The 72,089-nt window shown below is 39.6% G+C and overlaps 1 long non-coding RNA gene across 1 annotated transcript; it reads right to left on the reverse strand.

Moving 5' to 3' along the window:
* Positions 1–25,400: 25,400 nt before the first annotated feature.
* On the reverse strand, positions 25,401–47,049 carry LOC137158354 (uncharacterized). The gene is made up of 5 exons (XR_010921383.1): positions 47,011–47,049; positions 33,564–33,644; positions 33,130–33,210; positions 30,214–30,366; positions 25,401–25,544 (listed from the first exon to the last, which is right to left on the reverse strand). It is a non-coding gene; the product is annotated as an uncharacterized lncRNA (long non-coding RNA).
* Between the last annotated feature and the right edge of the window lie 25,040 nt (positions 47,050–72,089).

A 72,089-nucleotide genomic window follows, 5' to 3' on the forward strand; every position in this document is an offset into this window, starting at 1 on the left:
GGAGGCGGGAGGCAAGTGCATATTTTGGAATCCCTGGATGGTGCTATTTAAAAACCAAACAGCTTTCCAGGAGGGGGCAAGTTATATTTTTAGAGTTTAAAAAAAAGAAAATCTGGCCCCTATCAGTATTTGGCTATGGTTTATAATTTATATAAAGGATGGAGACTATACAAATTGTACATATTTTGTCCTTTCTGAGAATACTTTGGGGCCTCTTGAAAATTGTTTTAGTGGGTCAAATGTCTCTTCCCCATAGTGCCAGGCCTGTATATTAAACTACTCCCAAATCAAATACAGCTCGGCACTTCAACTCCCTTTAAACACCAACAAACTTCTGGAAGAGTAAAGAACTTAAGAACAATGGTGTTTTTCTGGTCAGACTTCAGATTTGAGAGGAATACAGTATTAGTTCTTTCCAAAGAAGCCACAAATAAGGAAGGATCAGCGCATGGTGGCTGTTGACATGTGCTGCTATTGCCATACTTAGCTCTCAACTCACAAATGATTTGTTTTGAAACATTTAAGGTTTGTTGGAGAGGCGCCCAAGTTCCATACTGCTTGCCTTTAACAGATATGTCTTCAAGACTAGGATCTACACTTAAAACTTACAGCAGCACAGCCACAGCAGTACAGCTGTGCCGCTGTAAGACCGCTTGTGTAGTTGTGTTATGTCAATGGGAGAGAGCTCTGCACTTATGCCAGAAAAATTTGTCACTCAGGGGTGTGTTTTTTCACACCCCTGAGTGACAAAAGTTTTGCCAGCATAAGTGCTAGTGTAGACAAGGCCTCAGTCCAGAATGTATGTGCAATACCAATAACTGTTTCTCCCTTGGTATCTGTACATCTGGTTTCTTTTGCCTGATGTTTAAACTTACATTTTCCCTCCTTTAAATATAAAGGATGCATCCAGGCAAACATTTAGTGTATTTTTTCAGTGGACATTAATTAAATAATTCCAGGGACGAGAGATTTACTATAAATAACATTGCCACAATAATCTGATTTAGTTGTCACCAAAGCAACCTGCTTAATGAGAATGTTCTTATTTATTATCGCTTTGTTTATTAATTTAAAATTTTATTTTTACATCCATTATGTTAATAAAATGAATTAATATAGGGTTGTAGGACACTTCCTTCAATGCCATCATCATTGCGCCCCATTGGAAAATTAGCTCTAACTGGAGGATTTGTGTACCATTTAAATGTATGAAATAGAGGGGTGAATAGAGGATAAATATGGCCTGCAGCCAGTAAAATGCTGAGTCCCCCATACTTCGAAACATCTGGAAAGATTCTCTGCCCCACTCTTGGCCACTCCTCTTAGACAATTAGTCTCAAGCCTTTCAGGAAGCTCTCATCTTCCCAGCTCCTGAATCCTTGATCTTCCTTCAAAGGAGGCTCACTCCAGCAGGTAACTGGCCAGCAGCAATCACTGGATACCTCCTGCTCTGCCTTATTGCCATATTAATAGGAGGCCTATTAGGATCCTAGAGCTTGTGCCTCAATGCAGACCTAATAAAATGGTGTGGATTTTTAATCATTCCATTCAGAGAGCGATAACATAAGTTGTGTGTGCTGCATATTGAATATAATTCACTGAAGTGTTTGCCACAGCTTCCAACTCTAAACAGTTAAGCCTATCAAAGACTTCTGGATCCTAGGTTAACTGCCATAATCCTCAGGAGGTACAGTCATCATCATCATATGCTTGAATATGTCCATTTGTCAGGAAAGGAAGAACAAGTCTTTATATTTAAAAAAATATAAAAAGAAATCTCACAAACAAAATACATTGAAACCCACACAAGTGAAAAAATTCATACTGATGCAAGAGAGCAGGAGCCAAATGGAGTTATTGACATGAAAGGAATAGCTCAGAATGAGATCGCACTTTGCTGTGATCTCATCCTACACATGAGGTTTGATTGGGACTGTGTGTGAACTGAGCCTGGGGCTCGGCTTGTATGTGTCAATGTGCAAGACTGAAAGGACAAGAACAGAGGGCATGAACTGAGCACGAAAATACTGAAAACAGACTTTTTTTTTTCCTCTTTAAAGAATCACAGTGGCCTTAGTATCCTGGTCTGCAGCAGCCCCATGAACAGATCATTCCTGACAGGAGCATAAACAATGTTTGCGTGTCTCTCTCTATATGGGATGGAATGAGCTTAAGGCCCATGCTCACAAAACATTGTTAACCTCTAGACCTCATCTTAGAGCAGCCCTCACAGCTCCTCCTGCAGAGCCGTCTCCCCTAGATCCTGCTGCTAAGTATGGGTTTTCTGGAAGAGACCTAGCTGCAGCACTTGGCAAAGGTATCCATTCCTCTTTTGACTTTTTTAAAGTTTTGTGAATTGCCAGCTAAAAATGCTGTGCTTTTCACAGAGCCGATATCCACCTGGCAATAGCAGGACTCATTTTTCTGACTATTTCAAAATTGCCCCTGTCCTGTATGGTGTGCCCTGGACTGGAGGAGTTATGAAATTAGTTGGAAAAACAAGCCCTGACACTGCCAGGTGACTTTCCAAGCACATACAGCTTTAATAATGAAGCAAAACTCTGAGTCATTGCAGGTGGTAGCTAATTAGTGCATTTCTCTTAATGCTTTTCCTGTTGTGGTTTGTCTTTGAGAAGAGGCCAGGATGGGCACTTCTTTGCTACACGCCCACTGAAGATTAAAATGGACCAGGGGAAAAGGACAGCTGCTCTGAAATTCAAAACTTGCTAGAAACTTGCTGGAAAAAATATGTATAGTTCTGCAGCAGCAACTGAAGTGCTTTGGATATTGAGAAATATCCTAATAATATCTAGTGCTTATGTAATGCTTTTCATCAGTAGATCTCAAAACATATTTACAAAGGAGGTCAGCATCGTTATCAAATTTATAATAATGACCAAGAGGTTTAAATCATACAGAAGTAGATCCTCAGCTAAAGTTAATGGGCATAAATTGACTACAATGGAGCTACACTGTATACTTGTGAGGATCTGGTCCCCAGTACGGATCAGAAAAAAACAAAACCCACCATGTTTCAACATTTGATTATGATGTTTATTTAACTGCAAGTTATTTTTCCTTAAAAAAATAAACAAAACACACACACACTTGTCCACTGACTACAGAATGTAGAGTACCTTAAACAATAACACTTCTAAGCTGATTATTCGATTTAATGGCTTTTCAATTAGTTCATGTTCTATGCTCTGGTAAGTAGCGTTGACTTTATGCCATAGACCTTCTGAAAGAGAGTAATCTGAATGGTTTCCTCGTGGTGGATTTGCTCAGATAGCCCATTACACTATTCAGCATTACTTACATCAGCAATTGTTGATTAGGACTGTAGCAGAATTTATCAAAAGGATAGCAGAGGCCAGGGGTCCCTAATCGCAGACAAGCCATCAAGTTAGAAACTGGAGGAGAAACTATTGCAAAATTTACATCACTTTCAACAATCCCCAGGCTTTGGCCCTTCAAGGATTTATTTCTCTCCCACCCCCACTCCCTTCCTTTGCCCTCCCTACAACAAATCTGTGCAAGGCTGTTCTTAAGTCTCTTGATTAAGCCATGGCACAAACCATTTCCAAGAAAAAGAAAGCTTCTGTGAACTCAGCTATTTGAACCGATGCTAGAAAGAAGCATTGCTTCTTTTTTCCCCATTCAACCCTTTTTATTGTCTCTGGAGCTCAGAAAAAGGACAAACCCTTAAGACTTTGCTTCAAATACTCCAGGTTACCTACTGCAGCTGAAAATGTCTCATTCTGCTTTTAGCAAGTTTGACGCTTCCTCTACTGTACTGATTCCTACAGAACGGGGAGCAGGGAAGCAGAATGGCATTCTCATCTGTCTCACTGTGTCTGAAAGAGCACAGAAAGAAACTGTCAAACCAGCAGCTCTCCATCACTGTACTGTTCCAGGAGTCACAGCTGTCTTTCCCCCATTAGAGATAATTCTAGGCTTTGTCTGCAATGTGCTGGGTTTCTTTTGCCTTTCTTTTTAGGTGTAATGTATAACCTTGTCGAGGAGCTAAATATACGGCAAGTTGCCATAAGAAATGGAAAAAGTGCCAGGGACTTTCACAACGACTTCATAATAAGTTACAGGTTTATTTTTGATAACACTTGATGTCTTATGGGAACAGTTCATTTCCCCCCTGTTGCAGTAGCTCAGTGCTATGAATTCATTCAGTCTTTTACAGGGTGAAATCTTGACCCCATTGAAGTCAATAGGAGTTTTGCCATTGACTCCATTGGAGCCAGGGTTTCACCCATAGAGGATGAAAGATGAGAACGTGATTTGGCTTAACTCCAGATAAGTCAACAAAATTACAAGTAACAAGCAGACTATGGGAATGCCGAATTTTGAAGCTTGCAGAACAGGCACCACCCCAGTTGCAGACAAGATTCAGCATCGCCTGGTTCTAGTAGGATTGAACTTATAAAGTGGTGAAGAGGGACTTCTTTCTCAGCAGCTGGAAATAGCACCTGTTCGGCAAGTACAGCCAGAACGCGCTTTTGTGGGACAAATACCTCCTCCAAAAGACTACTCTTACTGACTGCAGTGTCATCAGTTTCTTAGGACACTGCTTGACACCCTGTCTCTTTGCAGCACCTGTAAACCTCATTCCAGCCAGTCATTTATGAGCCAAAAGAGGGATTACAAATGAGGGAATTAAGCAACCATTTTACACAGCTACACAATAGAAAGGGCATTGACTATAGGTACGTTTGTTCAAGTGTCTCCATTCCAACCTCCTGATTTCAGTGCCCCATGCATATGCAAAATTTTCACCTCTCAGGCTAAAATTTCTGGGCTTTACTCTGCTGAACCTTGATTTCTTTGGAAAGTTTGAGTTCAGCTATTTTGGAGGAGAGTAGAAAAAATACATTTTCTCCATTATAAAAAACAAACACTACATCACTTTTATGAATAACTCTGAATCAGGAACAGTTTGGAGTAGAGAGTAGAAATTTGACATCCTAATAGCCCTCAGTGTTTAGAGGTGCTTTCAAGTGTCCCAAACTGCTAGTTGTTCCTGATTTGACAAAGCTGTATTGCTCAAAATCTGCAGGACACTTTACAGAAAGTTTTCTTGCTAAGAAAGTTCATATTTTGCACATAAGTACAATTAATTTCTCTGAAGATTTAAGGCTAGATATGAGCAAATAATGGATTTTTCGGATTGGGTGGTGAATTGAAAAAATTCTACCATCCCCCCCTTACAAAAGTGTAAATTCAGTTCAAACAACTTGCTTTTTAAATATTTTGGTTGACTCAAAAAACTGGAAAAAAAACCTCGTTTTGAATCAACTGCAATATTTTGATTGACAAGATGAATTCCCCGCCCCTCATTCTGATTTGGCTGTTTCAAGCGTTTTTCACTTTAAGTGGGGTTATTTTTATTAAAAAATGCCCAAATTTAAAATCAAAACACTGTTTTGAATAAAGTTGAAATGAATCATTTCAGAATGGTTGAAGCAAAACATTTGGACTCTTTCAAAGAAAAAATTTCCAACCTAAATTATTTGTCAAAATGTGTTGACTAGTTTTGGGGCCTGAAAAAAATGCATTCTTTGGTAAAAACCAATTAGCTGAAAAATATTCATCCAGCTCAACTTCGGACTTTGTGAAGGTGGAAAGCCCTTGCTTCCTTCACTGTATAGCTTGCAAGGTAAAAGCTGAACAGCTCCTAATGAGTGCATGAGACAGGCTCTTTTATGAGGATCTCAAAGTGCCTGAGAAAAAAGGGTGTTTTAGCAATATCTATCCAAACAGATACAAAGAATGGAATTTTTTTCCCTATTTTTTCCTCTTTTAAATACCTTACAAAATTTCATCCCAAAAATTTGTTAAACAAATATTAAGGAGGAATAATTATATGCACAAACCCACCCCCCCCCCCCCCCCCAAACGCAAACCAAAAACATATTTTTAAGTTGCTGGCACATCTGCAGACTTGCCTCCTTGTGCATATGCTTTCCAAAGTAATCTAGTTACATGCAAACAGTACAGCATAACACCCTACAATATTTTTTGTAACTTTAGATACACATTTATAGCACCTTGTGATAGTCTACTACTCTTCGTGATCAAAAAAATCAATTAAACTTATTTACATGAAAAGAACAGAGCAAGTTATTCTTTTACTTGATTTTAGTATCCACTTACATATACTGATCACTTAAATTAGCTTTGGCATTATGTGCCTCTTCCTCTTCTGAATTGCATCCAAAGAAGCCTGTGCTATTGGCTGACTATATTATTCAACTACATACCTTAGAATTTAAAGAACTTTACATGTAAAGTACATGGGATTTTCAAAGAGGCCTAAAAGGAGTTCCCAACTAATGGGATGTAGGTGGCTAAGTCCCAGACACAAAGCCTAAAGGGGGAGATTTTCATGGAAATAATTGGCAGTCAGGTGCCTAATTCCCATTGACTTTCAGTGAAAGCAGAAAAGCTATCGGCGTCTGATATGAATACAAGAGTGGAGAAAATGTTGCAAGATGCTACACATGTTTATCTAGGGCGAGGCTATGTAAAAATTATGCTATTACATTGTATTATTTAAGAAATAGCAATTAAAGACTATTGTAGTATATATGCACAATGGGGCAAAGCTAAGTTCGTGCACACAGCCTTAAATCTGACGTTTCCTCACTTCTGAGTACATAATTTTGCAATCTTAACACTTTTTTTTTTTAAAATCTACACCAGTGTACTTGATTTTAACATGATCAGTATCTAAGAGACATATTTCATTTTCTATTTACTAGAAGAAAAACCTATTTAAAAGCATTGCTGTTATCTTCAAATTTGAAATGAATTGTCAGGATTTTTAAAGGTTCTTCCCACATACAAAATCTGAAACGGCAAGTTACAGAGGATATATCTGTTAATTGCAAGTGCTATTTCTGACAGATGTTCGATATGTAATAATGATCTGCTGCTTTGACTAATCCAGCCAAGTCAACAGCTTTAGACAGAATTCAAAGGCCATTTCAGGGAACACAGCCAACATCTATTCCACCGGATTTAAAGAAAGAAAGAAAAAAAAAAAAAAAGGCAAAAAGCCCCAAATCCATAACTCTTAATGTATGGAAAGCAAAATGTGAAGTGTCACACGCTTTACATAAACAAACTGACCAGAGCTGCAGCAAAATAAAATAAATAAATAAAAAGAAAGAGACAATGTGGCCAGCATCATTGCCCATGGGTTCAATATTTACCAGTTTGTGTACCATCTGAGCTATTTCCTGTAATCAGCCAGGCACATGGCACTTTTATTCTCAGGGGACATTATCACCATGACAACTTTATCAGACTAAATTGTGAAACACAACACTTGGGGCAATCTGAATTTGAGCACAGATTTGGAATATTATTTGTGTTATTCTTTTATCAACCCTCTTAGCATGCCCACCAGAGGAGGAAATAAAAAAAACCCATGACTATTAAAATAACAATAAAAAATGTAAAAACTTTACAAAGAGAAAAGGAATAAAGCCATTAGGCTGAAAAATGGGCAATCAAAGAAGCTATTGCGCTCGGCAGATGGAAAAGCAGCAGGTGCCATGGTGTGATGGGACCTTGCTTCCCATCATGCACACTCTACAATGATGCAGGCTGACAGGGAAGGGAATTAATGTGTCGGAGCAGGTACTTTCTGTCCATTAGCTGATTCTCAATATATCCACACAGACTGCTACCCTTGGCTCTTTCATAAAATGACTAACAATCCATTGTTCAAAAAGTTGTATGAAAAAGAACATCTGTGTGCGACCTGCCTGTCACTGTCCCAGATTAACAGAGTGTAAGTGACCAAGTAAACATTTCTCCACCCCAAACTGGGATTAGAGATTTCAGCCTATGAATAAATTATTAGAATGCAGATGTTGAGAATACATTAAGGTAAAGCACACTGGCTGGGCTCCACTGAGGGAAATATTGATGAATAGAATTTTCAAGTCCAAATTAACTCTGGCAGACAATCGAGAGCAATGTGCAGAGCACGATAAACACCCACACCTATGTTTTCTCTGGGAAAACCCCTAATTATGTAAAGGACACCTTATGAATTATAAACTCTGTGCCCTGGTGGCCCACTATGCATCAGTCAGATTATTTTGTCTATTTTACGTTCCTCACTGCCATTACAAATGGCAAAAAATAAGACCATGAAATTTACAAAAAACTAAGAATTAACTTGATAAAAATATTCTAAGTGGTTTTAATATGTTCAAAGTCACCCAGTCTCCTTTGCTAGCCATCTGTGCTTTTTGCTGTTAAATCCAAGGATTCCAGAATAAGTGCAAGTATTACTTTTGGCAGTGGTACAACACCACACTTTGAAGTCCTTGCTTCTGACAGTGTGTTTCCAAAGAGTCAAATGTTGCCGCGAGTCCCAGAATTCCATTGATTGGAACAAATTGGGACTGTGTTCCTGAGAACAAAAGCAGTCTTTTAAAAGTCCTCTTTAGTATTTCTGAGCAGCTGCAAAAGTTACTATGTAACTATGTAGCGTTCAATATGGATTTGTCAAAAAAGTGTTAAGAAGACTTTGAGAGAGGCCGCCGCCAAAGTGGAAAATTTCCACCAATCAAATTATTTTCCATTGGAATTTCTAACAGCCCTTCAATGTATTTCTCTTTGTAAATATTTTACTCTTCTATATGTGAAAGGCAAACAAAGCACTGATGAACTCAACATTCTGCTGCTGCTTCCAATTTCTTATTTTGAGGAGATCTTACAGGTTAAATATTTCTTTGCAGTGATAATAATCATAAAATACAATAATTAAAAAGAGAAGGTACTAGTAAACAATAGGAAAGGATGGACGTTCAGTCAGGTCAGACAATTTGTCTTTAACTTGCCATTGTGTTAAAAGCATCAGCAGCAAAAAGACAGTAGTTAAAGATGGAGCATCAGGTATAGCTTTGGATTCCCTGAGTTTTATAGGCGTGTGTTATAACCTTCACATATTTAATGTTCTAGTTTGTTTGTTTTAATTTCAATGAATTTAATACATAAGTATTACCCCAGGGATAAGAGCCATTTCCTTTGGAAGTATTTCAGCTTCTTAATAAATATGAACATAGGGTCTTTTTAAAAAATTCATATTATTTACTCAAAACACCAGAAAGTCCCCTCTGAATCATCCCAGTTTATTATATTTATAATTATACTATATAATGAGAGGTATATTTTAAAGACCAATTCTACTCTTTAGTCAGGAAAGCAGTGCTTTAGGAGACACTATGCATAGTAAATCCTCACAAAAAACATTCACTACACATATTCAGTTGTCTTTTTAAAAAAAAAAACAATTTTAAACACTAAGTTTTAATTTTTTGCATTTTTTATTTTATTTACTTAAAATTTGCTGAAAAAGGGTACCCAACTCTTTTAATGACAGTTGCTGCCGTAAGGACCTAACTAATCTAAAAGACAAGACATAACAGGTAGAAGAGGCCAGGGTAACAAATAATATAATAGGAACATGCAAAATTCTTAGTTAGAAACATGGGCACAAAATTAATTTCAATGGAGCTAGTATGAAGAGAGACGGTCACATGGTTAACTATCACAATGTTATGAGGTGGAAACTGGCTCTCTTTTTCATTGTTTGTTCAAAGTGAAATGTGTTCACATTTCCATGTCCTGGGAATGCCCCCAAGCAAACCCTGTGCATCAGAGTTAGCCCATCAATATGCCTTTGGTTAGTATGATAATGCAGCTTCAACTGCACACCAAAACATTGTGTTTATTCAAATTTATGGTCTTGAATTAAAGAGTTCAATACTCTCCTAGAGGCTTCAGTGCCATAACTTAAGGCCTAAAGTCAATCTGCTTCTATACATTCTACTTCTAAAATCTGCCATTTAAATGCAGATTACTGGATAAATTTCCACTTGTGACCTATATGAAATATTTCCAGTAACATTTGGTATGATTAATTTACACTCCATAGCTCTGCCTTTTCACAGGGATTATCTGTTTTGTAGCCTGCTTTTCTCTTCAGCAAGATAGAATTATATGGTCTGGGAAGGCAAGATGCATACATATGAAGTACTCAGTGCCTGGCATCCAGCAAGGCTAATGGGAGCATTTAATCCTGGACCTTTATCAGAGCTCATTTTGTAGTTACATACAGTACCATATCAAGAAAAAGTTGTAAAGACCTATTCCTTAACTCAAGGGTTCAGAGGTTCCTACTATTGCTTTTTTTGACCATTAAAAAGCCAGCTAAAATGCACCCTGCTTATAAATGTTGAATGCTAACAAATAGCATGCCATGTTATTCACAGCAGTTTAAGATGCAGCAACATTAACACGGACATATTGATATGTAGCAGGTCTCTTTGCGATGTGTTCGTTTATAATCTAATCACATGTCCACTTTAAAAAAAAATCAGCTTTTCCTCATGAAATGGATAAAATACAATTACTAAATGATATGCGTAATCATTCAGTGCCGTTACTACTGAAAGGTGATATTGCAGTGACATTGAGAAAATTAGATCTATTCTTCATACAATTATATAGCTACACTTTCATTCTAATGCCATTCTAATTGGAAAGGAGCACTGAAATGTGAAACTGGGTGCATTTCAGTATCTAATTATCACTCAGTAACTCATTTCTTAAAATAGTTTTCTGGAAAAGATGGTTGCCAAGAATGCTATTTTAATTCTGAAGTCTTCACTAGTGTTCTCATAGCAAACATCTTGAATTCACTTTTTTGCCTATATTTCAGATGTACCATTGAGAAATGATAGGCAATTAAGAGAAACATATGAATGCTTATAACATAGCCTCAATCTTAGTTAGAATACCAACATACTCCAGACTGACAGCCAAATTATGGCGAGTAAGGTATGTTTGCCTGGTAGGGTTAAAATAAAAACAAATTAAGAAATAAAGAAAGACACTTTAATATAAAAACCTGAATTTTATATATAAAATATTTGCTGAATTCAACAATAAAAGAAGTTGTATTGGTTTATTTATTATAGGTAAAAATCAGCAAAAAAATAGGCTATCCAACCTTTACATTTTCTTAACAATGCTGTTTTCACCTGGCATTTCTCCCTCAGGATTTAATTTGTTGGCAATCAAACAACTCCATTTTGATAACAGAGAGTATCTTGTGGGGCAGAGGGAGGGGTGTAGGGAAAAAAATTATTAAGAATCCAACAAATTATATAAAATATGAAAGGATTTGAGGGGAAAAAAAAAAAGCTATTACAAAAGCAACAACCCATCAACAAAGCAAAAATAGGGCTGGATTCTCAGCTTACGTAAATTGGCATAGCTCCATTGAAGTAAATGGAACTACATCAATTTGCACCATCTGAGACTCTTCGATGTTATGTCTCCAGCAGATAACAGCTAGAGAATGGCAAGTCTTGGGAAGCTGAATGGTCTGCATAAACTTTAGAACTATAAAATTTTCTCTTTGCAGGATTAGTACAAATTCACTAAAATGTTCCTGTAATTTAAATTCATTCCCCATCACTACCACCACCCTCTACCCACAAAGGATGATTCCATTATTTTTTTTTTATGATTTTCTCTGTCTAAAGAGAAATCTCTGCTATGTATTAGGAAAAGAAACAGTCTTGAAGTACTAAGTTAGTAACAAAAGGTGGCCTATATACAGCATATACATCCTCCTATCTGGCAGATATCAATCTTCTAATTAAGTGGTCTTCAAAGGCTGAGTGCAAAAGCTAGTCAAAGGACACAAAAGCATGCAAGAGCGATGGCCATAATCTTAGCCAACATACCAAAATCTGAATCAGGATCCTTAAAAGCTAAAAGCAGGAGTCTGTATGACTTGAGCTAATGAGCGAGGCTCTGGAGCTAGGGGCTGTAAAAGATTCACACATGTTCTGTGGCTTGCACACAGAGGAGGTGGTGCAATATGTGTGGATCAGTAAGTTATATAAGTATGATCAGAATGAATGGGAGATTCCATTGAGGGTGTTTTCCACTCTACCTATCAGCGTTACCATTAAAACAACCTAAGATCAATGCTAAATTGATCCGCTATAGCAGATCAATATAAAATACCCTCAGTTACTGTGCTTTGAGTCTAATGGCTTGCACAAAATATACACATACCAATATTTGGACTTGCCTCTATATATTGAATGGAAAGTTTTTCCACTTCAAGAGCAATCTTCCTCACTTGCAAATACTTTTATAATGTTGAGAGTTTATTCCACAGATAAACCCTCATTCCAAAATACAGCTTCATGCTGAAATTCAATCTGGAATTAATTTGGCTCACTAAAATTCATTAAAGAGCTCTGAAGCTGAGAAAAGCCTTGCCTCACTGTTTCCAGCCATGCTTTGAGAATACTGGAAGTGTTTTTTAATTTGCAAGATATTAGTCTGGTATGACAAATATCCTGTTACCAAGCTTATAGCCACTTGTAGAAATGACCATCTTTTACAAGTCTCAACACATAGGACCTTCTAGGCAAACTTGTGATATACATACATATGTATGGAGAGGTTTGGTGGTAGGGCTATCGAACAGCAAAAATAGAAAGAACCAAAGCTTTGTTCCATTCTTTTAAATAACAAAACTCCCATTGCCTTCAGTGGGTTTGGTTCTAAAAACAGAAACTGTATGGATGTAACTAACTATAGCGTGCTCACTTGAAGTATTCTTTCTGATTTTAGAGATATGAAAGGGTTCAGAGATATTCCCTACACTAAAAGGAATTCTGCTGGAACCAGCTATATCTCCAGAACTGGAATGAACTTTTAGGTGTGTCCACTGTAGATAAATAATCTGGGACAAACTCAGATAGGACACATTTACATCTAGCTCTAATCTTTTTGGAGAACTATAGTTTCCAGCAGCTTGTTGTTTAACTATTTGCTAGACTGAGGAGAGGGAGCGGGGAGAAGAGAACATAGGAGTAAGGTGTCTAAATATTAGTTATTCTGAAACATGAACAGCATAGCACTGTTTGCCATCAGGAAGTTCACAGAAAAAAAAAAAAAAAAGTCAAATCACGTGGCTGTTCTGTGCATGACAAAGCAAGAAAGAATTTCATCCATATCTTATCGTAAGAGTAGATATTCTTCAATATGCTTCGTGCACCTCTTGAATCCTTTGCCACGATCTGAATGAAAGGCTGCTAAAACGTTTCTCACTTAAATGGATTTTCAGTCTTTTCCTGCTCTTTCCATAGGAATATTTATCCTTTGTTTAATAACAATAATAAAAATTACTGCAAAATCTACTGTTTTCTTTACCTCAAGAGCACGTAGTCTTCATTTGTTTTTGCATCCCAAAATAACTTGTAATTGGGGCTGGGCAAAATCTTTTAGCCCCAAAATTTTCCAGTGAAAAAATGCAGATTTGGTGAACTAACATTTTGTGAATCCATGTTGATTTCATTGAATTATTTTGATAAATTCCAAAAAAATTGAAAATGTTCCATTTGACATTTTTTAAACATTTTGATTTTTCAGTTCAAAAGTACTTTGTTTAGAAATTTCCTCTAATTTTATTTAAAAAATTGAAACACATTAAAATGCTCAAAATTGAAAAGCTTTTTTTTTTTTTTTACCCAAAACAATTTCAAAAATTTATTTATTTATTGGGATTGCCAGCAAAAGAAAACATCCATTATGCGCTCAGCTCTTACATCAGGATACATTTCTACCCATTATTCATTTGTTTAACTTTGTTTAACCTTGTCAACAGATCTAATATTATAGCCAACAAAACTCCATTTGTGGGAAAACATGGGGCTATAAACCAGGAAATCTTGAGTTCTAATCTTGGCTTTGCCATTAATTCACTATCTAGATTTGGACAAGTCACTTAATATATCTGTGCCTCCATCTCCTCACCTATGAAATGGACATAATGGTATATATTACCTACCTTTTATAGGACATAAGGATTATTACATAGGGCTATGCTCTTCAAGAGAAGTTCAATGAGAAGAAACTGTCTAGCATTTGCTAAAATGCATACAACCGATAGAATACTGCACACCAGGTGATGGCTATGGGAATGTGTACTGCACCTATTATATAGACAAGTGTTGCAGTGCCACTAGTGAGCTTGCTTACCCCAGCCCTCTTGTGGCATGATAGAATCATAGAAGCATAGAAGATTAGGGTGCCTGTTCCTGGCTTATGTAGGCATAATTCATCAAGGGTTCCATTACTGGTGCTGCCCACCTCCTACACTACTTAAACTTGGGACTCATGAGCCATAATAAAACCCTTCATGTTTGTAGAAAGCTTTGAAGTTAGATGCTAAGGGTTCAGCTCCATTCCATCCATGTGGCGAGTGGAAATGATCAGCCTCAAAGATCTGGTCATAGCTCCCTCTTCTGGCTAGCCACAAGAGAAACATCTTTCAGAGATGGGTGATGAAAAGAAAGGGCAAAAGACTTATCACTTCAGTTCTACACTGCTGAGAAAGATTTGTAGAATCAGTCAGTTGATTCAATACAGACGGCTGAGCTACTCTAATTAAGATTGTTCCATCACATTTTTGAAGTCTTATATCTCAATTCTTAAAGAAAAAATAAATAAAAAAAAGACTTCAAATCCCATTGCAACTCCATATGCTGTTCCTGATTCTACTGTAAAATGGACGTCATGTACTTTATGCCATTAACATGTTTAGCGTTTTATTTTTGTTTGGTATTTAACTGGGATAGAAGTATAAATGAAAATGGTCACTTCCTCCAGATACTTCTCAAGAAAGACTAAATTATAAATCCTTGTTTGACAAAATACAACACAACTTAAAGAGAACTATCTTTTTTAATAGAATTAATGTTTTAATAGCAAATCCTGCCTTTTTTAAAATTTCTGTTCAAAATCAGCCTGTGTAATTTGCTTAGCTCTTAAAAGTTATAACTATGCATATTCACTTTCTCTGGGCTCATAAACAGCTAGAAGATGATTAGAATGGGTAAAATTTCCTCTTGTGCTGAGTGCCAACATAAATCCTCAGGGTCTTGTGCTGGCAATCAAGGGTGAATTTCACCCAACAGATACCTTGATATAAAAAAATGCTAGACTTTCATCGCTATTACTGGGCCAGCAAGCTTGTTTGAGAATCTACATGATAAAGTTAGACAGCTAAAGACGCTGAAGGAATTACGTGATATTAAACTAAAGCAAGAGGGATATATAGATTTTAAAATGCCATAATACTCTGTATGTGGTGAGGCACTTTCAAGTTTTTCTAAATTATTTGAATCACCCTGGGCATGACAGACTGATCTCCCAGTATCACCTTGAGACAACACTTTAATACCATTTTTTGCATGATCAGATCCCTGCTCTCACAAGAAGACCCAAGATGCAGAGTTCTGCCCCCATAAAGCTAATTACAGAATCATATCCCAATTTTTAAAAAATCAATCCAGTAGATACAGCACAAAGCTCTCCTGCTCAAAAATACATAAGTAAAAATCTTTTTAATGTAACTCTGAAACAATCTGGCGGCCATAGATATATTTTTAAACACTTGTCAAAATGTTCTGAGAGGTCTTCTCTGATTTTCAAAATGGCATTCCTTTTCTTAAGTTGCCAACAATTTTCATTAAATAGGTGCAAAGAAAGACACCAGTTTGAGTAGATTTCTTTTCTAAAGGCAAACTGAATTAATGTGGCCACTGATTATGGTATTTAGTCTTAAAGTATTTTTCTTGATTTAAATTAACATTAATTATTTTCTGCTACTGCTAATAGTGACGAGAAACTTCACCCTCAAGTTTCAGAGTGAACGATGGAAAAGGAGTATCTGCCATCTTACCCCATGTATTGTCCAAGTTTTATAGATTCAGATTTTATACATCCTTTTTTCCCTGCAACTGATTCATACTAAGACTAAAAATATACTCTTCTTGACTTAATTGGCTAAGGAGGATTTACTCAATAATACCTAAAATAAAATGCTATACTAGTATAAGACATGGAAGAAATTTGAATTCTTTTTCTTTAAAAATCGGAGCATGACTGTAAATAAAATAACTGACTGACTTACAATGGTTGCCCTCAAAATGTTGCCTTGGATAAACTGATACATCAGATAATTACTTGCAGTATTCCTTATACTTTCAATAGGGTTCTATTAGACCCTAGAGATTAGATCTAGGGGACTTAGGCTCAGGCTTGCAACACCTACCTTTGGGTGCCCTGCCATCTAGTGAACTCCGTTTCCCCAAGTCAGGTGCCCAGACCTGGGGTAATGGACAAGACTTGGGGAGAGTTAGGATCTAAGAATGGGATCCACAAAAGCCAGCCTAAATCCCCTCAAAAGAAGTTAGGCGCCTAACTCTGGGCAGAGGAAGATGCCTATTTTCACTTATTCACAGCCATGAATCCTCTCATGGAGTTGGGTGCCTACTCTAGGTCAGCTGCCTCTTGCAAAAAAAAAAAAAAAAAAAATTATATATGAGGGAGGAGAAGGGGAAGCCACCAGTGCCCCCTTTTTACTCAGTAGACCAGATATTAGAGCACTCAACTGGGATGCAAGAGACTTGGGTTCAAATCTCCACTCTGCCTGACAGGAGCAGGGGCTTGATTCCAGGTGTCCCCCCTGCCAGGTGAAAGCCCTAACTAGTGGGTTATGCAGTATATTGGGCGGGTATATCTCAGTCTCCCTTTTTGAGGCTATTCCTCTTTGCATTAAAAAAAACCAAAAAATAAATATGCATTGGAGCAGGGAGTTAAACCTGACTGTCCCACATCCCAGGGAAGTGCCCTAATCATTAGGCTACAGAGACATTCTCTGGCCCAATGAATATTTAGTTATTTTATGCATATTTTAGGCACCTAGGAGGACTTTACTGGCAGAAACTTCTGTGCCTAGGGATTTAGGTGCCCACAGAATTAGGTGGCAACTGAATGGGGATCCCTTTGTGGATCTAGTCCTGGATATTTTCTTTTTAAAGCAAAAACAACGAGAGTCCTGTAGCACCTTAAAGACTAACAAATTTCTGTGGGCGTAAGCTTTCGTGGGCTGCAACCCACTTTGTCTGATGCATCTGACAGTGGATTATGTTACATAAGAGACCACTTGCTCAGAGGCAGATTAGCTACATTGGTACATTTTTGTTTCTTGTTGCCCTCACTGATTACTAGAAAATATCCTTCTTTTAGAAATAGAAAACATCTCATCTCCCCCTCTTCCTCCCTCCCCAGTATTACACAGAAATAATTTATCTGGCCTGAACAATGACAAAGATCTAAAAGAGACGATGTCATGCTTAGGTTTAGCAAATACTAGCTTACTTATGAGTCATTTACTTCATTAGAATGTTGTGTCAATTATCAAAGCCCTTTCTATTAGTGTGGATAATACTAAACAAAGGACACCCACAATAGGAAACCAACTTGTTTTATAGGTGCAAGCTCCAACTTTGGTTGGTGGTTTTGGATTTGTGAGGTGTCAACGTAAGCCACAAAATGTGGTGTGTGAAATCAAAATCGAAACCAGTGTGTTATACAGAGTCCTATTTCTGCCACTGCATGTTTGGGGTCCAGAGAATGAATATATGTTAACTGCAAAAATGCAGAAGGAAGTAATACTCATGAAAATCTTCTAGACTTGCTGCTCTTAGATAGTAGCCTGTGACAGAAATTGCACTCCAGGTTCATGCGCAAATATTTATTAACTACAGGAAAACATTATAAAACCCACTGTACAAGAGATACAAACAGAGCAATTCAATGCAGTGCCCATACCTTGTCAGAAGTTTTGAATATTTATAATCACTGGGGCACATGGGCTATACAAACAATGCTAGGTTTAGCTAAGGTCAAAAAAACTTAATGGGAATTATTTTAAAATGTTTTTGGCATTTTTCAAGAATGCATGCCATCTCCACCAGGCTGTAGGGAATAAGTTGTGAGGTTATTTTCTGAGCCCTGTCTTTGCAGAAACTTACTATGCTTTATCAGCCCTGACTTCTCAGCTACTGAATGGAAGGGAAGGGGAATCAGTTACTCAGCATTAATCACTGTAAGAAGTAGCCCTGCAAGCTCATACATTGCAGATAAGCCATTTTCTCAAACGTGATTAGGATAAGGGGGGGGCGGCGGGGAGGATAGTCCCAAGAGTTATCAAGAATGTTTGTCTGAATATTAATAATTCCCAAGTTTTGCTATTACTGCACCAACACATTCCTTGGCATTAGAGTGCATTCCACATAAGTTGCCCTGCATCTCCTGAATCTAACTTGTGAAAAAATTGCAAGGCAAGCAGGCTGTGCACAGAAAACCTCAGAATTAAAATTCTGAGGCCCTGGGAAAATGCCAACAAGTCCACATCAGGCAGCTAAAATGCTTTTTGCTAATACTGAGATTTTTTACCCTATTTCCATTTTATGCTTTCCTTCCTTAGCAAGCTTAGACATGCTCATCTACATATGGACTCTGTGATTCTCAGCAGCTCAGTGCATATTTAATCTCTTCTTTTGTTTACACACCTCTTAATACAGCTCTGTTCTAAACAGACAGAAAATGAAACCCAGGTTTACTGAAGGTTATACGTTATATTCATTCATAATCAGATTTGAATGAATATTTTACAATGAATAACTTAGTCAATAAACTTAGCCTCTTTTACTGTTCATAGAATATCCATGGGCACATTGCAATTTCTACAAGTTTGTCATTTGAATTCATGTAGCACTTTAAAAAAAACAAACAAACAAAAAAAAACAAAAAAACACTCTCCACATTGATCACAAATATTCAACCATTGAGCTATGTTGCTTAGTTGTGAGTGGTCATGGCAATCCTATGGTATTTCTTCTGCTCCCTGATTAGATGACTGTATAAGCAAACATTTTGAATACTGATTTGATTTTTAAGCAAATTTGCTTCCATCATGCTCATACCCTTTTTGTGTTCATTTTCCACTAACAATTGAGTTTTCTGGCATAAACGTTGGCTGAGATGTCTGAATTTCCAAGTCCCATGCATGAGTATTGAATTCTGGAAACCCAATTTTAAATTCAGTTTTCCCCCATGATTACACAAGTTCTGTTCATAACATTGTTCTAGAGTCATTCATTTCTCACTGAAAGCTATATGGAGTGTGAACATGAACCTGATGTTTCTACTGATCAAGAGCTCAACCTTGCTGTATATCAACTGCAGCCTAAAAAGGCTCCTGGTCTAGGTAACATACCTAACAAGTCCATCTTTACCTTTGGGCCAGTCACCAAAAGCTGACGGCTTTGATTTTTCAATCACTCAGAATTGCAGCATCCCAAAAGTCTGGTGCAGAGCAAAGATCACAGCTGTTCCCAAGCCAGGGAAAGCATTGACAGAGTCAAAGAGCCATCAACCACTTCTCTGCTATGTGTTATCTACAAGGTGATGAAGAGACTAATGCTGATTAATGAGGGAGTCTATCCTCGGCTACCTCGCATTCAGGCTGGATTCAGAAGGGGATGATGCACCCAAAAGCAAGTACTCGATCCAAATCAAGATACAGAAAATGCATTTGAGTCAGGAAAGAAAGTTGGTACAGTTCTTATCGAGCTGATGGCAGCCTCCAACACTGCACCTTGAGCTGACTGCCAAGCAGCTGCAAGTTATTCCTTGTTGGTGCCATTCCTTGATGGTGCCGTTCATTCAAGAAATGATTAGCAACTGAAGCTTCATGCTACAAGTTAGAGGGATAATCAGTCACCTTAAACATCTCCGCAATAGCCTTCACAAGGGTCAGTTTTGGCTCCCCTTTTGTTCAATACCTACATATATGACCTTCCTGAAACACAGGCAAAGAAGTTTGTGTATGCTGATGACTTCTGTAGTGCTGACAATGGATCGATTTCTACAGGATTGAAGGGATTCTTAACCAAGACATGAATACTTTGATCACTTAATTTCTATCACTGGAAGTAATTCTCAATGAAACCAAGACAGTGGCAACTACTTTCCATCTAAAGAATTATCTTGCCAATCGATCCAACTTGATCCACATACCAGGACAGCTCCTGCCCTTCCATCCCAGTTGTCACATACTTGAGAGTAAAATTTAAAGATACTTTTGGAGTGCACAAAGGCCAAATGTACAAACAAACCACTTATTGCTCCTGCAGACAATCAGTCACATTCACTTTGGTCCTCTGCTAATCAGTTCCTGGTTCCTCATTTACTCCAGTGCTTATGGTTGCTGCTTTTTTCAGAGTTAATTCTTTTCAGACACCTGGTTTTCATTTGATGGTAAAATCACTGTAGAAAGGGAAGGGAATCCCCCTCACAGCCCTTTGACTTCTGCAATTGTTTCTGGGCCCTCTCTGCAGTATTACCCAGTTATTTGAAGTCCCTTGCCATTATCTCTGGTTCAGATATAGAGGGCCAGGTCCTCAGCTGTTGTGAGTAGGTGAAGTTCCACTCACTTCAATTAAGCTACATTGATTGACATTAGGTAAGGTTCTAGTCTAACTGTTTGAAACCTCTCTCTCACAATCAAATTAAGAAAAATCTCCATGTAAATTATATTTTAAAAGTCTTTTAGTAAAATTGAATTTTGCTTAATCTTAGCAAAATAATGCACACATGCACTTGAAGAAAGATTGACAACATAGGCATGTGGAAATAACCTGGTCTCTTTGCAAGAGGGCTCTTCTTAAAAATAAATGACATCAGCTGTGCTGCTTTCCTTCCCATTTCAATAGAAAATGTTTTGGAATGCTGGGCTAGGAAATGTGGGGAGATCTAGTTCTTATAAAGGTGGTATCTGGACAATCTGGAGCTAAAAGGGAACTGATTTGCATTGCTAAACATCTATGAGGTTGAATATCTCTGCCAATTAAACAGAGCAAACCGAAGAATTAATTAAGTACACTTTGAGCAATGGCGTCTTGGCAAAGAATGGGCATTACATAAGGATCCCCCAGCTACTGTTCTCAGAAAACATCTAGGCACACTAGTTTGTTCTGGTATATTTCTTCTATGGACAAATCTTTTCATAAAACCATTGGGTATGGGTCTCCTGCAATGATTTGGACTTATTGAGATCAATTCTGATTTTACACTCATGTAGAACCATTGGTTTCCATAGAATTACTCCAGATTTTCACTGCATAAGTGAAAGAAGAATCAATCCTACTGCTATCTGTGGAGACTTAGTCTGCCTTTGTTTCCAGGAAGCTTTGTTTAGCCAATGTGTTTTGACAATGTAAGAAGACTGTGATATTGCTCTAGATAACTGTGGTCAGCTACTGATGTTTTCTGGCAGTCATGTGCTTCTGCCAGAGTGATTTCTGTGCCACCTTTGACTTTTTCCTAACTTTGTCTTAGACAAGCATTTTTCATTTCGATTTTCAAATATGATCAATTTCACTTAATGTTCTCTATGCTATGGAACACATTTATTTCTTCTCTTAGTGGTGTTCTCTGGGGGGGTTGCATACAGAATTCTGTTCTGTTTTCAACAGTTCCAATTATATTATTTAGTTTTGGTTTCTTGAGCAGACATTTCACCCTACTTCTTTGTTCTTGCTTCTTCCTACTTTTGTTGTGTCCAAGTATTTTTGGACTGACTGCAGAGGGGCAGATTGAGGTCTGTTTCATCCTCTGCTGGGTTTCCTGACTCAAGTGACAGCAATTCTCAGTCTCGTACCAAGTGTATAAAGGCTGTTTCAATTATTTATAATATGTCATTCTTGATTAAATACTTTGGCTGTGACTCAGACTGCCAAGTTCATAGAGAAATGACAACCAAGTATTAGCTCCAGCTCTTTTGTAAGATTCTGTATTTTAAAGACTGCTTATTTTAGGCAAAGAAAGAATAGCTGTAGGCCTTGCAATCATTCTCACCATTGTAATCCTGCAGGGACATCAAAGAGTCTGAACATACTAGTTAACTTCTTAATTCTATTATATATGGGATGGCTACTCACTAGCCAAAATCTAATGTTCTTCTAGAACTGCCTGCTGGATTTCTGAAGGAGCGGATGTGTATGTTGTAACTGAAACTTGACTATGCCAAATGATTTAGTGAATCTGCCTTAGTTCCAGAGATCCATTCTTTATTTAAAATAAAGTTAGGAGGGTGGAGAGGGGCCCGTTCTCCTCTTGCTTAAACTGGTGAGTCAAGTGAAGATGAACGAAACTAGTGCAAGTGAGAGGAGTATCCTTCCTAATATATTTTTATTTATGCGAACCTCTACCTAAACCTCTTTAGAGCATTCTCACCTTCAAAAAGATGCAGTTCAGTTATATCCCTTTATGGGTAGCTGGAAATTGTACATCATCCATTTGAGTTAATAAAGTTTGTATGTAAATGAACATTTTGCTGCCGGAATTTAAATATTCATATTAAATAATGCCACCATTCTATGGCTTTCATTGAAATCATTTTAAATTCATCAGTGTCCTCTAGAGCAGCTCAGAGCACTAGCCACTGCCTGACAATATTAATGCTCTTCAACTTTTAAGTAACAATAAATGCACTTCTGTTAAAAGAATGCAGTGGTCAGGCTTTTTAGAGCTCCCCCTTGTCTCAGTGTTGAGTGCTATAATTTGAGGGTACTTGGTACCAACACCCCTGGTAGTGAGCCATTTCCTCTTTACCTCACGGTCTATAGCTGATCAGTGTGATAGCACTCTCTTGACCCTTCCAAATGGAATAAGCTGTACTAGAGATGAACCTAAGAGGCTCTTCTGCCTGGCGTTGGTTTTCATTTGAACTACACTCAGTAGGGTTATCCCTTAGTCCAGATGGACATGGAAAAAGAGGTTTCATTTAGAGTACGTGTAGACGGTACTCTACTTTCAGCTGTGTATGGTGTACATATCCACACAGCCCCCTAGCATGGTATAAACAGCAGTGTAGTTGGTGAGGCACCACTTCGGTGAGTAGAGTGTAGACATGCCTGAAGAGTATGGGTATGCATACGAATACACACCCAACACAGCTCTTTATTCGCCCAAGCCATACCTCCTCATCCACACTGCAGGAAAGACTCAGGCCCCTGGCAGGCAGCAGGGAAAGCCTTCACCAGCTCCCCACTTCCAGAGCCTTTCCTCACTCAGTGAAAGGTTGGGGTGGGGAAGGGGAGGGGAGGGAACTGCTGAAGCTTCTCCCCATTCTCTCCCCCCAACCAGAGTTTTTCCACTGACATCTGTAGCTACACACTTCACTGTGGACACAGTAGGGTTTTCACTTCAGTGTGTAGCTGCACATACCCTATATGCTGCCACCAGCAATGTGAAGTGTAGACATTGTCTAAGAGGAGCTTAAAAATGCACAGTGATAGTATTTAATGAGAAACTGACTCCCAAGGAGTCTCTCTCAATCCCAGGCAGTTAGTTTATGTAGTAGTAGTAATGAAAACAATATTTTTAATCACAATCTAGCACTTCATGGGCCCCATCTTCAGCAGGAAGCCTCCATGTGCAACTTCGCATCTGTACACACCTTTTGCACTGTTTGATACATTAATACTTGCATGTTTGATCAGCTCTGCACAAGCAAATTTTGTCAGATTTTACCACGCTAAGTAGGCATACAGGTGTGCGCACAGACAGAGGCTGGACAGAGAAAAATCAGGTCTTAGAAGATGATAGGTGCTGTACAAACATTCAGAGCCCAATCCTGCAGCACTTACTCACACATGGAGTACCACTGATTTGTGAAGAAATGTGCCATTATTTTATTTACACACACTCACACTCACTCTTTTGGATTCTTGTATTTAGAAAATGTAATGGGGAATCCAATTAGATTTCACATTTTTTAATTGAAGCTGCCCAAAGCAGCTGAAATGTACCAATGAGCACAGTGCCAAGAGTTCTATTTTGCTTCACTTTCAAGATGCCAGTGTATGCAAGAACTCTTCCTGATTTGTATCACTGCACGTGTAGTTGATCTATTTTCACCCATTTGGCAGGCTATTTGGAATTTGGTGCCTTGATTTATTTTCTCTGAAACCCATTTTGACCATGTTACCCTTTAGATTAAGAAGCTCCATGGGACTTTTTTGAGAATGGGGATATAATTTAAAGTTTTATTTATGTTCAAGGCATTTGAAGCCCCTCTCAGCTGTGTCATTTATAGGAACTTATTGTTCCATCTGAAAGCTTATGTCAGCTTCGGATTACTGTCTACCCTGACACCTCTTTGCTCACTGTTAAAATTCAAGCATTTTGCAGTTGGGTCCCTCTTCATATTAATTCTGTTTCTCACAAGGACCCCTCCCCTACATTCCTTGTCCACCCAAAATGCCAACTGGAGTCAACATTAGGCACGTGCTTAAATACTGTGCTGAATCACGGCTTGACTCTGTGTGTGCGCTTCAGTCCCCCAGAAATGGGAATAAAACTTCCTTTTATCTACCTTTTGCCTGTCTCATCTCTATAGGGGAAGATTTTCAAAGGTGCTCAAGAGTTTTAGAGGCACAAGCCCTTTTAATGGTGTTTGTATTTCTAAATCCCTGAGGCAAGTTTGAAAATTTCTCCCCTAGTTTGCAAGCTCTTCAGGGCAGAGTGTACCTCTAACTATATGTTTGTACAACACATGGCACAACGGCGCTTTATGGGACTACACACACACGGAGCTCTCTGGGGCCTAGTCTCAATTACTATTCAGACCGAAGGGGAGGTGGGGAATTGGATCAAAGATTAAGAAGATTAGGGGGCACATCCTCAATCGGCGTACATTATCATAGCTCTGCTTAAGTCGATGGAACTGTGACAATTTACATCAGCTGAGGTTTTGCCCCTAGACTTTTAGGAACTGCTCCATAAATAATGGCCTGTCATACATTTTAAACAGTTTGAAGATGGCTTGCCATTGATCCCAAGAGTTAGATTAAAAAGAGGATGAGAGGGGAACTATGACATACCAGGTATACTCAAGATACAGAATATTACCAGAAAATACAACAAAATTCCAGTGCCCTGTTTTCTGCCCTTTCTGAAAGTCTAATCCAGATCATTGTAAATCAGTAGAAAATATTTCACTTTTTGAATTTTATTCAGTGGTGGCCTGCATATTCTGAACATCTGACGTTGGGAAGTAAAAGCCTTAAAAACAAACACTTGAGTTATAAAAAATAACTATTCAATGCAACTACATAATCCAGAATACCTCCATTTTGTGCATCTTGTTACAAAGTATGATATCTTTGCTCTTGTGATTTATGGTATCACCCAATGCTGGAAATTGAGCATATCCTTTATCACGTAATGACAACTCATTTTTTCCTTTTTATGGTGAATACATGTATAAATATACTACCTTTATAAAACACACTATAGCATGAGCTGTTTATATAGATACATACACACATCTATAACCAAATAAAAGATTCCTTGGTTGTGCATCCCAATCTGCATTGCAGAAATTCTTACCACCACCTCTAACTTGTTACTTTGTAAAATTAGATTTATGGTGCTCTAAATCCCATTTATATTTTTATCTGAATCAGGCTGTTCATCCCTTGCTGCTCTTCTTTCCCAAATCAAATTCAGTCAGTTCTGTCTAGCTCTGTCTGAATGTTTCCTTTGATTGAGTGATGTTATTTCTAGGAAAAAAACACTCAAATCAATTTAATGCAAATTCCCTTTCATGTCCTGGTTGACCCATCAGGACTTAGACAATAACAGATTGAAGTAGTTACTTCCTGAGGCAGATGACTCATTGAGCGCTTAGTAATCAATTTTCATCATTGTGACTGCATAATCGGTCTTTAGGGTCCTGTTACATATCGTGACTAGAATGCTATAAAATACCAATATTCTCAATATAGAAAATGGATTGCACAGTTGCAAAGGATTTGGGTAATAAGAAAGGGTTTACTGGACCTAATTCTGCTCTCATGCACACTGGTAAAAATCCAGAATAATTCCATGGAAGTCAATGGATGTACATGCCAGATTTAAATTGGTGTAACTAAAAGTCAGAATTTGGTCCATTTGGACATACACCAGTGTAATATTGCTAGTGACAACAGAAGCAGACTCACTGCATTGAACCTTTTCTCATCTTTGCAAAGATCCATCTCTCTACTGCTGAACTGAGAGATGCTTAATCAACACACAAAATAATGGTTTTGGTCTAATGTATAAAATGTACAGATTTATTTTTATGGAAAACAGAGTGGAGAGGGTGGATTGAGATCAGCTAATAAAATAAATTAGGATGATATGCTACCCCTCTAAGGGTCTATAACACTTCATAGATTACAAAATAGTACATATACATTTCAGCATGTGATCTTTCATTATAATGACCAGTGTAGTTTGGAGCCATTAAGAAAGGGCCCCAGTGTTTATGTTTCCATTCACATAAAGGTACATGTAGTAATAGGAATTAAATGTCATCACAATCGACTATGTAAATGCCATAAGATGTCCCTCAAAATTTATAGTGGGTGGATATGTGCACCACAGAATGACATGAGCCTCACTTATGAAAACACACAGGGCTTCAATCCAAATTTAGTTACACTGGTGTAAATTAGGAATGTTTGCACTGAAGCCAATGGAGTGACACCAGTGTAGCAGGATCAAAATGATGCCAGCAGCACAATTAAAAACACACAGAATAGGATTCTCCTCTCACCCCTGTTTTACTCATGTAAAACTAAGTTCAGTAAAGTTATTCATGATTTACACTAGTGTAAGTGAGATCAGAATCAGACCCACAGTACAGTTAATATTATTTCTACCAAGCTTTGAGGTAAATATCTTTTTTCGATCATTCACATAAAGTCTGTAATTTTGTTGCCCATTTTTAATCACACCTTTATTTCTCTTTCCTGTACATTTTGCAAAGACGATACTCAAGAGGGTAAAGGACAGCCTGAATGACCATAATGTGCAGTATCCAGGAAATATCTAATCCACAATGCAGCAAAAATGACAGTAGGTAAAATGAGCATGTTTACAGATGCGCACAATCTAAGCAATGATCATACGATGTTAAGTCTTTCTAGGATACTTAGCATTTTTCTGCATGGTGATTCACTAGATACCAAAATAATATACCATAGTCAATTTATCAGAGCAATTAAAGCATCCCATATAATCCAGTTAACAAATCTTCTCTCCTGCAGGGAAGTATGTTCTTGGCACAAATGGCAGAATGGCTTTGGGAGGGCAAGATTCAAGCGCTTGCTGTCTAAAGACCTGTTTCTGGGAGATGCAGGGTGTCTTGGATCAGGTCTGAGCACCCTCAACTCCGATTGAGCTAGATGGGAGCTGAGAGAGCTCTACACCTTGCAGAAACAAGCCCTTTGTGCCCCCACTTAAAAAGTGTTTTCCTTTTGGGGGTACACTCATGCACACACATACAAATTGTTTGATATTGTAGCTATCTGTCAGGGAAAAGAATCTGCCACCTTTCTTCTGTCTTTACTCCCCACTTTACTCTGTATAGTCCAATGACCTGGCATAACTCCATTGAATTCAAAGAAGGTACTCCAACAGAGCTTTTTACCCTCATGGTCCATGGGTGAAAGAATTGAGCTCGGAGTGATTAGCAAGGGAAAGTTCTGAGTTTGGGCAACTTAATGAGTTTTACTGCAAGAAAACCATGTTCTTCTGAATGGATGAATCCAATTTGCTTTGGCTGCTTCCTGGTGGTTTTCATTGCATGGGCCTGTGAAAACTGCATTCTTTATCTTGTCACAGAAGAAACAACATCTTATTTTAGCGTTTAATGAAAGGATTGTTTTTTAAAAAGTTAAAGAATAATCTGCACACAATTATATTGGGAAAATATTACATTTTACAAGTCTAAAATACTATGAAAAATAGGAATGAAATATCTCTTTTCCTATTAACAATACAAGCTAAGTATTCAGACACTCTGTTTCAGTTAAAAAAGACAGATGCACCAAATGAAAACAAGTTCTAGAAATCACTTGTCAAAATATATATCAAAATATCAAATGTCAAAATATGTCAAAAAAGTATTGTTGTAGCTGTGTTGGTCCCAGAACATTAGAGAGGCAAGGTGGGTGAGGTAATATCTTTTATTTATTTAAAAATTGGTTCAATAAAAGATATTATCTCCCCCGCTTTGTCAAAATACATCATTTTCAAAATCACTAAAAGACCTTATCCTACTGCAGTGTATAGGAATAGAGAAGTAATCCTTTGAATAGTTGGAGCCCCTTAGTAGCACTCACCAGGTTTTATATTTTGAAATGCACAAGAACCCACCCAGAGGAGCAGTTCATATATGCAGCTAGACCTTGAGAGTTCTGTGTTTTCTGTAAACATGATTATTTTGACCCCACTATGCCAGTGTTCTGTCCCTCACATTCTGTTTGTTGTGTATATAGCAAAAGACACAACACCTACATTACTTGCAAGGCACACATTGAAGACCACGGCGTTAAACTTTGCAAAGAACACTGGACTCATCCATACAGAGCAAGCATAGTTGGGCTATATGCTGGCTACTCTTGACATGTTTGCAAAAGGGGAGATGGTGCACATGAGTCCTTCTCTGCTGGTGGTCCAGGCAGAATGCAGCCTAATGATATGTCTACACAGCAAAACAAAAAACAATCAAAAAAACCAGCCACCCTAAAATAAACTCATGGAAGCGAGTCTCAGAGCCCAGGTCTTCAGGCTCGCATTACGGCACTAATAGCTGTGTAGACATTTGGGATCAGATTTTGAAGCCCAAAGAGGGGGATGGGTTTCAAAGCCCTAGCCCAAATGTCTACACAGCTATTTTTAGCACTGTAGCACAAGGCCAAGTCTGTAGATTTGGACTCTGAAACTTGCTACTGCAGAGGGATTGGAGTGGTGGGTTGCCAGGTAGACATACCTTCAATCCTATACCTTGCAATTCACCACAGCCTTCCCTACCCTAGACTTATTTTTATGAAATTTCCCATTGTTGCTATCTCTAATTTAGCCCCATCAATGGCAGGACTGGTGGGAATGATAGCATAGACAAAGTTTTGGCAGCTGCTGGCCTTATGAGCTCACACTCAGATTAAGATTAGGTGTGAGTGTGCTTCCAGCAGCTGTCTGGAACCTGTCTACAATAGCTCTCCTGAACCAGCTGCAGCAACAGTGGGAAACTTTTGGCAGAAGATCCTGTTATAGATACAGACAAACAGATATGCCCTCTTCAGCAGCTCCCTTTTCGTAAAGTATGGGGGAGCATCAGTGGTGTTAGACACTGCAAAGACAATAGGCCATGATTTCTTTCACCTCCATGTTATTTAGAGATCTAGGTCTGGTACAACAAGCAACAGCTACTGTATCTTTTAAAAACATATGAGTAGGGACTTCTGGATGTACTCTTCAGCCCACAGAGACATTATTTCTGCCCTTTGCAGGCAGAACACCTCTAGCCATTGCTGCTTGATCAAGACCTCTGTCTATATTCCATCCTGTAACACAGCAAGAGCTATGAAAGTCATGATCCAGTCCATGGTAATTTAAGCTTCCAAGTGAATGTGTAATTGGAGCATGGCTACAGGAGTAAGATTTCGTGTTTCAGATCACATCACAGAATGTCTGATAATTGTCAGTGAAGTGTTTAGAACGAAAGAGATCCTTTCTTAAAGAAAAAGTGCATGTAGTGAATTTAGAATGTCTGGCCATAGATATGCTTAATAACAATAACTGTCTGAGCTAAAAGTACAGTCTATTTTGATCACAATCATCATCTCTATAGGTACCCGCTCTTTTGCTGGCCTGATTTTCCATATTGTACCAGTAAAACATACTTATAAAAGCTGCCTCTTCTAAAGACAGTTGTTACAATAAAAAACTGAAAAATAAAAGTGATTTTTATTGCTTAGTATTGTTTTCCAAACAACAGTACTTTGTTCAGAAGCCTTATTGTTACAAGTTCCCCTACCACCTTCCTTGTTATCTGAAGCAACTGCCAAATAATGGGCTCAGTTCTGCTCTTGATTGAACTAATACAGACTTCAGTGGGCACAGGAGTAGGCTGCTGAATTAAAGGATGGTTGTGCTCTGAAAAGTGATCATGTAAAAATGGCAGCCCCTAAATCAGCAAACCCCCTTATTCAACCCGTGCTTATTCAAAGACACATGAAGTGACTTAAGCAACAACAAATTTTAAAAAGAAATAATATTAAGTGCTTACTGCCTTTTACTCTTGTTAGACCTTCCAAATGAGAGCTACATTCTATGCCTTCTTGGGTATTCTTGAGTCCATACAGTCTAGCAATACAGAAAGAAATTTAAAAATCTTACCTTGGAATGAGTTTCCCTACAAATGGAGCTTGTCCTTCACATTTAAAATTAATCTCCTGTGGCCAGGGAAGACTCTGCTGAATCTCCACTGGGATATGATACAGCTGGAAGGCCTATGTATCCACCTTGATAGGGGTGGGAGATATACAACCCCTGCAACAGATTAGAAGGGAAATTAATTTGCAACCACTTGCACTCAGAGCAGGACACTTTCCAATGCTCTACCACTCAATTACTGCCCTGATAGGGGCTGGATCTGTCACATGAGTCGTGGGAGTTTGATCAAGGAACAGAAAGAAAATGTGGATGTGCTAAGGAGGTAAATAGATGCCGAAGGACTGAAGCAGGGTAAGGTCTAGGTGGAGAAAGTTCTCAGGAAAACTCTGGGCAGAAATACTACTAGAACTCCCAAGAGCACTCCCCTTTGGGGGGGAATACTGGAATCTCTCTTAGTCTGTTTATACCTTTTTTCAAAATCCATATTCATACTCTTGCTAACTCTGTGCTAAAGTTTGTATCTTTTTTTTTGGGGGGGGGGGGGGGCTGTTAAAGATAATAAATTGTTTGTTTTAAAGTGCTATAGATAGAAGCCATACAAAATGCCACCACTTGCATCATCAGGAGATTTGCTTGCTAAATTCCAATAAGTTACATCTGTGTCAATCTTACAACAGCAGTGGGGTTACACAGGTGTCACTGAAGAACTAATTAAACTTTGTTGGGGGGGAGGTAATATGTCTCGGCAGGAAAGATCCTGATTTTATTTTCAGAGCCTGGGGTTGGGATAGCATTTTTCAAAATCCCCCATCACTTTACTTGTAAAGTTTACAGGGTGATATGGAATAATGAGAAAATAAACCAGAAACTCCATGCTGCTTTCTTTTATAGTCACTTTCAGAGCAGAACTGCACTTTACACTGTGCTGTGTTTGGTAAGTAACTGATTCTTGGCGAGACTTTCTAAAATAATTAAATTTAGGAGCGCAAGTTCCATTGACTTTCAAGGGGAATTATGCTCCCAAATCTCTTGGGTGCTTCTGAAATCTCCCTTTTAATCATTAGGGAACATGAGACACAGAAAATCTATCAAACTTGCCCAATGTGAGCTTGCCCAATCAGCAGCTTGTCATAAAGGTCAGGAAAGAATCCAAATCTCTTGACTCCCAATCAGTTGATGGCATTGTCTGTCTCATTCACAAAACAAATCCTGTGACAGCTAGACAACTTTTTCTATCAAGTTCTCTCTGCTGGGAATCTGGATGTTACTCATGTCACAAGGAAAATTCAGGCTGTGAAAACCTCCCACTTGAAGAGGAATTTAACAATTGATTTTCAGCTTTCCCCTCTAGTTGGACACAAATATTTAAATTTTGCTAAGCTCATAATTTCACTGGCAAAAGCATCTGGTAGTGAAATGCAAAAAAATAGGTCAGACTGCATTGAGGAACGGATTATATATTTATTTTGACCTTTTAAGAAAAAGCAAAACATGAATTTTGATTTCTCACCACAGATAGAAAACATTTTCTACACCTCACACCAAGGTGTCAGGGCTGTATTCACTGTAATCAAAGTGACCTTGAGACAGCAAGAGGCAGACATTCAAATTGCCAAAGATGTCAAAGCAACTTTTGATGATAGACCATGTCATGATCACTACTTTCATGATTTTCAACAATAAATACTAGATAACACAGGGAAGTTGAAGGAAGACTCAAACTAGAAATAAGGCACAATTATTTAACAGTGAGGGTGATTAACTATTGGAACAAACTACCCAGGGAAGTGGTGGATTCTCCATCTCTTGAAATTTTCAAATCAAAACCTGATACCTTTCTAGAAGATATTCTCCAGTAAAACACAAGCTACAGGGCTCATTTTAATCCAGGAATAACTGGATTAAATTTATGTTTTTTGGTATACAGGAGATCAGACCAAATGATCTAATGGTCCCATCTGCCTTTAAAGTCTATGAATCTATTTGTAGAGGAGCTGTGCTGAGAAATTCCATTTACTCATGATTTAGATATTTTGAAATGAATGAATGAAAACCAAAAATTTTGAAATTCTCCACAAAAGGGAAAACCTGAAGTTATGAGCATGGGGACCATCCATCTGGAGGGCTTCCGTGGAACTTGGCAGGAATGTTTCAAAAGCTGCCTGGAGGAATTTCATTTAGATTGAACCATCTACACAGAATGTTCCAATTTTAGAGCAAAAAATGTCTCAAATTCTGAAGAAAAATGTTGAGGGAATATTTTTGACTAGCTCTAATTTTAGTGAATACTTTTTAAGAAATTAGCAAGCAAAAATGGCTTTAAGACTATTTTTAAAACACCAAGTACAGTTCATTGTGATTTTGGGATCATGTTATTTGTTGTACAAACGTATTTGGACACCTGTGAGATACTTGTGAAAATTTTCACAAATCTTGAAGTTTCACAAATGTTTCTTTATCTAAATATTTATACTGGAAAGTCATGATTCAATCTTTGCTATCTGAAAGTTCCAGACATCCAAACAAGGAATAGAAATAATGCTATGTGATACAAGATGAATAACAAATAGTCAGAGTTAACTACTAAGAACATATAAATTAGAGATTATTTGTTCAGTCTACCCAGCAAATAAATAAATAAATGCACAAAAAAAAAAAAACAAAGATCATTTTAATGAAATATTTACTACCCCAAAAAACTAAATTCATAATGAATTTTATTCATTAAAAAATCAAAGCTAGATGGATTCATTAAGTACCATAAGTTTATTGTAATTGTTGTTAATAATTTCAGGTCTGCATTATTGTGTCTCATCTCTGCACTGACACACGTTATTAGTTAAAGAGCAGAATTAAACACAGGGAGGTCTCAAGAATCTGACCATAGTTGCAGTGAAGCGGGATATAATTAATGCTTACATAGTTCAGATATGCAGGGTCAATGTATGGCTGGCCTTCAAAAATTGGGGGGGAAGAGTGAGGGGCAAGGTTCGTAGATACCTGAGTAAACAAACATAAAAAGCATATAATTTATAAAACATTCTGTGATACTTCATGAAACACACATTATCTAATGTAAACAATGTTGTTTGTAATAAATCTTTGTTTTCCGACACCCCCTTAATTGGGTCCCTAAATTCAATGAGTAGACGCCATGCGCTAAATGGGCATGGAGATTGAAAAAGAGTAGTCAGTATTAAAAAGTGAACACTTATCAACAGCTACTACCTACTGCTCTCAGAAATCATGTCACTGTATGCCACACACCATTCTATACATAAACTAGTGTATAAATGGTGTATCCCAGAGACTGCTACATGGTAGCACTTAGTAAATGGTGGTGCTTATTGTACCTTCTTATCTTCTACAGATGGTCCTTATGCTTCAGATTATGAACACATGAGCAGAGAGGTATGGAAAAGCTTGCACTATACCTATATTGTGGATAAATATGAAAAATCAGTCTCCAGTGCAATCAGTCTGGTGTTTTCAAGAGCATTATATTCACTTAAAGTACATAAATAAAACAACAGCCAAGGTGTCAGGATAAATATTATGATATATATGCAATGTTTTTCTCAGTTCTACATTGGGACTGAAATGACAGAGTCATAATAGAACAGTTTATTGAACTGAATTTTCACTCCTGAGACGGAAGTGTGTGATCTTGGTCACACCTCCTGTCAAAGGAAATCATTAAAGTACAATATGCACTGAACTCACCCAGAGAGTGCTTTGCTTTAGTACACAGCATCATGCCACACAGGTAGAAATGGGCTACTTTCTGACTAAAATATATTCCTCTTCTAAAATGATTACCACTTCTTTCTTTCAAATGAAAGTGAAAGTGATGATGAGTCAGCACAAGGAAAAGGAACACAATTTAAAATCTGAAACATAACAGAAGGAAAAAGTGCTAAAGTACATATAATTATTTAAATTAAAGTTCTATCAAAGAATGTATGCCTGGCAGTCTACATATTTAAGATACCAGAAAGTGCATGATTGGTTTGCTGGAACACTCAATGACACTGTTTGCTGTTTTACATAAGAATCTGAGACTTATTTTCATTGATAAAGATTTAACAGACAGAGAAAATGGGCCACAGAAAAGATGGGATTTATTTTCAGCCTTGCTTAATTAAAATTTAGTTAGGTAAAATACTTAATGCCAGAGGATTTGTCCCTTAAGGGATGTTTTGGTTATAATGTGGCTACATGTTGGAAAAAATAAATTACATGATCTTTAATATTTAAAATAGTGATAGTTTGCACTGAAAAAAATCAAATTATTCTCTTATCCCCTGTTGGAAAGTATCAGTGCTAAAGCGTAGTTAAATATGCAACTTAAATGTCAGGTCTCACCCAAGAAGCTGAATTTAATGATCCAGAGTTAACAAAGGTACAAAGGGCTCAATGCATGCTCCTCTTATTCTTTGCTTTTTATTCCACCCACAGTATCATTTTACATAAACTTGTACATGTGTTTCTAGTTTCTACTTTTATTAATGTCCTTCATTCCCTTAGTAATTAAATAATCTTCTTTAAAACTCCTAATGCTTATTGGTTTCTTTTTGTCTTTCTCGAATAACATGAAAGACTGTAAAGTTAGAGATTAATGGACAGTCTACTATACTCAGTCCCTATGAGAAATAGTCATAAACATCAGAAACCAAACATCAAAACATGACAAGCTTATAAGTATTGTTAAAAACATTTGTCTTCCAACCACCTCATTAGTAATACTATGATAACAGCAAGCTAAATAAAAATGTTTAGGGGCGCTATTAAAAATGCAAAAATACCATGTGCTTTGCTGACAGTGTAATCTCAGCTGAGTGATACACACTCTGTAAGGGAAAAGAGAAAACAAATGAACTTAGTTTGTGTAAATAATGATCTTCTTGTACTGTTAGGTTTTTTTCTCCCTAGTTTAATACTCTGTTTTAGGACAGTATATTAGAGTAATAAAATTTCTCTGCAGTAACTGGCCTGCTTGGACATTGAAACATATGGTCAGTAGAAAACAGAATCCCAAGCAAGATAATGGGATTTCTCATAATTTGATTTGCCACAGATGTATTAAGCATGCCAACTTCCTCCTTGTGGAGATGCTACTGTTTATATTTTGGTTGCTAATTAACGTAGTCACTCAGAGGTACATAATGCCACTAGCTGAGCTACCATTCCATATAAATCTAATTTTGGCCTTGAAGAGCATTGCTAGTTCTATAAACATGAGGAATTGTCTGTCAAACCGCACAGTGGCCTAACGCATCTGGTGAAAATGCAAAGTTCTGCATCCCCTTTGGTGTTTGATAGAGCAGAGGGAGGAAGAACAGTAGTCACTGCAGATAACAAATCAATGTTGCTCTGACTATTGCAATTTAATAATAAAAAAGCATGATATTGAAGGGATGTGAAAGCTATAAAGAAAAGATTTGAAATTGATTTTGAAAGTTTCTAAACCAGGCCATAGAATGGATGGCCTATGGTGAGGTAAATGTTTAGTCTCACTCTTAAAACTCCTTGTAGAAAGTGACATTTCAATTTTCCCCAGCTTTGAGAAGCTTGATTTTACAGCTCTGCAGCTCAGTCTTTGAGAAGCACCTTCTAGCAGTGATAATAAAGCATACTGAGTGGGGATATGGACAACATTGATAAAGAGGCACTAATCCTTATCCTCTGTGAGAAATAGTCTGAAAGCAGATTCCATCCTGAGGAGAGAAAAAAAAATACTAAACATGATTAGGAATAACCTATTTTTCAAAGAGCAACTGGGAGCCTAAGTGCATTTTTCTACTAATATACAATATATATAGATGGCCATGTGATTTAAAAGGCATTTTAAGAAAAATAATTAAGTAGAAGTAAAAAATACATATAGTTTTATAGTGCAATGAAATGAGGAAGGAAGAAAAAATAATTTGAATGAGCTTTAGGAGGATCTAGCCTGTAAGATCTGACTGATTAATGTTAAGATTTGTATTTGGGGATGGAAATTTCCCTTTTAATTGGTTCCCATATCACTGTTTACAACTTCAGTGGTGCGAGCTTTCAAGGCCTTAGCTGAATTCTGCTCATAAAGTTCTACCAGAGCTCACACCAGCATAATTCACGGAGAGCCTCTCCGTACTGTAAAAAACAGAATGTTAATGATCTTAGAATCTCTTAGGCCCCTAGAACAAGTGAGAATTACAACTCCCCCTGAATATACATTGGTAAGTACCCAAGATTAAACCTTGAAAAATGAACTTCAGGTCATTTTTCATGAGCCATTTAAATATATCAGTTCTCGAAGCCAAAAGTTGGGTTTCAGAATAACACTGTTAGGCATAGAAAGGAAAAGCAAAGTTTAAGAGTCAGTTCCCCAGACTGGAACATCCATGATTCAGACACCAGGAAGAGGTTGGCATGACACAGTGGCAAGTCAGCTGTTAAACTGGAGAACAACAGGGAGCAATGTGTGGGGAAATCAATACTTGTCACAATCAAAATACACAAAGATATACCAGATGACCCAGGTTTTATGGTTACAAACAAACATCATTCAGAAGTCTGGTTACCAAAAGCTTAATTGTATGGCAGTATCACTTTCTTCAATAGCAGGAATTGGAGATGTGAAAGAATGTAACACAGACATCATAAATATATGATAAGGTATAATGTGATGATTCAAAAATGTAACAACAGCTTGCCATAACTGGCTGATCAACAATGATTCTTTAGTATTTATAATTATCATGGGCATTAACTGGTAATAGAGCATGAAAAACAGCAAAATAGAGAACCAGGCAAAAAGGACAATCAGCATCATCAGTGTACAGTAAATTTACTTTGGATAGTGTGACAGAGTTGATAAAGATGTGAAACTCATAGCCCTATTAAATTAAGAGGGAACTCACAGAAGGGGATAACAGTAGAGCTGATCTGTAATTTCTCAATTAAAATTTTATTTTTGTAAGAAAATGCTGATTAATTGAAACCAACATTTTTCGTGAAGAAGTTGGTTTCAATGAGAATTTTGTCAGAAGGAATGCTCAAATCCAGGATGGAATTTCTGATGAGTGCATGCACACCCCTCCCCACCTCTCTGCTTAGCCAATAGACCAGTGGTTAGGGCACTCACCTGGCATGTGGGAGACCCTAACTAACAGGCTATACAGTATCTCTCTTACCCTCTCTGGTCCCATGAAAACTGAACTATTTATACAAAGTGGAACAGTCCCATCAGGAGAAACGGAGTGTCTCAATAACCTGGTGTTTAGGCACTTGCCTAGGATGTAGCAAACCCAGGTTCAAATCTCTGGGCTGAATCAAGCAGAATAGGGACTTAAACCTGGCTCTTCTAAATGTCAGTTGAGTGCCCTAATGCTGGACTATTAGCTATCCTGTCTCTCTCTCAAAAATGTAGAAAGATCTTGCTTTTGTCCCAACGTTGAACAAAAGCAAATACTGAAACCTCACATTTTTTCCACAAAATGGGATTTTGGTTTTCTGGACCATTCTACCATCCACTATGGACATAAACCAGCTGAGTAATGGAGTATCAAGTTGAGTTAATTGGTGAGAAAAACGGGGACTGATCAAGAAAATAAAAGCAAAATTTCTGGTTTAGAGTCCTTAGAGTGGATCTGACTTTGAGTCCTTCATTTGTCCCTTGAGTCCCATCTCAACAGTGAATGAGAGCACTGAGTGCAAAATACTTGCTGCCTGGCAGGAGAGAGCACCATGAGTGATTGCTTCTGGCTAACCTATGGAGTAGTATTAATGGGTATTGGAGTGAGCTGCAACCCACCCTCTTCAGTTGGATTTATGGGATAGATGCAGCCTCAAATCCTTCATTTTTGCTTTGTTTTTTCATATAGCAGAAGCAATTTGGTGGGACCTGGTGATAGCAGATAAGACTCCTCTCACCATGATTTCTTTTTAAAAAACAATTTATTCAGGCACCAGATCAAATAAAAAGTTGGAGCTTTTGTACTTGTTTTGCTTTGTATGGTAGAGGTTTGCTCCTGGAGGTTTCATTTCAGACCAGGTAACAACAAAGCCTTAATAATTGAATGTGTCTAGAATTTTATCACCACCATTTACTCATCCTTAATTTCAGCAGTGCATGTCAGCTCCACTTCCACCATGATTGACATGCAGATGACAGTTTTATGAACCAAATAAGACGTGTTTATTTATGGCTTGGTGCATCCAGCTGCAACTATCTACCTGCTTGTCTGTCCTTTGCCAGCACTTCAGGATGCAATAAATCTTTTCCTGCTGAACTTCTGCAATGTTGCATGGGGACTAAGTGGTGTGGGTTTGTCACTGCTTGGTTTTTATCATCTGCAAAAGCTCAGCAAGATGAACTGGGTTGAACACATTAAGTTATCATCACACTTAGGCCTAAAAGTACAAGAAGAGATCAAACAATCTATGTGATATTCAGGATAATACAAAAAGATGTGACCAGACGGCAGCACATCAGAAGTTAAAGCCCTCCAAAAATAAGCTTGCCTGTAAGTTCAGTTTTAAGGCACAAATATTGTCATACTGTGGACCACTTCTCAGCAGAGACATAATCTTGTGTATCACCTTCCCAGTCACAATATGATTTGCAACTGCATAATATTCTCCAACCCCAAAGTAAGCACCTCACTTCATTCTCTCCGCTACTCCATATTCCCTCCCACAAAGTCAATCCTCCCCCACTCACAAAAAATCAATCCTACCCACAATCCATTCTCCTCCCCAATGCACTAAATCAATCCCCTGAACAATCTATTTGCTCAGGCATGCTCCCCAGTTCCCTTCCCAGTCCTATTCTCCCACATGCTGGTATCTTCCACTCCCTTCAGTTCTCTACCCAGAATTCAGCTCGGTTGCTCCCCCTGCTCCTGCCCTGTGTCCCACAGGCCTTAGCACCTACTGTGAAGACAGGGCAATTTCCTGCACCAAGCTTATTGAATTAAGTTTAAATTTCTTAGGAGTTCATTGTATTAAAAATGCAAATATTTATGTATTATTGTGGGATTGAATGCAACTTCTCTAGGGTGGAGATGTGGTCAGTGTAAAACCTGGGAAGTGTTATGAGCTTCAAAGGACTTTTTTTTTTAAAAAACAGCATGTCAGGCAAGAAAGCACTTTTGGGACAAACAAAGTTAAGTGGCTTTCTCAGGAACTCTCTAGGGGGAAGCGTATGCAAATATACCCCTTCCAGTTACGCAAGAACTCAGTCTTTTGAAGCTTTGTCCTGAGGAGGGGACCTTTGTCTGCAGATTACTTGTTAAAGGAGAACAAGCTCAGAGACCCACACTGTAGAAAGCACTGACTCTGAGGTTTGCTTATTCTGACCCAAGGCAGTTATGAATTTATAACCACAGAAAAAACCTGTAGTGGGGTTTGAAGGACTGACTCCTATCAGAGCCTTTGTTGGAGATGGGGTGATCTCTAGTAAGCTTATTAGCATGCAGGTAAGTTATTTTATTGTTTTAATAGATTCTATCTTCAGTGCTTTCACTTTAAGAATAAATGTGTTTGTTTAGGAATAACTGTGTGGTAACTTATAACAGTTGGCAATTCTGCCACTGATAACCTCTGAGGTGAAAAGCAAAGCAGGCCTTTTTAGGCAGTCTGACATGCTGGGGAATGTACTGTGTGGGCAGGGAACTGTGCAGCCTGGTAACATCCAGATCAGAAGGGAGTGAGATACGTGTGTCCACCAAAGAAAGGTAATGGCTGGAAGCCAAAAGCCTGGGAAGGGGGCACCCTTGATGGACCATAGAGGAGGAATGCAGATGCAGTTGGCCCTGAACTGTGACCCCTACCTCCTGATTGCTCTTCCCCAGCCCCTCATTTCCTGAATGTCTCACACGAGTCCTCAGTTCCTGTCTCCTGACACTTGGTTCCTGTCTTCCTCTTTAGGCCTCAGGTTCCAGCCCTTGCCTTCCAAGTCACACCTAAGAAACCCCTTCCCCTGTCCCCAGCTGCCTCAAGCTAACCGTTACTCCTCCTTCCACACACATTACTTATTCAGAGGTTCCTGTTACTCCTTCCCCCTTATGCAGGTCCACGTTTTGGACTTTTCTCTTTCCTATCCTCCTCTGCTATACCTCAGTGGCAGCAGCGGGTCTCTCAGTAGCAGTCTCTTTCTGGTGGTGGCAGGTCTCATAGTGAGAGGTCTCAAAGAGGTAGTAGCAGCAGCTGGAGTTCTGTAGAAGTTGTGGGCAACAGGGTTCCCTTGATGGCTGATCCTCCAGCAGCAGAGAGCCCCATGGTTACAGATCTCACAGAGTTCCTGGTGACAATGGCAGCTTGCATAATGGCGGAAAGTTCCTCAGTCCCAACAGCTCTGGTGGTAGCAGTAGATACCTGGGCTCCTCCTGTGGCAGTTCCTCACATGGTTTCCTGGCTCTCAATATATTTCCAGGACATGCTCTGCAGTCTGCAGTTTGGGAACCTCTAGCATTGAGAGTAAATTCTACATTAGCATGATGGTGCAGACCAGGAAAGAGAGCAGACCTTCAGTCCTCAGCTCCTGGAGAGAAAGCAGACTAAGAGCAGGAGCTGCTTCAATGACCACTGCCCAATACCCCCAACATAAAGGAAGGCAGGGCCTGATCCTGACTCACCTTGAGAGAGGACTATTCCTCTCTATTACTTGTGAACTTAGTATAGAGCCACAGCCTAATGAGCACTCCCTGAAGGAAGAAAGCCTTAACCCAGCTTTGGGACAATTCATTTATGTTAATTACCCTTTTTTCTGTTAATTGATGACCCCAGAAGAGGCAGACTAGCTAGGAGCCAGACAGAGGGCTCAGCTTCTTAGGTATGGAACTGGAGTGGGAAAACCATCCAGAGATCCCAAAGCCACAGCCTGGGTGAGTTCTGGGTTCCCACCCAGAGCCTAGGGGGCACCCCAGTGACAGGATGTTGCTCAGAAAAAGCTGATGAAGTTGATTGAGTGAGCTGTTATCCTTGAGAGATTTTAGCAAGGTCATAGCACAGCTTCATGCAGTCAGAAATCCAATGTGAAATTTGCTGAGCTGTTGCTGGTTGACACTTGATTCTCTCAGTAGGGCTAAAAAGAATCTGGGAGAAGATTTGAAAGACTTTGTGCAGTCTAGGTAAAATGCCAAAGCTCTGGAAACATCTAAGATATGGAATTCTTCTTCAGCTGTGGATGAGTGAGGCTTTAGAAAAAACACCAGAAGATGTGGTGGAAAGCTGACGTCACCTTTGGCATAAACTTAGGGTGTGGCCTAAGGGAAACCTTATCTTTATGAAAGTCTACAAAAGGAGAATCAACTAAGAGATCTTCAAGTTTTGAGACTCTCCTTGCAGAAATGCAGTCTTCACACATAGTAGAGATAGTGAGTTTGTCACGATAGTTTCAAAAGGGGAACCCATTAGTCTGGTAAAAACTAGGCTAAGATCCCATAAAAGTACTGAATCAGTCCCAAGAGGATTGACCTTGACTAGAACTTTCTGAAATCTGGATATCAAAGAGTGGGAGAAATGGAAAATCCACCCACAAGCAGATGTACTGCAGATATAGACTGCCAGGTGGACTCTCAGTGAACTGATTGAAAGGCCAGATGATTAAGAGTTAAGGTTGCTTGGTGGCACGTCATACCCTTGCAGCATGTGGAGTTGAGCAAAACTGAAACTTCTGAAAACCAGGAAATGCACAGTTAAAGTTGTCTTCGCAACCTTAACTCTGCCCTCTTTCAGCAATATCCTAGGAGAGCAATGCAATGTTGCTAACTCATGATACTTGATGTGTCCACTAAAGCTCCAGTTCCTGGAATCAGCAATTACATCAGAATCTCAGCTTTCATTAAAAAAAATGTTTAGTCCTCGTGGTTGCAGAGAAAAACTTGAAAACATGAAGCCTAATGGCTCAAAATCCAGAGGCAAATGTAAAAAATAATACATGTAGGATTCTTTTAAGTGTCATTACGTTTAAAGCAGTCTGGTGATTTTCTGGGCCGACACATGATTTTGAATGCTTTGGATTGGCAATAGTGGCAGTGACTTGAAGTGCTGGTAGATTATTGTTGTTGTTATTTATATGTATCAAAATACCAGCTAAGAACCCTGAGGCAGGCCACATTTGTCAGAGGTCACATCAGGGTTCTTCTTCTTGGTGCTTCTCTTGAGAACTCAGGCCATCCTCAGTTGAAACATCAAAACAGACAGTTTTTCCTGTACTTGGGACAGATTCCTGCAGTATCCTCCCACAATCTCTCTCCAGACTAGCATACGTGCAGACCCACCAACAGCAATTCCAGGCCCCAGGGCACAACAGTCAGTAGCCTCCTTAGAAAGGGATGACTGAGGTCCGAGGGGGCTTCCTCTGGAAGTTTTTGCTGATTTATTATGTGTCATGCAGGTTCCTGGGTGGCTGAGGCAGCAGATATTGCTGCTCAGCTTCCTGCGTCCCTTGGACTCTCCAGAGAAGTTACTAATGAACCCTGGAAGCTGAGCTGCAGATACCACCTCCTCGGCCGCCTGGGAACCTGCATGACACATAATGAATAAGCTTGGCTCAGGGGAGGGGTGGAGAGCGTGAGCAGCGGGGGCCTTGGGGAAAGAGGTGTGTGTGGAGGAGAGGCAGATACGTATCTATCCTCCCATCCACCCGGGGCCCTTTTAAATTGCCAGACTTCTGGGCAATTGCCCCCACCCCCGGTTGGTGGGCCTGCATACATGTACCAGAAGTCCTGGGAATAAACTACCCAGCATTCCCTCTGAATTGAGAGCAGATGGAAGCTTCCACTCACCTTGCTCTAGGGGTCCCATTCTTGAACAGAGGCAGCAGTCCTGCTGCTCTTCTTAACACTCTTACTGTCTCCCCAGAACTACTTCCTTCCATTTCTCAGTAGCTGTTCTTGACCCACAACTCTGCCTTTACCACAAAACTCCTGGAACAAGTTAAAATGGTTCTAGAGACTTCCATCATCTCTCTTAAAGGGCTAGTACATCCCATTACTGGACCCATTCGGGAATGCAGCCTCATTGCACTAGGCATTGTAGAAACATACAATCCTTGCTCCAGAAAGCTATCTATCTAGTTAGGGTCAGGACAAACAAAGGGAATAGGGGAGGGAGAATGATGATAGCAAGGGGAATTAATCTAAACATATATATTACACACAAAACTACATTAAAATAACAAAGTAAATAATAATAAAAATAATAAAAAACAAACAGTCAAGCACTCAAAATTAGGAAATACCAGAATTAAGTTTGCCCATGAAATTGAAAACAAGGTCTTATACAGGGAAGTGTTAGCCAACCTGAAGTATAGGCACTACAAGCTCTGCCTATATTATTATAAACCCCCCAGTCCTCCTGTTAAGCCATTATGCTGATGCATTGTTTATTTTCACTATACAAATATGTATAACACTGTACATAGCACTTTCGTCAGTTTGGGTTGTCATAATATTGATGATGATGATGATGTAGCAGGAGATGTCATTATAGCATCTTCAGTAGCTTAGTTCTAGCAGCAAGCACAGAGCCATGCTTCGAGTAATGATACTTTGTATGAAGGACAATACATAAAAATAAATTGTATTGTATCCATACCCAGGAAAGTGAAGCCAAAGTATACCTTCCAGCCCTACCATTACTCCTAATTTTCAGGATCTGGAATAGGTGAAATGATAGCTATAGATATTCTTCTATTTTCTCTGTCTGAGAATGCTACTTTCAGGAAATTGTAGAACGCACATAGTAGTTTATTCTTTTCAGACAGATGGGGTGGAACGACCAAGAATTTAAAGCCTTACAATATAAGTTATAGAGCCTTACAAGGAATCAGAAAAAGGAATTGGGCATTGAAGCTTCAGTCCTGCTGCAAGTGAACTCAATGGCCAAATGCTCATAGACTTCAATGGTAACAGATTCTGTTCCCTAATCATTGATAAAACGACCCTTTACTACAATTATGGGTGCTGGCCCTTGGATTCCCTTCTCTTTTACACCAAGGCTTCTCAGAAAACATAACTGTGTATTGTGTTTAATATAGTATATATTATGCTATATTAAATAAACACAAAATTAAACACTATATTAATATTAAATGTAATAATGTTATTAATGTTAATATGAAACACTTAGTATATACTGTATAGTGTATATAGTTTAATATAATAACTGTGTATTGTGTTTAATAAGTTTTATTATATAAAACTTAACGTCCATGGTTTTTCTCATTCATGGAGCTCATGGCACTTTATGGAATAGATATCATCAATATCATCACCATATCACAGATGTGGAAACTGAGGAATGGAGTTGTTAAATGACTTGCCTCTGGTCTATATCTATTTAGGATCCCACTCCTTCAAAAATACATGCACATGAAGAGCTTTATGTATACAAGTAATCCCTGTGATCCTGGTGTACTCAAAGGGGCTATTCATGTGCATAAAATTACTCATGTGAGTAAGCATTTATAGTATTGGAGCCTATTATTGCTACCTTTTCTAGATTGTGAAAAATTGTACATTAAATCCAGAGAAAAAATAGCAACACTAGGTTTCAAATTTGAAAAACTCATATAGAGCTCCATCTGATGCCCATTGAAGTAAAATAAAAGATTCCCATTGACTTCAATGGGCTTTGAATCAGGCTCATATTTCCAGATGTCTCAAGAATAACTCACAGTTGGAAGAAAAGTACTGATTTCTGAAGGCAGATTTTTTGCCATTTGCTTTAGTCTTCATATTTTTTCCATCTAAATTATGCCTCAATAAAATAAATTTGTTCTATGATTATGATGAATCTAAAGAATTTTTATTTACTCAGATGATGAATAATGATAAAAATTAAATCGATGCCTAAAATAAATTATATACCACTATTCTGAATTTTCTGATTCCTCAGTCTGTAGTTTATTGTTTTTTTAATTATTCAATTATACAGAGAAGGAAAGAGTATGGTCTTAATGGGTTTTTATAATGTTTTTGGGAGAAAAAAAATAGATGTTTATTATATTTGTAGAAGGCTAATTGCAAGGCGATTTAGAGGTCTTTTTTTAATCTCTAAAGCCCTGATTCACACGAGTGGACCCTCGAACCCATGTGGGGATCCAGTTGCAAGTTTGGAGCTTAAGGCATTGATTCAGCAAGCTACTTCAGCATATGTTTAACTTAATCATGTGATTAGTCCGATTGATTTCAGTGGGAAAACACGTTTAAAGTTCAGCATATCAGCCCATATCAAAGGTATTTAGGCACCTAATTGCATTTCAAAGGGCCATACTTTTTAAGTATCTTGCTGAACTGGGTATAAGACTGGTGAAAACACTTTGGCTCTGATGCAGGAAGGATACATAAGTATTTGGTTAATTTTAAGTCAGTGGAATTTAAGCATGTGCTTATGTGCTTTTCTGAATTGCCTCTATTTGTGACACAGTAAAAATCATTAACCAACTCCTCTGCTGGTGGGAAGTGGCATATCCATAAGGCACAATTCCATTGACCCAAATGGGGACCTTTCCACAGAAGAGCTGTTGAAACAGGTCTCCAATGCAAAGTCATTGGGACAAAATCTCTGTGTAATTTGGCAGAATTTCATTAATTTTAATGAAGCTGTGCCAGTTTATATCAACAGAAATTTTGGCCATATAGCTTTACATATTGGAGATTTATTTCAGTAGCTGTCAGTGAACACTGGATTTCTTTGAGAGAAATAAAATTAAAATAACCACCATCTAGCAATCCCAGCTACCAACTAATCAAGTTGTATACATATGTTCTTACTCATTAGAAAAAAGTAGTCAACTGCCTTGCATATAATTGTCCACTTAATTCAAGTAAGTTTTCCAGATATCTATATACTTATTTGTTATGCATTCACCATGTTCTCTTGAGTATCCCAGTATGAACTGTATACAATTTAATATTTTCTCTCACATGGACAGACTAATGAATCCTTCTGAACTTTGACCATCTGAGCTGAAAGGGTAGCAGATAGGGCACTATTTCAGGAGCCATGAGAGTTGGAATCTATTCTGGGTTTTGCCACTGACTGTGTGTGTGTCCTTGGACATGTCACTTATCCTATCTGTGCCTCAGTAAAATAACAACGTTTACTTACCTTCGTAAAGCTCTTTCAGATTGACGGAGTGCCACACAAGAGGTAAGTATTATGCGTGACGAGTGCCTTCTCTGCCTTAGTGGGTCCAGCACTTTTCTCTAGCAACAGGACAGGGTATACCTTTGTCCCTCAGTCATCCCTCTCCTTTCCCCTCCCCCCCCCCGCCCCTCGAGATCAGTGAGGGTAACACAGTTCCTCCAAAATGGCCATTCCCCTCCAGCTTCCAGTCCAGTTTCTGGGCCTGCTAGGCTCCCACCTCTTTGTTGGGGCTTTGGCTGCTCTGGTGAATGGCTGGGGGTGGGGGGGTTTCTACTCCAGACCTCAACCCAGGGGCCCTACAAGTAGCAGTCCCTTGCTATTGGTTTCTAGAATGCTGCTAGTTCCCCTGGGTTCCTTTGCCACAAACCTTTGTCTCAGCTGTCCACACCCTGTTTAAGCCAGGTCTCCAGGCACAGAGGCCAGGAGAGGGTCTTTCAATCTCTGGTAGCCCCTCTGGGCATGGCAACACCGAGCAAACACTCAGTTCAGTCACCCCTCTGGCAGGGTCCTCTCCTTCAGGGCTCTGCACCTGGGAAGGCCCTCAGTCCTGCTTAGAGAGGATTCTCCCCCAGCCTCTGTACCAGTGGGGTTCTTCCCTCAGCATTCCACTGCTCCCTTTGCACCCTCCGGGTTCTTGTCCAGGTCTGCACCTCTCACCTCCTCTCCTCGTCCTCGTCCTCTTCCTCGTCCTCGTCCTCGTCCTCCTCCGCCTCCGCCTCCGCCTCCGCCGCCTCCTCCTCCTCCTCCTCCTCCTCCTCCAGCAGCAGCTCACTCCCACAACTCCTACCACTCACTCCTTTCTAACTGAAGGAGAAGCTTTTAACAGGCCCTCGGCAGGTCCTTAATTGGCCTCAGGTGTCCTAATTAACCTGGAGTAACCCCCGTTGAGCTACCAAGGGAAAAGGGATGTGCTGATCCTGTCACTCTGCCACTCTCTTTATCAGTCCCCATCCTGTTAGCCGCCCACAACTGCCTCCTCCACATACCCCAAGCCAGCTGCCTGATCTACAGCCAGTTTGCTTCTGAACCGCGCCACAGGCCCATCTGTACATTCTCTTGCTCCACACCCTCCATTTCCTCGCCCTCGTGTCCCACCCAGACACCAAATGGCAAGACCTAATACCACCTGTGGAGGGCGAGGATCCCCAATGGGCCAGCCTCTATTCCACCCTGACCCCACGGCCCGCCGGGGACGTCAGTTGGCAGCTCCTTCATGCACCCGTCGTCAGCACGGGTGTGTACTTGGCACAGTTCACTCCTCACCCCGACACCTGCCCCTATTGCGGCATGAGGGAGACCCTGGCGCACCTCTACCTCGGGTGCACCAGCCTGCAGCCCCTGTTCCGGCTCCTCCCAGAACCTCTTGCTGAAGTTCTGGCTGCACTTCTTCCCACACCTGTTCCTCTACGCACACCCCATCCATGTCCCCACAAAGTCGCAAGACCTCCTTGTCAACCTCCTCCTAGCACTGGTCAAAGTGGTTATCCACAGCACCAGGGAGATGAGGTTGGCTGAGGGGGTGCTCTGCGACTGTGGGGCCTATTTCCGTTCCTGCCTCCATTCATGTATCCAGGCAGAGTTCCTCTGGCCCATGTCCACTTGGCTCCCTAGACACCTTTGAGGAGCAGTAGGTGCTATCCAGGATTCTCTGCTCAGTGTCCCCTTCAGGTTCCTCCGTTTCACCCTTTGACTGTCACGTCTGTCCCTGCTTTTTCATTTGTTGTTCCTCACATTCACTTGAGTCCCAGGCTCAGTAGCGCCTCTCCTTAGGCTGGGGAGGGGCTTTTAAGTGTGTTTCTTAAGGCATAGGCTTTACTGGGGATCCCACTGAGTTTTTACATAAGTCATAGCCTCAGAGAAGACACTTGGAGAGAAGAACCTACCACGTGTCCCATAACATATTCTTTCCCCTACATTATGAAAATATTCAATGGCAAAAAACTACAATACCACCTGTGGAGGGCGAGGATCCCCAGTGGGCCAGCTTCTATTCCATCTATTGGTGGGATGTCATTCTCTTGCAAAGCACAGAGTTGAGCAAAACTCAAACTTCTGACAACCAGCAAATTCCCATGCAACCTTAACTCTGCCCTGTCTCAGTAATGCCCGAATACGCCCTGTTAAGAAACACACCACCGTTACTCTGTCAATCCCGCAATTTCTGAAATGTATGGACTCTTCATTTTCTTTTACAACCCATTCACTCTCACCCACAGGACTCCCTCTAACACTAATAATGAACAATGGATGAAAGCTAACCTGAGTATGTCTAGTCAAGCTGGGAATCACACCCACAACTCCAAGTGTAGACATAGCCTTTAATCCTGCCAGACTGTATATCTACACAAATGAAGAAGCGAACATAATCTTAAATATTGTTCACCATTTGGGTCCCAAGGTGCCATGCACCTGGATGGAAAAAAAAATCAACTGAGCCATTCTGACCCATATCACAGCAATAGTTTGGTCTCTAGCTCTGCACACACACAAAAATTACACTTTTTTTTTTTTAAAGCACCATTTTTTTCAGGGCTTATATCTCTGGAACCTCTGACTCAAATGACCCCAATTGTGGGTCAGTGACCCTATTCTGTACTTACACAGAGTTTATACAAGTTCCAGAAAATCTGTACAAGTATGAAGATTTTAGAGCAGTTAGAAGTATCATCCTTTACATGGGAAGGACAGAGGGGCAGTGGAAGGAAAAGGCTCCTCTTCGTACCCATCTTGAGGATGGGATGCTCTGAAAGGTGTGAAGTGGCCCATTCATCTCAATGTGCTGTTTTCAGCAGAATGAGAACACACCACGGAGATGAAGATGACCTGAAACAACAGTTCTAAGATATGTGAACTACTCCATCTCAGTGAGTGTTTCCATCTCCCTCCTGAGTGTTTTACAGCCTGGCATATGCATGAAGTTTACCCGTTCTCAGCTCCCCACCCAAAGGGGCAGGTACTTCCCCAGATCTTGGCTCCCATGGAGATAGGGAGGGGCCTCTCAAAAGGGCAAGCCTCACCCCCAAGAACCAGCTCCCATTCATAAGGGGTAAGGAGTCCAACCTGTGTAGATGGGCATGAGCCCTCCAGATCTTGGTACATTGGGGGCAGTGATAGGGATTCAGATGCTCCCAGAAGGGCAAGACCCCCTATATCACAGCTCATAAGAAGGGAACAGAGAGGGGGATTCAGAGCCTCCCCAGAGGTACAAGAGCCACCCAGATCTGGGCACACACACGGGAGGGGAAAATGTGAGACCAACCTTTGCCTCTGCCTCTTTCTCCCCCCGTTTTCCTGCCACTCATCCTCATGTCCCCCTTCCTGCTGCCCCCCCTTCAATCCCCTAACCCTCCCTCACCTGAGCCCTCAACCTCTCTCCCCTTCCCTACCATGCACCCCCTATTAACCCCTCCCCTCACTACAGCCCCAAACCTTCTCCCTTCTCCTCTGCCCCCTAATACTCTTCCCTTACCAGGATGTATTCACGTCTCATTCTCTCCCCTAAAGACTTTGGTTACATTCCCCCCCACAAATAAAATTGCCCCTTATGATTCACAAATGGTAGCATCCTCCAGCCACTCTGTCCAAAACTCTTTTTGTCTTAGGTGGGGGCTTGTGATTAACGTATCCCTCATTATTTTAATTGAAAGTTCACAGCCATTGAACTCAACAGGGTCTGTGATTCCTCACATCATTAGTACCTCTCAGTTTAACAGTACAAGGCTGCAGTAGGAAACCATTGTGAGAGGGGCATATAACTTGGTCAAAGGACCCTAAAACTGGATCACACCACATTGCAAAAATTGCAAAACAACCAAATTACAAATTGCAAAACAATTCAACTATTTGGATTTTAGAGCACTTACAAGAATCGAGCTTTAAAGCATATAAAATAGCAGAAATGGAAACCCTCAATCCATTTTTCTGTATTGGCGCATGTACACTGTAAAAATTGTATATTTTCTTAAATACAGTTCTTGGTTTGGATCCCTCAAAGATTTAGTGGGCGTCATGCACTACCTTGGGTAAACCTCGACAGATTGAGATCATTTTGATCCACATCACATCAATAGTTTGATCTTTAGCTGCAAGCAATACAAAATAATCTACTTAGATACTTTTTGAAAAATGGCTTTTTTGGGGGTGGGGAGGGGAATTATACCACCACAACCCCAAATTCAAATTACTTCAAATTTGGGTCAATAACCCTACCTTGCACCTTCCAGAGGCACACCAAATTTCAAAGGAATCTGAATAAGCATGCCAAATTTAGAGGCTTTAGAAAAGTCAACCTTTAAAAAGATGTTGTGACGCAACCTTAACTATAGTGGCACTGCCATGGCACTATGGTTCCCAGTTGTCGAAAGGCCATACTCCTATCTCCAAACGTAAGCAGTGGAAATACTCTGCATAGTAATGTGCAACCTCCGCTATGCGCATGAAGGCAGAACATGTCCTCCATACCAAACTACTGTCACAGCATATCGCTGAACTTGAAAACCAGGCATCAGGCCTGGAGTTAAGAATCCATCCTTAAAAAGTCAATGAGACTTAAACCTCTGCCTAAAGGTAATCATATAGTTAATTCTTTGCTGCACTGGTGCTCGGGGGGGGGCCTGTCTTTCTCTAATATTTGCAAACAAGCATGGCAAACTATGCCCATGGTTGGGTAACTTTATATCTGTGGTATGCTCTCTCTTCCCATACCTGATGGTGCTCTGCAGGGTTCCAGAATGCAGAGTTGGAGTGGGCCGAAAGGCAGAGCTGCCTGAGCTTCTTTGGCTAATACCATCCCAAATGTATACAGAAACTGTAGTTCATGCAGCTCCCCTTAGCGTCTGGGGCTAAATAGCATCCCTAGCAGTATGACCCCATTGGAGTCACAATTCCAAGGAAACAACGGAGGTCCTAGAATTGCTATAAAGGCACAGAACAAATGGTTCTGGGCTCCCTGAGCAGAACCATCAGTTTCTTTTGTAGTGGAAGCAAACCTGCCTCCCCCTCCACCATCCCCAGGGGAAGAATTCCCTAGGCAGCTCCATAAATTGAACAGTGGAGTTTCCCCTCATACATGCAGGTTATTCCTGTGTAAAGGAAGAGATGGTATTGAAATAAAGCCGTATTGGGAGGGGAAAAAATAAACAGTCATTGAAAAATCCTTCACCTCTGTGTTTTATATTGATTCAACAAGCTAACAGGCAATTAGCTGCTGCTGTGGTACACTGCTCCTTAGAAGAAGCACTTCAAGACATCACAAATGTCCCATCTGATTATTAAAGAGCAAAGATACCATCACATTGGCCAGTTCTTTTGCAGTTTGACCTTTCAATACTAAGTTTTCTGCCAACAAGCATACCTACCAAATGAATGTTTAGCACAGCAAGACACATTATAATTGAAACAAGATACAGAGTGATGCCAGAAAATGTAGAATGGCTTTCATATTAAAAAGTTAACCTGCACTGATTCACTGGACTCAGCTATCTGGCTACTGTGATAATGAATTGACACAGGAGCTTTGAAGATTGCTAGAGAAAACAAACACCTTACAGATGATTCTATGAAATCCTTTCTGAAAAATAAATCACACAAATGTAATTAAGAAAATGAAGTGGATCAAGGAAGTCAACAGGAGAACATCATGAGGGACAGCCAGAATATTGTATTATTTTATCTGTTTGTGGACAAAGCATGACAGTCTATTGTCCTTTCTCCTTCACAAAACTGACTCTTTGTATGCAGTGTAACTGTAGCCGTGTTGGTCTCAAGATACTAGAGAGAGAAGATGGATGAGTTAATACTTGTTATTGGACCAACTTCTGTTGGTGAGAGAGACAAGCTTTCAAGTCACACAGAGCTCTTCTCCATGTACTCCCAGCATCACAGCAAAATGCAAGTTGGAACAGATTATTTAGCATAAATAGTTAGCACATATTGTAAGGGTCCATTCAAGGTACAGGGCCCCGCCAACACCTCTGCAGTCATAGGACAAAAAAGACTGTGGTTTTCTTGTATATAATTGTCTGTAGGGATCACCACACCTATCTTCATAGATCCAGTAACCACCCCAAAAACACCAAGAAGTCTGTTATCTACAGCCAGGCACTAAGGGCAGGTCTACACTAGAAGCACTACAGTGACGCAGCTGCACCCATGCAGCTGCGCTGTTGTAGCCCATCTGGTGAAGATGCTCTTTCCCGTTGGCATAATAAAACAATCTCCCCGAGAGGCGGTAACTATGTCAGCGAGAGAGCTTCTCCCACTGGTCTAGCACTGTCCACACCAGTGCTTAGATTGGTGTAATTTACATTGCTCAGGACGGTGGCAGAGACTGTGCTCTGAGGAGAAAATCTGAAATGTACACCTTAACACATTTACAACTGCCTTCACCAAACGAGGACACTCCACCAGAGAAGTAGATCACACCATGGTCTGAAATGGGCGAGACAAATACCCTAAGAGAACCTGCTTCAATACAGAAACAAAATCCCCTCTGACCACATACCTCTATTTGTCACCTACCGCCCCACACTGGAACCCCTACAGTGTCTCATCAAACAACTACAACCCATCCTTGATGGGAACCCCATCCTGAAAGAAATCTTTCCTGAACTCTCACTTTTGGACTTCAAACAATCCTCCAACCTCATCATCAGAACACTTTTCACAAAGCAATCACTCTATATCTGACCTATCAGTCCTCATCCTCAAAGGAAATCTGCACACCACTTTCAAAAGACAAGCCTAAGAGCTTAAATTCCTTACTCTGCTAGACACTAAAAATCATCGACTGAACAGAGACACTGGATTTATGGTTTATTACAACAATCTGTAACCCAAACCCCTCTTTTTGTCCTATGACTTCAGAGGTGTTATCAGGCCACTCTGCCTTGAATGGTCCCTTACGTTATGTGCTACTTGTGCTAAACCAGTGGTCCCCAAACTTTCACCCCATACCCTCCCTTATACCTGTCCGCACACCTCTCCACTCCTCCCCCCAGCTGGGGCTGGAAGCAAGGCCATGGTCAGGGATGGGGGCAGAGCCACGGTCGGCGGGGGCTGTGGTCGGGGTCAGGGGCCAAGGTGGGAGAGGCACTGCGCAGCTGGGGGCCAAGGCTGGGAGCGGGGCCACCACAGCCAGGGGCTCCTGGGGCTGCAGTGTGCCTCGGCAGGGAGCGGGCACCGAGGCTGTGCACCATGATCAGGGGCCGGACCTGGAGCAGAGCTCGAGATAGAGCAGGGTTGGGGGCCCGGGACCTCCTGAACGTTCCTCTGCAACCCACAGTTTGGGGACCTCTGTGCTAAACTATCTGTTCTAGCTTGCATTTCGTTGTGATGCTGGGAATACCTTTCCCAGACCTCACGAAGAGCTCTGTGTGGCTTGAAAGCTTATCTCTGTCACCAACAGGAGTTAGTCCAATAAAACATATTACCTCAGCCACCAGATCTAATCCTGACATTCTTTCTCAATCAAGACTTCCACTGAAGTCAGATGGAGTCTTGACTGAGCGTATTTTCTTGTCACTGGATTAAATGGACCTTGGGATGCTTAACATCTAAAGAAATCTTTCATTTTTATTTTTAAAATGTTTTTGTGTTCCAAGGGGTTAGTCACAGGATATTATACAGCTGAGTGAGCAGTTAGGCACAGAGTAGACATAACATGAGAACAGCCATATTTGATCAGACCAATAGTCTATCTAGCCCAGTATCCTGTCTCTGACAGTGGCCAGTACCAGATGCTTCTGGGGAAATTAAAAGAACAGGGCAATTTCAAGTGATCCATCCCCTGTCATCCAGTCCCAACTTCTGGCAGTTGAAGGTTACGGATATCCAGAGCACCTCAGCTAATAGCCATTTATGAACTATCTTCCATGAATTTATCTAATACTTTTTTGAACCCAGTTATACTTTTGGCCTTCACAACATCCCATGGTGCAACATATAGTCAACTTCCACAGGTTGACTGTGTATTGCGTGAAGAAGTACTTTCATTTGTTTTAAATCTGCTGTTATTAATTTCATTGGGTGACCCCTAGTTCTTGTGTTGCATGAAGGGATAAATAACACTTCCCTATTCACTTTCTCCACATCATTCATGATTTTATTGACCTTTATCAATTCCCCCCTTAATCGTCTCTTTTCTAATATGACAAGTCCCAGTCTTTTTACTCTCTACTCATACAGAAGCTGTTTCATACCGCTAATCATTTTTGTTACCTTTCTCTGCACCTTTTTCATTCTAATATATCTTTTCAGAGATAGGGTGACCAGAACTGGACACAGTATTCACGGTATAGGTATACTATGGATTTATATATAGTGCCATTATGATATTTTCTCTTTTAGTATTTACTGTATCTCTTTCCTAATGGTTCCTAACACTTAACTTTTTTGACTACTGCTGAACATTGAGTGGATGTGTTCAGAGAGCTATCCATGATGATTCCAAGATCTCTTTTCTGAGTGGTAACAGCTAATTTAGACCCCAGTATTTTGGATGTATAGTTAAGATTATTTTTTCCAAGGTGTATTACATTATCAACACTGAATTTCATCTGACATTTTGTCACTCAGTCACGCACTTTAGTGATATCCTTTTGTAACTCTTCTCAGTTAGCTTTGGACTTAACTAATTTGAATGGTTTTATATTGTCTGCAGATTTTGCCAATTCACTGTTCTCTGCCTTTTCCAGGTCATTAATGAATATGTTGAACAGCACAGGTCCCAGTACAGATCCTTGGGGGAAATCCACTACTTACCTCTCTCTGTTGTGAGAGCTGACCAATTATTCCTATGCTTTGTTTCCTATCTTTTAACCAGATACTGATCCATGAGACGACCTACCCTCTTATCCCATGAGTGCTTACTTTGTCTAAGAACCTTTGGTGAGGGAACTCATCAGTGACTTTCAGAAAGTCTTAGTAGAATATATCAACTGGATCAACCTTGTCCACCTGCTACTGAGAGAATTCAGAGAATACTCAGAGGATTCCAATAGATTGGTGAGGCATTATTTCCCTTTACAAAAGCCATGTTGGCTTCCCCAACATATCATGTTTATCTATGTGTCTGATAATTTTGTTCTTTAGTATAGTTTCAACCAATTTGCCTGATATTGAAGTTAGGCTTACTGGCCTGTAATTGCCAGGATTGCCACTGGAGTCTTTTTTAAAACTAAACATTACATTAGCTATCCTTGAGTCATCTGGTACAGATGCTGATTTTCCATTTTTATTTTTCAATTTTTATTTTATTTTAGTCATAGGATAGTACAGAACTGAGTAAATAATTCACCATAGACACACTCTGTACTAAAATACATAAATGATGTAAATAGTCTCTATTTTTATTATCTTGTTTGAAAGAGCTCTGCACATAATTTTTCTCCAATGATGGTTTTTTTCCACAAAAAAATGCATTTTCAAATAAATGTATTTTTACATAAGTGTCTGCTTTCCAAAAATAAATAAATAAATAAATAAAATAGAATGGATTTGCTGTCAAAAACCCAACACCCTGGAATTGACAATCAAAAAACTTTCAGACAAAACAAATAATATTTTGGCCACAAAATGCTATTTGGATATGCTGCTGCAGTGCCTCATGGGAGTTGTAGTTCATTTACCTCATTTCCCTATTTTTTTTCTATGAGCTAGGCTCTCCAGCATGTCTTCATCTCCCATGGAGAACTGTAGCTACAGGACACCCACGATGGACTGCCTCCCCTCACCAACAGGGGAGACTGCAGTGCATCATGGGATATGAAACCTGACCAGGGAGCCCAGCCTATAAATGAGAATGACAGCATGAAACCCCTGAACTACAATTCCCATAAGACATCACTAGCATTTCCCAATTGAAATATTTCAGTTTTCATTTTTCACTTTATTTTTCCCCCAGAAAATTTTCCACAGGGGAGGGAAAACATTCTGACCAGCTCTGTTCCACAGCAAACTACATAACCTTCAATTACCTCAGAAGGATGAAAGGCTGAATCAAATCCTGCTGACATTAAAATCTTTGGTTTCAGTGATTCAAGGTATTTCAAACTTAACTGTCTTCATTTTGGGAAAGCTTTAATCTGGGCTTTTTGATCTGATGATCTTAATAATGGATCCAACCTGGTATCAATTTGTACACCTCCAAACTTGGAGAAGGTTCAGATCAGAATCTGGAGACGAATGACCTAGGTCTCATCTGTGTTTCAATCTAAAGCAATTCTATTTCACAAAACCCCTCCACACCCATGAAAAGGGATCCTGTGCAGTTGTGCTTTGAACTCCGCAGCTGTACAATTGAACTATTCAATATTTGTGTTTATTCTAATCTATTTCTTCCAATTACCCTAGTGAAGTATTTCTCTTTCTTAAACAAAATAAAACCTTGTCACACTCTGGCAATTTGTCACTTAATTACAGTATTATATGCACTTTAACAGAAGGCTGTAACGCATCTACAAAAAAAAAAAAAAAAAAAAAAACAGACAGCTTTTTCCAACAAAGCTCTGTTAAACCAGAGTATGGAAGTTTGCCATTTCCCATTCCCTACCACTAACGACTATGTGAGTATTCAGTCTGTTTATTCCAAAGATGTCTTTGCAAAAATACAATATACTCAACTGTGTACATACTGCGTAATGATGTAAATAGAATATCTCTCTATGAATATTTAAACAAACACAGCAAATATGTTAGTGTCACTCACATATACAAAGGAATTCCATTACCAAGAGCTATCTAATCTGGGAATTATGCCACAAACAAGTCTTTCATCATATAATAATAAATTAAAACATTTCATCTGAATTCATTTAATCAAACACACAATAATGATTATGCCTAAAAGTGCAATTAACCTTTCCCTAATAACTCACATAGTAGGAATATGAGAAACTTACATGCAGTATGAACAATGGGGAATCGAAACAAGGGATGGATTAACTGCTTTGGTTAAAACATGAATACCCACCCTAAAGCTTCAATATTTAATCCTTTGAATAGGAAAGTCTTACAGGTGTGATGACGTCTGTCCAGTTTTCTACTTCTACATTTTTGGATTAGGACAGGCTTCGCAGTTTGACAAAAAGGGCTCCAGACTCATTTCATAGTCTACATCTCATTCTGCCATTGCAAATGCTGTGCCTGGCCCCAAATCATTCCCCCACCAAAGGTCCTGCAGGGACCAGACCTACCCAAGAGATCCAAGATACATCTACATTACAAGCACAACGGCAGCACAGCTGCAGCTATGCCACTGTAGTTCAGGCACTTACTACAGTAATGGAAGGGTTTTTTTTTCCATCAACGTAGTAAATCCATCCCTTCAAAAGGTGGCAGCTAGGTCAATAGAAGAATTCTTCCATCAACCTTGCTGGATCTACAGTGAAGGTTATGTCCACCTAACTACATTGCACAAGGCAAGAAATTTTTCACATTCCTTAGCAATGTAGATGGTTGACCTAAGTTTTAGATGTAGCCCAGGCCTGAGTTTGCCTGAATTGGAATGGAAGGAGCATCTTTTGGTTCCAGGAGACATCGATTCAATTCCTGGTTCTGCCCCAGCTGTTCTGCATGACCTTGACCAAATCACATAATCTCTCTGTACCTGATTCCCCAATGTAAAATGAGAATGATAATAATTCCCTTCTCTCATTTTTGTTTTGTTTTTGTTTTTTTTTGTTTTTTTTTGGGGGGCGGTCTATTTAGATTGGAACCTCTTTGAGGCAGAGACTGCCACTTACTATGCAATTGTGCAATGGGGCTCGAACCTTAGTTGGCACCTCTCAGTGCTGTTATAAAATAAAAATTAAGCACCTATAGTAGAACCTCGGAGTTAGGAACACCTCAGGAATGGAGGTTGTAACTCTGAAATGTTAGTAACCCTAAACAAAACGTTGTGGTTGTTCTTTCAAAAGTTTACAACTGAATATTGACTTAATACAGCTTTGAAACTTTACTATGCAGAAGAAAAATGCTGCTTTTAACCCTCTTAATTTAAATGAAACAAGCACAGAAACAGTTACCTTACCTTGTCAATTTTTTTTTTTTTAAACGCTTTCCCTTTTTTTTTATTAGTTTACATTTAAGACAGTACAATACTATATTTGATTTTTTTATCTGATTTATCTGCCGTTGCCTGATCATGTACTTCCAGTTCCAAATGGGATGTGTGGTTGACTGGTCAGTCCGTAACTCTAGTGTTCATAACTCTGAGGTTCTACTGTACGTTATTTGAACTTCCAGATAGAAAATAAAGGTGTTTTTTTTCCCAGCAATGATACATTGTAACCTGAAATCATGTTTTACCAAGAAAATAGTACAGCGTCATTTGCCCTATTTTGTTATGTTGTGCTATTTATTTTATATAATAATACTTTACAGGCCTGGCAACTTATCAAAAAGACACAAAGTTTTCAAGCCTTAAATCTATTAGACTGTAACGTGAAGTGGCAGAATTCTTTGCCAAATGCCAGTAAAATGACAGCTTGCTACAGTTTGCAAATCCAAACAGCAACATGTCCTATAAACAATTGTGTCTATTCCTCGAGTAACTGAGTCATGATAATGGGATAAAATACTATTTTAATATGGAGGCATATAGGAGGAGAGAGGTTTTCCATTGGCTACAGTAATACATGCATTTTCAATTAACAAGCCTTTAGATTTGTTTGTTTAAATATAAATCATTTCAAATAAAAAGCAACTTTCCTTTGCTGCATCATCATTATTCCAAATCACAAAGTCTGAACATGCTCACCACCCTTACCACTTCAGGTTAGCGTACACACATGAGAGAGGCGGGGAAAAAAGCTCCCAAACAAACTGACAATGCTTCTGCTTCAGCTGGCGGTATCAAGATTTGAGTTACTTAGGCAAAACTGCTGGAGGCTAGATAGCACCTGCCTTAATAATGCAGCGAAAATAGCTCAGAGTTCACACCAAAGTGTTTTTATTAACTATGCTATTGCTGCCACTGTAACATGTTTCTATCTTCCCTGGAGTCCTCATATTCTCCTTTTCAAAGGTAGGTGGGCTCAGTGCTCCATAAAGGTCTGGGCCAGGGCATGGGGTGTGAAAGAGGAGGCGACCTGGCACACTTTGTAACGCTACCCCCTTTTGCCCTTCTTTCAGTTATCTCCACCTGCTACTGGGGAGCCAGCCAGTGGGAATCTGCAGGAATCATGCTGCCACATCGGGAGGCAGGAGAGCCATCTGGAGGTTTCCAGGTCTCTTACATCTGGTGGAGCAGGTTTCATCCCAGGGCATCCACAGGATGTGCAGAATTAAGAACCCTCCATTCCCTCCAAATCCCTTTGAGTGGGCTGCTGCACAGAGAGCTTCAGAAGATTCATATCACACACCCTCTGGTCCCCTGTAACAGATGTCTCCCTGGGAGGGGCTCATCTAGCCTGTGGTGACAGGAGATTAGTAGTGACCATTAACAAGTTTCATTTAACAATGTGTATCCAGACTGACAAATCAAGGCAAGTACCTGCATGCAGCCAATCTGTAGCACTTGCCATCAAAATACACAGCAATAAAGAAAGACATTTAAACTTGATATTTTATTTCTGAGTTAAATTTAAGCAGCAATCATGGTGCAATCTGTTGTCAAAAACAACACTTTTTTTTTTTTTTTTTTTTAAACACAGACGGCTCAATATTTTTACCCCTTGAAAATGTTATGATTGCGCATGAGGCTGACTATCTAAAACCCAGGAGTAGGGTGGGTACTTGCTTCTATGTGCAAATATTCAGAGGTTCTTCCTCCGCCTCTTTCAATCTCTTTAACCTATCAGGCTCCATTGTCAATGCTCACCATCACTGTACAGCCACCAGGGGACTCTGTCAATCGTGATACAACCCTCCAAAGGTCAGAGTGGAGTGCAGCATGAGTCTAGGTACACCAGAACTCTCACTGCACAAGCCCTAACTTGATTACGAGGCTCAGTGCCATGCCTCGGTTAAGTTCTGGATAAAAAGCAAGCAAAATACCTACCCAGAATCACAAGCTCTAGTCTGTGCCCTTCATGCATTAAGTGCATCGTAACAGGGAGTCAGCCCACTAGATCTTATAAAGATAGAAATGCTGAGAAATTTAAACTGCTCAGAGCACAAGAACCCACAGACATGCTGAAAGGATCAGATCAGAATGAGACCATTGCATTATTTATTAACTTATTATGAACATGCATATTTTCCATGTGTGCTCTGTGATCTAGGGCTCAGAAAACCTGAAATAGAAGAGACCGCACAGATGGAATGAATTTTAAAACATAATTTTCAAGGTTTTTTTTTTTTTTTTTAAATGAATATCAGAGATGAAGAAAGGGACGGGCAAAAGTGGACTGAACCTCAATAGAGGGTTTTTTCCAGCGGAGTACTGGGGTGGAAAAGATCTGGTGTCTCCAAACACGGAGACCTGTCACCCCATGCACAAGAGGACAGCAGTAAATAATAATGATGCTTAGCTTTCAAATACAGTTTACACATAAGAGGTAGATTCCTTACTGTACCAAGCAAACCCCAGTCCAGATAGATGGGTGGGAGATGAACTTGGCTCTCGACTTACTGATTCTGACAGGCGCCTCTAACAATCCCAGGATGCATACTGCTCAGCAATAAAGCCAAGGACCATGAAATACCTCCCCAGAAGACTCTGCCCTCAGTTCTCAGCAAACCACTGCTGTGTGTTTACATGATGCAAAGTGAAACACAACAGGCATCGTGAGCGCATGCTACTTGGTGCGAGATACCTGACTTGCATCAAAAAGTTTTGGATTAAGCCACTGTGTAAACACCCCCTAAGTTGCACAATGGCCACTGTCTGCCCCCAAAATGCCCTCCTTCCCCTCCCCTGATTGCCCCCCGCTGTGATCCAGGGGCCTTTTGGTGGCAACCGTTAGAGGGCACAGAAGGTGCATAAGGTTTTACATTTGACCCAGGGGATTCCCTCTGTGCATGATAGTTCACCGAAGGGTGGCATGTGAGGTCTCTACCAAAGAGCCAGTGGTCCACTGGTCAACATAACCATTGCAAAACGTACGTACAAATGATATTTAAAGAGTTACGTATCTATACCAAAAGTTATGTTCTTACAGTCTTGGAGTTAAGGCAAGTCACCAAGAGGGGACATACCTTGGAAATGTTCCTTTCAGGCAGGAAGTAGTAGTCACTTATCTCCCCATTTGGTCATTTGTGTATTGCATGCCTTAGAATGTAGGTCTATTTGCATACACAGCCACAGGCGAGAGAAGAGATTGCAAAATCTACAGGAAAGATGAAACAAACAGCAGGGGGGGTCCTGTTTATGACTAAAGACAAAGGATTGTTATGATATATCTTGGGGGTGCAAGGAAACACCTGGAATCCTTCACCTGGAAGCCAGCTCACAAAATACTCCTTTCAAGAAAGGAGAACCTCAGCCGGGCCTGGCTGTAAAGCGTTGCAAGAATTTTGGCTGAGTATTACTCTACAAGACATGAGAGTACCTTGTTCATTATGTCTATGTTCTAGAATGGACATTATGATTTTATTTTATATGTAATTGTTTGTTTCCAATGCTTCTACTTGCTATTATTTGAATCTCTATGCTTTGTTAAATAAACTTATACTTGATTTCACTATAAACGTTTCTTAGTGCTGTGTGTCAACCAGACCAGTGATCTTAGGTGGAACTAGCAAGCTGGGATGTACTGTTCTTTTGGAAGCAGTCAATCTGTGAATACTGTGAGGGTTCAGTGGACCAGGAGGACACTCAGTGGGCTCAAGGGTTGGGGTGTGCCTATTGCTAACCTGTAGAGAAACACTGGGGGCCCTGCAAGGTCTAGAGGAGAGTACTTATGTTGCCCGTGGGTGGTGGAGTTAGCACAGATAAGGAATCTTCATGTTAATCTTCAAGATGCCACACAACCAAGGGTATCCCTAGGAAGCATCTTATCTACCCTATGCCTAGACTGGTACAGAGCCCAGAGCCAACACATCTGCTTCAAGAGGGAGCTTTCTTCTGACAGCTCTTAAGTAAATAGAATTAGCTAGAAAGGTCCTCAATTTGGGATTTTTTTAAAACATGTTTATGTTGGGAAATAGGTTTTGATTGGATATCCTGCAAGATGAAAAAATCTCTGTACTTAGGGGTTGCAAAGAAAATGGGGAGTGTGTGTTTGGGGGAAGGATGAACTAATCCAGAATTACTTAAAGAGAGAGAAAAAGGTCAAATGTGGCTGTGATCTCGCCCCACTGAGGTGAGGCTTTAGGCCTGTTCTGAGAGAGAACAAATCCTCAGACCTTTGGTGAGCACAACAGCCCATTATTATAATGCCCAAAACTCCAGTCTCAGGATTTATTGTTTTAGATAAAGGTACCAACATAGTCTGCACAAATAAAAGCACCATTTAGATCCTGTTCCCATACTCTTTAGCCTGCATGATGCTTCCTTCGTTGCCACTTTGTGCAGTTTTATGAGGGAACAGTCCAGCAAACAAATCAGTGGTTTGTAACAACCTCAGAAATTCAGTGACACTATTAAAAACCAGAATCCCACTATCTTGTCCTTGTATTCCTCCAGGCAATTGCTAAAAGCCTACAAGTTGTTGTAAACTTTTGCAGCACAAATTACTTGAGGTCAGGATTTGTGGAACATTCCTACCATCTTGCCTGCCTATTCCCAGCTAGCATATTCTTCTATCCCATGAGCATACTCACTGCCACCAGCGGGGATAGTAGACATTCTAAGGCTGTCTAAAACTAAAGGTTTGAGGGAATGCATGAAAGAATTGGCCCTGGATAAGGTGCTACATGGTTAGGAAAGGATCTGTGCCAGTAAATTGCTTTTTCTCTGCATTTCTGCAATGACCAAGGGTCATTTTCCCCCAAAATCCGGTTGCTGCTGGCGAGCTGCCAAATGGAAAATTAAAAACCTTGCGCCAAACATGCACAGCTGCATCAGCCACTGCTGACATGTTTACAGATGATTCGAAAGATAGTTGCTTCATTTAGAGTGAACTGGTATCCATCAGGACCAACGTCAAAAGCACAGTCAAGAAACCATTTTTCACTGCATTGCTCTGCTTCAATCATGGTTTAAAAATATTTTTTTTATGCACCTAATATAAAAGGTATCAATATACAATTGTCTCAAATTCACCCAATGCACTCACCCCAATATAGACATCCTACTTCAAAACACCCCAATCAGTAATCCAGTGTAAGTACCCTCAGCACAAATATATATATATGAACATCTCAGAAGTTATTAGTTATCAGAATTAATTAATATTAATAAATTAAACAAAGTATAAAGCTCATCATACAATAAAGAACACATGCAACTGTCATACACCATTTTATCATCTATAGTTCAACACGATGTGCAAATCACCCTTATAACCAAGTTGAGGTGAGTCTCTAGTGAGAACAGTTTGTCCACACCTTTTACTACTGTTTTCCAGAATGACAGACCTCCCTTTAGGGACAAATTGTGTGCAGCATAAACATGGAACTCACTGACAGAGTTGGCTTGAGGAAGTTTGACGCACAGGAAGTTGGAAGTCTCCAGCTGCATCTGGCTAATTGAAGCCTACATAGTCATTGAGCCCTTATACTGTGGCTAGGGCTAGTCAAAAATTTGACAAAAGAAGTTGATAGAAAATTTGTTTTTCAACTAAATAACATATCCACAGAGAGCATCTACTTACTTTGATCATTTTTTATTTTTTGTTGAAAAAAATTGGAATTTTGGGGGCTTAGCCAAAATTTCAGCTTTTGGCTGAAAAAAAGTTAGTTTTGACTAGACAAAGACGGAAAAAAAATTAGCTTGTTTCTTTCTTTTCTGTAAAGTTGAAATTTTCCACAGGGAAAAGAAAATCTGACCAACTTCTACTGTGGCTATACAGGAAGTAAGCAGGATAGGTCAATTAAGTGTCAATCAGTGGATTTATGTTAAATTGTAGACAATCTGGTTAATCTAGGTCACCTTCATTCATTATTACATGTCATCTTTTGGAGAAAATCATGCAGATTCAGACTGCTTCTATGGTTTTAGGGAAATGCCAGGTCTAAATCTTGCATTAATAATAACTAATTTTGTTTTCAAAATATCAGCATATATTTTCCTCTAGGCTCAGGCTCAGGCACAGCCTCCCAGCTAGCAGTGGCCATATGAATCAACAGACTCTGCACTTACCTTATTGGGCCAGCAAGGTGAACTGTGGTTGCAAATCTGAGCACTTGTGCTTCTAGCTGCCTGATTGGGCCTACAATCAGAGTACTCAGATTTCCACCTGCAGGCTTTCACCCCATTATTTGCAATCATTTTCAAGAAGCTTTTCCTTAAGTCTCATCTTCATGTTCCTTCCCGCAAGTTCTGCCATTTTTAACCAGCCAAAAAGATTATGATTTTAACAGAAGCCTTTCATGGTCTAATCCACTTGTTAACAATAGTTCTAATTAAGTTGTCTGAAATGTATTCTGTTACCACTTAAATGTCATACAAAAAATTCCCTTTCCTTGTAAAATCATTAATCATCTTTCCAAAGAAAGAAGGAGGAATTTATGGTTATTCACTGATCTGGGAGATGAGGGTTTAAATTCCCAGTTCTGACACAGACTTCCTGTGTGAACTTGGGCAAGTCATTTAACTGTGCTGTGTGCCTTAGTTGCCCATCTATAAAAAGGGGATAGTGATACTTCCCCAAGTCACATGGTTTATCCAGGGTAAAATCATTAATAGTGTGAGGTGCCCAGGTACTATGGTGAAAAACCCTACAGAAAAGCTTATTTATAAATACATACATACATACATACTTTCAGAATAGCACATGTATAGAGCTTATTTTATTCCTTAGACTAAAATCCCTCCTTTTCTTAAATAGCGCGCTCTACTTTCTGATGGAGATTCTGGATGTTACCAGATAGCTAGAATGGATTAATACTTGATATGCCTCTGAATTTGTTCTAATGATAGTAGGGAAGTCCGATGTAAGTTAAGATTTACAGTAAGAGCAGCATTAGAATAACAAACCTCCTGCATGGGAACGTCTTTGTCTTTCTCGGCCTCTTGTTTATTGTCAAGAAGAGCAACTCCTTCTGGAGGGGAAAATCTATCCCAACAAATCTTCATCATCTGATCTCAGTGGGGATTTCTGTTTAAAAATACACAATGTGGCTCAAGTATTTAAGTTAACTCTAAGCTCTGCTTTAATCTACTTTTGCACTCTACTTCCCGCTTCCCTTGTGCAACGGAAGGAGATAGTATTTGCTATTTTTAATTTCTACATTGACTATATTTTAAATTATTACATTTACCAACCCCGCACAATTGGCCATTGTTAAATTAATTATTAATTATTGTTATTTTAAAGGAAGACTGTTTCCCTTGAGATGTGGGTTTCCCCCCAAGATGTCACAAGTCTAGGCACAGTGCAGATGAGCTGCAGATGTGCGGGGAGTAGGGTGCAGTAGGAAGCCTCAGTGGGAACAAATGCAACAGAAAACTAGGAATCTATTGACAATCCTGCCTAGAAAATATGGTTTCTTTCTACTGCCGTGTATTGCTTTCAATTCACTTTGTAGTCAGGGCACATGAGGATTTGTTTGAAGGATGTTTACTGTACTTTTGCAAGCTGCTGGATGTACCGTGGTGACTTTCACTCAAATATAAGTCTGCTGTCTATGGAGGCACTGAGAGCACAGGAACTCACACGCAGAGGTAATTGCTGTAAGAGTCCCTCGGAAGGAAATTAGAAATGACATCTTTTAGAGTATTTGTTTTTCTAGAAAAAAGAAAAAGGTCTCTACAACTTCAGTCAATTATCTTATGTAAGGGAAAAAATATCACTATAGCTCTCACAACTCATTTCCTGTACCCTGGATGGTTTTCTCCTTCTGTCATGCAAATGTGTATCCAGAGTCCAGTCCTGTTGGTCAAATCTCTCAAGCCAGATTAATCCCTGTTATTTCAGTGGAGTTACACCAGAAAAGGATTTGCCTATCAGGTTTCAATTAGTTTCTGGTTTACTCCAAATGAATTAACAAGACTTCAGGGGGCAAATTCCACACTCAGTGACATCTGCTGACACTAGATTATAAGGCTAGATGAGGACACCCTTTAATTAAGGCTGGTTTAGGAATCATTGCATCAGTCTTGCCACATCATCAACAATGTATTGATGTTGCCTACTGAATCTGCCAGGGAAACTATGCTAAAAATAACTGTCTAAAATATTACATCCTTACTAATGGGCATAGAGAAAGTTAAATGTATAGATCAGAGGATTGTGATGGGTGCTGGAGATGGGAAGGAATCACTTGTGATTTTGACCATATAATAACATTCAGAAGTAATGGATTGTTGTTGCCATATTATGTTCTAAATGCATTCTGGTGAAAGATGGTAAATAATTTACCATATGATGCTAACTGCTTTGTTGTTGTTGTTGTTGTTAAGGAACTGTATTTCAGAGACAGAATGAAACATGCCCTAAATATACAGAGGATTGGAAACTCTTCAAACCAGTTTTAAGTAAAGTACCTGCTCCTTATCCCAATGACATTAAAACAATGACAAATTCCAATTGACTTTACTGGGTGCAATTTTGGAGCCCCTGATAACTTAGGGGGACAGTCTCTAAAGCAAGCAGAGATTTGGCTCATTATATATAAATTTGGCATTTGTCCCCATTAGGATTATAAATCTCAATCCTCATTTGCCCTTAAGGACTTTTAAGCTACCATAATGTTCTCCTGATCATAGGTCTGCTTTGCACCATGCCAGTGTCCTGTTAAAGTTAGAGCAGCCTTAAGACTGCTCTAATTTGGCTGGCTGCCCCTAGCACCAAGGGGTGTTCTGGAAACTCGGGATCACCTGGGTGTAAGGGTCATCTAGTCAAGTCTTCTTACCTCTAGTCAGGACCCCTCCTGCTGTGCTTTCTACAGCTCTGTATTTTTAATAAGGTACAATATAAGTATGTGGTCTCCTGGAAGCAGCAGATGTGCTACCTGATGATGTAGATTAACATTAAATGCAGACTATAATTTCCTTTACCACCCCACTGGACTTTCTGCTCCAACATCTGTTTCAGATCAACACTGTTGAGACCAGTGCTTTGTCACTCAGTTGATATAATAGCTTCTACTTGGCTCTAAGACCAGTAAAAGCATAAAGAGACAGAGAGCTCATAGCATGAATTATGCTGCAGGCACTCATGCCTTACCACCTTCAGAATTGAGTAGAGATGTTATTACACTTTGTTCTAATACAGAACAATATTGTTAAGGAAACAGCACAAGAACCATTATTTCTGAAACTATAAAAATAGCAAGCCCAGAATGTTTGAAAGTTGCTTGGTATCACCTTCACACTCAAGGGTCTTTCAGCAAATCCATAATACAGCTGTTGTTCAAGAGTCTATAATTCACATGTCAAAATTGGCTATTGGCTGATATTAAAAGCATTGTGTAAAAATGTTAGTCATTGTCAAAGAGCTTCACCATTCAACCTCAAAGGTGACTGCATTTCAGTGATCAGCTAAGTGTTCTCTATACAGTACATTCCCTTATATAATAGGGTCATCATCAGGCTTTGAAGTGTTTTAAAATCCTTGGGATGAAGGATTTTTTTTTTAATCCCATAGTATGGCTATTTTAAAGTGCCAAATATACTTATTTTCACTCCAGCCAGCAGTAAATGCAACGTCTGCCCATTGTCCCACCCCATGCACAGAACAACAACTTCACACTTCTACAGCAGCATCCATCTGAGGAGCTCAAACCATTTACTGACTTTAATAATTTAAGCCTCATAATGACCTAGTATTATTCCTAGTTTACAGATGGGGCACCTGACACATTATATAGGAAGTCTGTGGAAGTACCAGTAAAAGAACCCAGATCTCTTGACTGCCACTCTTGTGCCTAAACCAAAAGACTATCCTCGTCTAATGTCATCTTACAAATGTTCTTTACTGGGAGTCTGGCTGGCTCAGGGGCTTGATAACAAAATGCAAAGACTTTCATCACCTAGATTTGCTACTTTCTCCACTTTTGTCCATCTGTCTTATAAATTACATTTTATTCTTATTACTTTATCAGGATTAATGCCTAACAAAAAGATAATTGTACACACTCCTGTGGGCAAACTAATCTTTGCCTCACACAATATGTTCGCCACCAACCCAGACATTCTCTCTCTCTCAGTTTGATTGACTCCCCCTCTCTCCCCATTGACAGGGGATACGGGTTGTTTGGAGCTGATTCCTTTTCAGTGGCTCTCACAGTACAAACATTTGTGATTTCCGATATGAAAACTGTTGATTTGTGGGACCCTAACCCAAGATTGTCAACGCAGAAGGGTGAGGTACGGCAACAAGGGAGGCTGAAACACAATATACACCATCCAAACACACACCATTAAACCTGTGCCAATCCAAAAAGAGAGAAATAGTAATTATTAGCAATTAGTGGTAATGCTGCAGAGATAATTACAACTGTCAGAACAGACAGGCACTCCAAAGTTTAAATGAACTCTATCTTGCAGCAATTGGGGTCACAGTAGGTAAGAGGGACTAGAAAAGAAAAAAAAAGTAATTGCAAAAGAGAAGGTGTAGACTCATGAGAATGCCGCTGAAAGAAACTATTTACAAACAGCCAAGCAACAACCTGAGAGCAACATCTGCTTTGCCAGCAGCAAGCCAACAGTAGGTAGGATGAGACTTGGAGTATTATGTAATTGCCACACTTTGTATACACATGTGTATAATAACCACTCACAAAAGTCTTTTCCTTTTCAGTCCTCAGGAAGAGGCAGCTCCATTGCCTACAGTGTCCTACCGGAAGCAGCCATCTGCCCATGAGCTCTGAATGACCCTTCTCATCAATGAATGTATTGAGTATATGAATTATGAGATAAATCTAAGAGATAAAGAGCAAGAAGTGGAACAACTTTGATGTGTGCCACCACGGATGCTTTAATATTTTCATTTTGCTTTAAAATCCATTGTTTTGTAAGGGAGAAGTTTGTAAGGGAGAAGTTTGTCACTGCAGCACAAAACTTGTGGCCACTTTAGACATTCCTTCATGGCCAAGGTATAATGTGTCATGGAACCTGTAGGTGCAAGTTCAAAATCCCCACCAGAATGATTTAGTTCTCACTTCTATGTATTTTAACAGCTCTTTGAGCAATACAGAGCCATTAATGACACTATCATATGACAACCAGCATAGAATCGAACACCAGCTTAGTTTATTCCTCTAGAGGGGCTTCTCTAGGACTTTGTAGTACCATTACCTGGAAACCTTTTCAAGAGGCCATAAGATAACATTGGTCTCATTTACATCCTCTTTCTCTTTGGTCTTTAGAGCTAGAAATGTGGTAAGTACACAAAACATTTAAATGGAGCAATGGATGATATCACAGTAACATATACATGGGACATTATACTAGCTTTGATGGAGAAAGACTTTTGCAGAAATGCCCACATTTTCACAGGGCCTCCCATCTGTCAATAAGTAAAAATGGCATTTGCAGAGGCAAATCAACAGTTAGGCCTGTAGCTAAACCCGAACCCCTTTCAAAACACGGACCTAAGTAATCAGAGGTCAATCTTGCTATCTGTTTAGATCTTTGTTCAAGATCAGCATGTCTGCTTTTGGAGTAGGTGCATTAGGTTGCATTAGATGAAAATAAACCCAGTGAACTACATAGCTGAGGTTAAAGATATCAGATATAAGAATGACAGAAACATTTCTGAAATTGAAATTAAGATACAAAAAAGCTGTCAAGTGACAGATGGAAGTTAGCAGTATCATTCTGAAGAGAGACTGAATATGGGTTCCTACCTTAGGATTTTATCATATGTCATTTCTAAATGAATGTAATAGGTGTGTGCTCATAAAGAAATATTGCATGGGGTGGTGACATCCATATGATATGTTGTGAGATCATGTAATAAATTGCATTTATCTTATACTTTTGACTACTTCCCCTGCACTCTGCCCACTAATCTACTTCCCTTGGGATACTTCTGGCATGTCGTACTTCACCGCAACTTCTGTCAGGTTTATTTGTTTTGGTTTTTTTTAAAGTCAGTAACATTTTCATCTCTACCCTACTCCAGGATCATACTACAACACACACAATTACCCTGGTCTGCGGCACTGGGTGGGCAATATTCAATCCCGGGCCAGTGACAACCATTTGTAATCCTGAAAACTAGCCACAGAAGAGTCATAACACTGAAAAGTGAAGATTTCCAGCTTTCCAACAGGGCACATAGTGCTGTCTAGCTCTCGGAGGTCCTGCGAGTTCAGATTTTAAAAAGGAGGTATCTTTGTGTACAGGTCATTATAAAGGCTGAAGAACAATAGTGGGCCCAGCTAGCCTTGCCACTCCATGCTTGCAGAGCATGCGTCAACTAAACAAGAAGCTTAAAAGGGAGCAAAATGCAGCCCAAAAGGGGGAGAAGGACAGACTTACCTTGCAGGCTCCTGAACAAGGTGCCAAAGAAGCCTCCCTGTGAGAAAGACGACTGCCTTCTGAGCCCGGGTGGGGCTGATGGTTTAGTTGTCTTTTTTTTAATTTTCCTATCTTATGTTGGACTTGGAGACATGGGAGAGACAGGAAGAGACCTAGGGAGGCAACTCTAAGGGCATTCCAGGGCTCTCATTGAGCCCAGTGGAGTGAGATGGCCCAGGCTCCTCTACCAGCTGCCTTTGTTGCAGGAGAGGAAAAAGCCTCCTTTCCACCCCACCCCCCTCTAGTAAGGAGAGGGCAAGGATGTTGAAACCCCTGAGGTGAAGGTAGGCCACATACAAGGATTAGGAAGCCCTTCTTCCCAAAGGGAGGCGCTATTAGAAACTGGGTGTGCTACCCACAAGGCAGCTGGCCTCCAAGGACTCTATTACACAGCCCTACCAAATTTATGCAGTAAAACATTTATGCCACATGAAAAGAAATCTCAGTACACATAATGGAGAGTTGGAAGCACCTCTGAAACACAAGATGATCCTTTTGTTTATCCAGTTATGACCCATCAGAATCACATCTCTGTTTGTAATTAGCAACCACACTATTGTCACAGCAGGTGGCTTTCGTCAATCACTGTATACTTTTAATGTTAGTATAACTAATGAATAAACTAGATGTTAATTTTATTTTTCTGTACAACATGCTATTTATAGGATTGTTGTTAAGACCTTTTTTTTTCTATATGATGTGAAGCAGAAGTAACTTAGACATATAATGCAATCAGTTTTATAATTGACAACCATGATTACATTTTTGCAATAAAATATATACCAACACCTCAGCAAATTATTGCCTAATGCAGTATGAATCCAGCATTAATGAAGAAATTGAAAAATAAACAACAGCGGCAACTTAAGTACAAAAATCATCAATGCATATTTGAGACTAATGTGATTAAGTACAACATGATGTGTAAACAAAGATAGTTTCTTCTGGTTCAGCATTTCTAATTTTTAGACAGCTTACAACATTGCACAGGTTGTTTTATACTATATTGCTATACTATATTGCTAAACATGCCCAGCTCTATTTTCTAAGAAGAATATTTATATTCTTGGGATTATATTCTATTAGTATAAGCAAATGAATTTTTCAAACTTGTTTGCTTAACATTAGATAAACATGAGTTTGCAATATTTGTAAGCCATCTATACATTTTGAAATAAGACGTTGCAATCAAATAGGTGCCTGCGGAATCAGAACATATTCTGGG

The sequence above is a fragment of the Emydura macquarii genome, unplaced genomic scaffold (assembly GCF_026122565.2).
Source record: "Emydura macquarii macquarii isolate MOO-44397 ecotype Brisbane River unplaced genomic scaffold, CSIRO-AGI_Emac_v2 contig_1644, whole genome shotgun sequence".
In the NCBI taxonomy this organism is placed as follows: domain Eukaryota; kingdom Metazoa; phylum Chordata; order Testudines; family Chelidae; genus Emydura; species Emydura macquarii.